Here is a 72089-nt window from a genome sequence, read left to right on the forward strand (position 1 = left end):
TGAGGGAGGAATTCACAAATCCATATGCCCAGGATCCTGGATGCAGGGTTTTGGTCTGGAGTTAAAAACGTGCTCAACAGAAAAATTGATTTATATTAAATGCTAGATGGACGACCCGCGTTGAAGGTCGCCCCAGCCCTTCAGGTGAACGAATTTCTAATTCCTAACTGGTGGCTCAAAAACCATCAAGTTAACATGAGAGTATTCAAAACCCTCATCTGAGGTAATTCAGTTAACGCCGAATAGGTATACGATGAGAGGGTGCACTATACATTCGCGTTACCAATAAGAATTTAACAACGGCTTTACTGCCAAAACCATTGATCAATAAAACGATAAAATGTAAATAACTGCCACTAGAATGCATATCCAGAGGTTGTAATAAGCAAGCAAGTCGAAAGACAGTGTTAATTGGAACAATATATGTAATGTTGTGCAATAATAATAACCGAGGAAACCAGAAGAACAATAAAAACATAGAAAATACATTTATTCATATTCTGGCACAGCGCATAGAACTCTACAGTTCAACAAACTGAAGAGTTGTAATAGGAAGACAAAATACATGACAATTTCATAGAGAAAACATCATAACCTTACAGATATATTAACCCAGGAAGGGGGCGTTCCAAATGTTCAACATATATATAAATTCTCCAATTAACTCGAGCTCATTATCATTCAACAATCAACACTAACAGTGAAATATAAACTCAAGGGAGTGGTCATGCTGTATGACAGCTTAAGACATTTACAAATAGGCTTGTGCGGCTTAAAGGGCTTCTGAGGTAAAAAAAAAAACCCTCAAAGCTAAATTACTTTACAAAATTATATATTTAAGGCATGAGTAACAGAGTCCTAACGGGCGAGCTAAAACCCGAGCAACACATTACTTAAACAGTAGAAAATTCAGGGGTAAGACCCCTCTTCCTATAGTATCCTAGAGAAACAATTAAAGACCATAACCAGGGTGGAAAAACCCTCATACCCGGCGGATTTGAGAAATTAAATCCATTTCTGGAGAATTGTGTTCCCATTCGAAGCCAAGCACAAAGGCAGGGATGAGAGGTTCCTGCAAAAGATCACGGAATTAGCTTAGATATATGTAGTAAGCTTAGGACAAACAGAAAAAAACAAATTTCCGAATGCATGTGGCAGGTTCAACCGTTGCTGCATAAGGAAAAACGATGTACACAGTCCAAACAATTAAAGGAATTACCTATAACCGGATTTGGGTGCAAGGACCAAGCTTTAGCGTTCTGAGCACATCCCAATATCTCACAGAAGCCTAGTTCGCAGAGCGAATAGGTCCATGAACAAGAGCAACAACCAAATGGTGGAGCAAACAAATGGTGGAGAAATGAATTTCCAAAAGGAGACCAAGTGATGTGAACAGGTTCGAGCTGTCCACAGCCGTTGGATCGCCAAGCCAGCTCCAATACCGTCGATCAAATAGGGATCCCGAGGCAGTAGCAGCGTCGGTCAGAGCTGCACATGCCACGTACAGTGGTAGTGCAGATATTAATGTAATATTCCAAACTTATCAACAGCAAGGCGGCCATGTCGATGGTCATAGATCCATGACTCATCTTCCCATACCCAAACGACGGTGTTTATTGAACTCGCACTATGGGCCTGATTAAATGCCGAGTTACCACCTTCATAGGTAAATGGGTTATGCGTACGTATATGGATACGAATCAATTCGTATTGAACTATATATTTTATAAATGTTTACATACGATGCGATTAAATAGCATTGGAATATGTATATGCTCATATTTACAATGATTTTATTTATTTATTTTTAGGTTCTAGGTATATGACATTCATATTTGTAATAAAACATAAAAATAAATACAAAAAAACAACAAAAATGTAGAAAAAATCAAAATTAATTTGTAATCAAGAAAATCACATAATTAAAAAAAAAAAAAAAATCAATTTTTTTTCTCGAGGAAAAATGGTAATTTTCTATTAATTTGATAAAATTACATGTTGTAGATGCCAACCAGGGATATGCAGAAAGTTAGACCAAAGCCTTCAAAAATATATATGTCTATACAAAAAGCAAGAGGTATACTGTAGCTCATCGAATATATATATATATATATATATATATATATATATATATATATATATATATATATATATATATAATATAGGTATATGTAGCTATCGAATATATATATATATATATATAAAGAACATAAGATAGAAGTTCTGATAAATATCAGCATAAAAAAAGATTGTATTAGGGCCTATGAGCCCCTAAAAAATCTAGTCTATGTATGGCCGATGGTAATATTGGTAATGATCATTCTCCGATTGTTCCTGTATTAACTATAGATGCCCGGGCTAGATGGGACCGCGACCTCCTTGGATAACTGGTGGGCAATCTAATTACGTTCCTTGTAAATATAATGACAAGAAATATAATCAAATTGTGATTTTAATAGTATGGTTTCATCCCATATGTAATTTTTTAAGTGAAAAAATAAAATAAAATACAACATAATTAAAAAATAATAATAAAAAATTTTATTGAAATAAAAAAAAAAAAAAAAAAAAAAAAATACAAAAAAAATGATTAAAATTTAAAATCAAAATTTAAAAAGAAAATTAAAATAATTAACATTAATTTGTTTTTTTATATCTTCTTCTTTCTTTTATCCTTCAATTTTTTTTATTTTTTTTTGTTATTTAAAAACAATTTTTTGTTTTTTCATCTTCTTTATTTTTTATTTTTTATATTTTATATTTTATATTTTTTTTTGTTATTTAAATAAATAATTTTTTTGGTTACAGATATATTTTATTATCATTTTCAATATTATTAATTATTACTTTTAATTTTTTTAATGGTTTTTTAAATAATGTTTTTTTCCTTCATTTTGATTTATCATTTTTTTTTCAATTTTTTTAGCTGTTTTATTTTTTTTAATTATTTTTTAAGATTTTATCATGTTTTTTTATCTTTTTAATTTTATTTTAATGTTTTTTTTTCTTATTTTTAAATTTATCTCATCAATATTATTTATTTGAGGTGTTTTTTACTTATTTTTAAATTCTTTTCTTAAATTATGTTTTTTTAAAGAAATTTAAATTTAATATTAAATTATTATTATTATTATTATGTATGAAAATAAAATTAAAATATATATATTTCTCAAATATAGTTTCTAAAACACAATAAAATATTGACACAAATTTCCAAAAAACAAATGTTTTAATGCAGAGTATCAAAAACTCCAAAATCACATACAAATTCACTTGTTTTGTAAAATTGTTCATTCATCATAACTGAAGTGTTTTGTATCCAGTGAATTCAGTACATTATATATATAAAAATATTATATTTAATAAATTGTTAGTTATATGATAAACTTAAAATAAAAATAAATTAATATAACTTAAATGGTAATAACTTTTTAAAATAATATTAACACCATGGCTGAAAATTGTTGGAATTTTAAGGATCTTCATAGAAGTGATATTTTATCTTTAATGACATCTTTAGAATTTTAAGGCTTTTCGGAGACATGATATTTTATCTTTAATACCATGCTTAAAAATCGTTGGAATTTTAAGACTTTTGATATTTGATATTTAAATTCATGTCTATTGTTGGAATTTTAAGGTTTTTCAGAGTCATGATATTTTATATTTAACGTCATTATTAAAAGATGTTGACAATTTACCTCGAAAAAAAGGACATTATTCCAACATCAAAATTTTTCGTTTTTAGGGTGGTTTTTGCACAGAGATTTTGGTTTTTACTTCCATTTTAAAAAAATGTTGAAAATTTACCTCGAAAAAAAGAAGGATATTCCAACATCAACACTTTTCATTTTCAAGATGTTTTTTCATGGTTTTTTTGGGTTTTGGACTAAAATACTCGTTTTGAGGTAATAGTTCCCATTTGATTGATAGCTATGTTATAACCTTCCTATGGTCACAGAGACTAAAAAAGAGTGTAGGGGGAAAGTGCATGCTGCTATGCTTTCCGTAACAAATCCATAGCTAGAGAGGGCAGAACCTGGGTTACTAGTGTCCATCACTGGGTTTCGAAATTGAAAGGATTCAAGGAAGACAATCCCTTCACGTGACACATCATTCCTCCCTTGGATTGTTATGGGAGGGAACTGGCTTTCACAGGGGGCTCACATGGAGAGCAATATCATACTATGTGAATTTATATTGGGGGATATATATAGAAGAAAAAACAAGCATATAATAGGGGGAAAATACTTTTTACATTGGCAGATATAAAAAATGAAGCTCAAAGTTAACGAAAAAATATAAAGGGGTATAAAAAATATTAATGAAAAAATGGATACTTACAATATCCAGTGAAACTAGAGGTTTTTTAAATTGGGAAGATGTATTGGATCGATATTGGTAGGGGGTTATATAATGTTATTTTTACATGTATTTTCCAATATGTAGTCAAATAAAGGGTATCGTTTAGTATGCCATGAACACACATGATATATCAGAGGTTCATTGAGTAAAGCCCTCATGTCGACTCTGAGCCAGGGCTGAACAGATGACCTATGTCTCCAGTTGATGTAGAGATGGTGACGCTAAGTTGATTCTCTGTAAAATGAAACAATGTCATCAACTTCAAGTTTCTTGTCCTTCACAAATTGACTCCACCCCTTTGTCAGCACGTAGCTCTGGCTGCTGCTCTAATACGAGTAGCAAAATCACCAGACTCTACCCATTTTATCTTCAAAATTCAAGACTAATCCTTTCTCACTGGAATTGACATCAAGGGGAAATATTTCTCCACGTGTTTCTTGGAAATCACGAGGTGATTTAGTTTTCCAACATCACTGGGTGTGATGGCCTTGTCGAAAATGCACTCACGAGTAAGACCCTACATGGAGAAGATAGAAAAAGGAGAAGCTATTTCGTTCTGTGGGAGTGCAGAGCTCCACATTTGTCTGCACACCAATATTTATGTACTAATTTGGATATTAAGGGTGGATGAAGTTCATTGTGTGGGAGTGTGGAGCTCCACACTTCTTCTCTAAAAATAAAAGAAACAATGTAAAATAATGAAATCTGATTTTTATTTAATTATTTATTTTATTTGAGGAAGTGAAAGACGTGGTGATCATTTCTTAGAAGCACCATGTCACTGTGAAATATGGAAGAATGTGGCACCATCTTGCAATTTTAAACAAACAAAAAAAGTTAAATAAATTTTTTAATGTGAAATGCACTTGAATTGTAATCATTTTATATTGGATAGATTTTGTGGTTAATCATCTAAGGAAATTGGATAAGCACAATACTTAACTTATTAGCTTATTGTTTCAATAAAATAACCATTGGTCAGGAAATTCAATGTGCGGAGTGTGGAGGAAGCATTCATTGTGTAGACCTCTGTACTCTACACAATCTTTGTTGTTACATGTCCCATACTATGCACAATCTTTATCATTGCATGTCACTGCTTGTGAATGTTCCTATAATGTTTTCTACCTCAGGAATGTCATGTTACACATATCAGCTTATGAATCTTTTATCGAAACCGCATGGACATATCTAGCTCCACCAACATTAGTTATGAGCATGAGGTTATATTGACTATGCTTCCATAAAAGAATTAGTAATTAAATTAGGACCATGAACAAAACCGAAGATGCATAAAATGCATTGTAAAACCATTATAAACACAAATACCCTCACTAGGGTTTTCTGCATAAAAAAACGTTATTTTGAAAAGACATCCACATTATTTATCAAACAATATCAATAGACTAGTCTTGGGTTCATAGCACCAAAGTCAAAGACAACTATCATTGTTAGTTGCCAAGGGTCACCCCCTTGGCGTTAGCAATGATGTTGCTTATGCAACAAAAGTAAAGTGGGAGAGTTTGAATCCTGAGTGTTGATTACGAATTGGCAACCTACTAACCAACATTTTTGAGAAATTAGAGTAGAAATAAACAATGTTAAGAAAAAAATAGTTGAGCTACATTTCCATCTACATTAGCACCACCATCCCATTTCCACTGCGAAAGACAAGACCTATGCTGCTATTGTTTCCTAACATAAAATGAAACTAAGTGAGTCTTGCATCTAATTTGAAAATGACATGGTTTTGTGATCATCTTGCATGCAATCTAGACTGTCATGTCTCCCTTGGGAGGGTGAGTCTATTTATATAGTTTCTTGCATGATCAATGTATCATTGGAAAGTTATATGTATCTTCCTCCTTGAGAATTTAAGAAAGATTTATCATGTTGATATTCTTACTATGATAGTTCGGTGTGGCATTGCGTTTGTTGTTGGTAATTGTTGTGTGATATTGATTTGATGTTAATCATGTCAAAAATATCTAAGAAAAAAAGAAAATATCTGATGGTGTAGAGTCTAATCTGGTTTTAGCAGTGGTGGAGGGGTTTAGGCTTGGGGGAGGGGTGAGGTTTTTTTTGTGTTCTTTCTATTTGATTGAGGAAGAGGGGGGATGGATTTTTCACATAGTTCTATGTCAGTTGTCGGGATTTTGTTTGAGTTGGGGGATCACTCACATAGTAAAATGTTAGGATTGTCATCTCCTACAAGAATTGGAATTGGAATCTTGTCACATGTGCCTATAGGTGATCCTTATAATAAATAATTTCATCAAACTTCTTAAATGGATTGGATGAAAGAAGCAGAGGGCCCATCAAGATTGCATGCACCAATTCCTTCTCTTGCAAATTGTTGAGAAATCTAGGGGCAACTAGATTAGGTGACTTCTCTTACTTTTATATCTTCTTGTGATGTTCTTTTTATTAACTTGAGGTACTTGTTATTAACTTCTTCTTTCAATTGATTATTATTGTGTTCTCTATCATCAAATCACTACCAAACAATGGAGATTAAAGAGATAAGAGGACGAAAAATTTAGGTTGCTAGCCAGGGCCAAAACCTTTCCTCTTGAGAGGAAAACCCACAAGAACTATTCTCTTTTTATAGAATCATCAAATGGCGAATTCCAAGACCTAAGACCCCTCCAAGACCAATTCAATCGTCCTTCTTGATGTGCTTTCATTACATATCTTATAACACCAACCTTTGACCTTCTAGCAACAACTTCAACCCCAGTAATTTCTTTAGCAGTTTCGACCCCAGCAACTTTTCCAGCAACTTCGACCCCAACAAATTTTCCAGCAACTTCAATCCCCAAAAAATTTCCAACAACTTTTGACCAACTTCTCCAATTTCGACTTTCCCAACAACTCTTTCTGTAATTTCAATTTTCCTAACAACTTCTGCAATTTTGACTTCCCCAACGATTCCTTCTGCAATTTTGACTTGCCCAACAACTTTAGAAACCATAACATAAGAGAGAGAGGTTCAAAACTTCGATCTTGCTCTTCTTTCTTCTTATCCTTGATTTTAGTCCTTTTTCCAACTTCTTTCTTGAGGAGATCGAACTTTCTTGTTGTGTGCCAAATGAGGTCGAGTTCCTTCTTATATATAGACTTTATAGGCATATGAATCGCCTCCATGAAGCTGACTTGAACTTTCATGTAGGCTGACTTGTTGCAGCTCATTGACAAGGTCTTGGAGGGTCTTTCATGACTCAAATAGATTTTTTTTACATAATAAAAGATGCCCAAATGGGTCTTACATGTATGAGAATGACTCTTTTGACTTTATAATTCTATAAAAAACCTAGAAGCACTCACTGGGTGCTTGACCTATAAATAAGTTTACCTTGACCATGAAGCTCATGCATCAAGAATGAAAATAATAATTTTATTCCTCTTTTCATCAAATACATAAAATCATAATTATAATAGACATTATGAAGACCTTACCTAGTTACACATTTAAACACTCCCTCTTAGCTAGGGAGGTATTCATAATCCATACATGGGTTTGGACATTCTCAAACTGAATAATTATCATTAGAAGAGTCATATTGGTAAGCCATCTCATATGCTATTATTTCAACTTATCTTATTTCATCTCATCATACCAATGAGCATTGTCACATAGCAAGGCCTTGACTAACATCTCTATCACCCTCCAATATCATAGCACAATGTTGGCTAGAAAATGACTGATAGACACCATCATCATTGTCTCTCAAGGCACATACCCCATCTAGAGGTTCACAAGGTATGTCCTTTTAGGACCATTCTTGTCTTGGAATAACACATCCTCAAGGAAAATCCTCTTCAATTACTTTTACCTATTGGACTCCTTACCACATCCTCAAAGAGTATTGGAAACCATATGCATATCCAATCCTCCATTCTTTCTTCATAACATGAATACAAGAATGATGTGTCATTCTCTCCCTCATGGCCTTCATTAAGACTTATGGATGTTAGTCTTGGTCTAATGCATGACACATGAAGTAGATAACGATATTTGTCACTCCATTTTAACCAAGGAGGATTTAATCAATCCTATACAAGGAATATGCCCAAGTTCCCCCTTAACCAAGGACTTGTTCAAGCTCCCTCTAAACTACGGACTTGTTTCCAACTACAAATATCTGCTCTTTGGTGGAGATCATGGTTCTATTAGCTGCTCGGAGGGCTCGTCTTTCCGATGTCATGAACTTCAACTTCTTCATCATGGAGCCTTCATCTTCCAAATATTCTTCGTAGAGCATCCACCATCTTCTTCATCACTTCCCTTCAATGAACCATAGTGTTGAACCAATAGTCATGTCATCCTTCTCTTCATCAGAAATTGATCTTCTACTCCACATTTGGCTTTTCTTCACTGAACTACCTCTTCCAAGTCATGTTTCTTTCAGGATCTTCCATCCAGTCATATGCATATTAGTTGTAGGTGACTTCTACAACTCTCTTTTGGTAGCCTTGTTTCAACCCAAATAGATGTTTTCAAAAATAAAAATTAAAATAAAATCAAAATTACCTTTTTATGATGGCCTTTCATCATGACATTAGCTTTTAGCAACATCAACATCCTACACATGTATGACTCCATTTCCAAGGCAACGAATATCAAGGGTCGCCTTCTTTTTCAAAATTTATCAGGGTCTTTATATCTTCTCCATGGAGATGTCATAACTAATTCTCCGAATTATCGGATGTTGATCACTTATCTTATCTTACATGACTATAGTTTTATCTTTCACAAACCCTTCTTCCTTTCTTCACATATTGCTTCCTTAGGAACTTATATAGAGAGTTACTTCATCATTGGAACCATCATTGTGAACCACTTCATCTTCCATATGAGGTCATATTATGTTGATTTCATCTTATCAATATGTAGAAGAGCTCAAGGCACTTTATCTACATGCCTTCATGCATCATTATAATGGAAGAGATCCTTATTCTTCGATCATGCTCATGAGATAGAACATTCAACCATGTTATCTACAATTATATGATGACATGAATTTATCTATTAAATATATACATACCTTTTCCTTCTTTTGGTCATATAGACTTCCTTTTCCTTTCTTTAAGATGAAAGTACTTCAAGCAACTCAACATGTTGCACATCTTTATCATCATACCTTACCTGTGGATCCCACACAAGGTGTAAGGTAGACTATCAACGAGACACTTTCTCCTTCCAAGTAGAGGTGAACCTTCTTATAAAGATTCTAGTGGTGGATCTAAATGATCCCTATTCTACAAATGTTCTTTCTAATGATGTTGTATGCTAATTTCTTTATCTTCTATCATGATATATGACTTTCTTCCAACCATATATATTGCTAGTTCGGTTGTCCTTATATGCTTCCAATGGAGATGCCATGGGCTACTTTATTTATATCACGATGTATAATACAACCATGTAGACTTTTACTTCAGCTATCCTTCCAAGGTCCTATTAAATTTCCATCTCTATTTAAACTCTAATGCATCTTGATGATTGTGATTCTTTCCATCATGATTGTTATCTTCTACAAAACTGAAAAGAACTCAAATATATTTTAGTCAAAGTAGAGGTATTTCACCTCCTCCTTCTTTTCAGGTTCTTCCACTTCCAGGTGACATGGGCTTCATTTCTTTCATTTCTCTTCTTATTGTCCTTCTTAATTTTAGGAAAATTCCTTTTAAAATGCCCATATTCATTAAACTCATAACATTGTATATTTGACATATCGACCTTTTTCTTTTTTCAAGGATCAAACTTTACAAACTTTCCTTTTCCCTTGGCCATGGTAGCATATGCCTGAACTTGTTCATTTGATCTAGAATCACTCTTCGCCTTCAACCTAGTTTCTTCAATCTTACATAATGACCAAATTTCATGGAACGGAGTGGCTTCCTTATTTCCATAGATACTTGATACAAAGTTTCCCCATTCATCAGGTAATGCATTGAGCACAACGGTGATCATTTATTTATTAAACATTATTTCTCCTAATTCTTGAAGTTGATCTCTTATTTGTGATACCCTCATAAGGTATGAGGCTACCCCTTCTTCATTTGATGCCTTCATTTTGTATAGTTCAGTTCTCAATGATATAACTTCTCTTGCAGTGCTTACGGAAAAGAGCTCTACCAACTTATCATAGATTTCTTTCGATTTCTCCAACTTTGCTACATAATGGTTGAAGGAATCCTTGATTTATTCTATGAGGATTCTTTGAGCCCTTATTTTCCCCTTGCATATGTTGAAAACAACAACAAGAAATGATAAAAATAGAATCCAGAAATTCTAGTTTAATTTGTCCTTGAATTAAACTGAGAATTAAAATCGAATTCTATTCTCATATCAACTTGTAATAGTTATCTATAGTGAGTTGACTTAGTTAACTTAGGAATTTCAAGTTGGAAGTTTTTATGAAGTCATGTATATGTTCTCCCTATATTATAAGGGTTCAGGATGAGTTATTTGTGAGTTGTAATTAGATAACTCAATTTACTGATGTATCACCTTAACACACGTAACAAAAAAAAAAAACTTATTTAACACATACCCCATTAACTATATTACATACACATTACAAGGGTTATTAACTAAGGTTATGTGACTATTCGAAATTGAATGTGGATTATCCTGCGTATCCATGATATTTCATCACATTTGATATACTCCTAATGGCATAGTGCATCGATATAGTAGCGTATTTAATGAAGTGAGAGTAGATCGAGGGTGGAGCTGCCACTTGTGGCTCTGACTTAAATGTTTGACAGTATTTCAATGAATGCTTTCGTTAGAACAATCTAGAGCCTTGATCGACGAGTCAACCTACCACCATGGGATTTGGATATGAGGATCCAACAGTCCTCGTGCTGTCGGGTTAAACATGTGACATACATTAGGTTTTCCGCTATATGCATTTTCCATTTGGTATTGTGCACACCTTGTAGCTCGACTCTGCAACCTGTCAAGGGTTTGAAGGAAAAATCACGATGTCGTCGTGCCCTCCTTGTTCTGCTAGGGTCTGATAATCATCCAAGTAAAGTACCAAGAGTTTCTCACCATTAATGTCCTTTAGATGATTTTGTTTCCAACTCGAAAAGATTCCTCCTGATCAGTTGGTTCTCTGGTGCAGGTAGCTCCTTATTTGATATTTTTGCACACCCCAGAAAGGATGAGATTGGGGAAAAGCAACACTCCCTTAGAGGTAAGATTCTATACAATTACAGGGTCGCTTTTCCTTGATTTATGTAGGTTTTAACCCCGTACAGAAATTACCTACATACGAATTCTAAAACACAGAAAATAAACAATGCGAGAGCATAACACATAAAAGACATACACAGAGATTTTCCCGTGGATCCCAAAACCAAGACTACCAGCTTGATTTTTCATTATGTTCCTTTCAATGTTACAATGCATATTTATACATGCCGAAGCATCCAATACCATGGACTGAAAACCATCGCATCCAAAACCATGCACCGAAAACCATCTCGTCCAAAAACATGTGCGGAAAACATGCACAAAACCATAGGTAGGTCTGCCCAACCTAATATAGGGTCCAACCCCATAGAGTGGGGTTACTTGCACCCCTCAAACCCCCTTTGACTCCTCCCGCTACGCAATCCACACAACGAAGGGGGGGCTCCGCCCCCCTTCTAACCCCCCAGTTAACTATGTGGGCTAGTCGTGGAAAGAATATAACATAACCCAACAATTTATTCTGTTTGAGAAGAGTCCTAACAACTGAATAGACTTTCCAGATGTTCGTCGTTTCTCTCGAACGGTGCTCCTCCTACGCAGGTAATGAGGAACCTTTGAATATGATTCTATTTATGACAATTATTATTCTCGTTTTCCCACAAGATTTAACTCCAGGTGTGCAATCGCAGGTATTGCTTCGACCTTGCAATTTCAAGAGTTTCGGAGTTTGGGAATATCCCTTATATGGGTTGTCATCTTCTGCTCACAGGTTGGTTTGTCACCAAACCCTCAAATGGTTCACAACTAAAGATTTACCTTCAAACTTCAGTTAATTTATGAAAGTGTTCCACATAATTGATGTAATTTAGTTCCTCAGGTTTAGAGGTCAGCCTCATGTCAAGGCTTGGTCAGCACTTAACCTTATAGCTACTATGGAAGGAACTAGATGAGGGTTTACGTTTTGCCTTCGGGTAAACAGATATGGACTCAATGAACTATTGGCTATTTTTATTAAGGGTTTTTAACTTGGCATGCAGTATTTCCATTCTGTAATTATTATGACTCGAACAGTGTTTTTAAGAGGTTTCATTTTCTTGTTTGGCGGTTTTATTCTCAATTTAAGTACTCTAGAAACTAAAGAAATGCGTGGCCGGTTGGCCCTCTGTCCTTTCTACGGGAAGCGACCGAGAGCCATGAAGAACCCTCGCAATTTGGTAATTGATTTTATACATTTGAAGTAAGCCTGATAAAATCTGGTTGTGAAATGGCTTGCAGTATCTGACTTCTTGTTTGCACCTGGCAGTCTATAGAAACCTTTATAATTATTAGAATGAGTATTTTTCGACTCAATCTCTATGAGCCCTATGCATTCAATTAAATTTTGTTTCATGGTTCTGTTATAATTGTTGGGTGTGGAGCTTGATTATCTTCTTTATTCAGAGGTATCACCACATTAGACCCCAGTTCGCAATGTGGCGGAAACACTGGCCGTAATATTTGTGCTGCAAGGGGGATCCAGGGGGGTGGTAGTGATCTTTATGAGCCCACCCCATAGCAAGGGATTGGGGGTAGCACCGCTGAAGCTAAAAATAGATGTAAAATTGCCTTGTAAAATGTTGTAATTTCATAGTCAATATGGGCCATTCATTAGGCAGAGATATGACGGTAGAAGTTATGTTTAATTTTGGGTTTTTTGCCCTAGAAGGCAACCCCTCACTATATATGAGGGAATTCTATTGCGTCTAAGTAGATCTGTATTCTGAGTGAAAAAAGAGAGAGGATATTGTGTGAGAGCGAAGAGAGAATTATAGTGGATCTGTTGTAGGTTGTATCTCTTCAGTTTGTTGGATAATATAAAAGGAGGGAATGGCTATTTCTCCATGGACGTAGCCCAAATCGGGTGAACCATGTATATATGTGTCTCTCTTGTTTTATGTGTTTATATTTCTGCAATATTTTATGTGTTCCATTGCTTTGTAATATATAATTTTCTAACAATAATGTAGCATTTATTTTAAATAGACCATACATTGTTTTTGTCACTAATTTCTCTTATTTGCTGATACAAAAATTGTCCCACAAGGGTTTTGAAGTTATTTTCTTGGAACTGTTTAAAGTTACAGGCATTGCTTTTGTTGAGTTCCAAAACTGCCTTTCCCTTAGCTACTTTTCTCATCCTTCCTTGTTTGTTTTTCCATGAAAAATGCATCCTTATCATCAAAAACCACTATACATTGCCTCAAGGAGTATATTTCAGTGATTTACATGTTATATTGTTATGTTTGCTATTTGAATAAGTTTTTGTCTTTTAGCTACGGAACACAGCCACATTCTGTAGCTAATCGGTTGTTCTGCAGGTACTTCCACACTTTTGTAGGTTCCAGGTGTCGAGAGGGGAAAAGGACTACATGAGTAGCTTGGAAAACATCAGGGCATGGATCGTATCCTATCCATCTGGCCTAGATCGACAAGGAAGACTCCGGTTAAAGGGAAGTCAAACATAGAAACCTAGCAAACAGGACTCTGTATTGCACACATTTCTCAGTGATGGGATCCAAAGTAGTTTCCTGAGGCCACGGACTTCATCTGCCACCTGCGCAAACGGAATCCAACAGACACTACCATAATATTTATGTTTCCAAGCAACCAAGGGCAAGAATTCCGCATACTTTCCTGCGTACGTGTTTTGCTGTAGATTATTTCTCTTTAAAACAGTTGTATAATTTCCCTATAAATACTTGTGTGAAGAACATAGAACGAGTTCAGTTTTTGCTTATGTGTTAAGTTCGGATTTCCGCTTTTTAGTTTGAAGAAATCATTCTCTGTTTTAATATAAAGACTGTGTTTCAATGGATACCTGAAGCGTTGTTGCAATGTTGATTAAGTGCTTATAATCTGAGACCTTTGCAGAGGGCCCCTACGTTGGTCAAGGTTACATTTTATTTTTGTTTTGTCTTTGATAGTTAACTGTAAATTCACTGTGTTTTTTCCATGATGTTTATAACCATTTTCTAACTCTGTTCATAATGCAGCTTGGATCATCTTCTTACTAGCACATAATAGCTCTTTTGTTTCACTACTTTCTAGTTTCTTATCAGTAGCTTGAAGTTGATGTCAGTAGGATAGAGTAATTTAAATTTGTTGATCATTAGTTTAGTTTCTTTCATTTGTCGTTCATTAGTCTTTAGATTTTGAATTTAACTGATCAATGCCATTTTTTTGTTAGTTTAGTAACTCATGTTGTAAGTGAATGTTTCCGAAAGCCCTTTCAGTTGATGGTTCATCTTAAAACTAAGTGGTGAAATATTTCATTTATGAATGAGTCTTTCTTTGCATTTTTATGTTTAATTTTTCTTAGAACAATGAAGTATGGAGTCCCTCAAAATGCTATCACAAGGAGGTTGTTCTCCCAAAATTGTGTAGCAAAGTGACAAAGCACTTCATTTAGCTGTTATAGTAGATTAGTTGCAATTTCACTTTCAGTCTTAGTCTTTCATTTAATTTTGTTGCAATTTCATTTTCAGTTTTAGAACAATGAAGTATTGAATCCCTCAAAATGCTATCACAAGGAGGTTGTTCTCCCAAAATTGTGTAGCAGAGTGACAAAACACTTCATTTAGTTTTTATGATAGATTAGTTGCAATTTCATTTTCAATCATAGTTTTTTCATTTAGTTTTGTTGCAATTCCATTTTCAGTTTTTCATCAAGTTTTGATTCTGCAATAGACTAGACAATAGTTGTAATCTCATTTTCAGTATTTCATTTTTGGTTCATCATAGATAGTTGCAATCTCATTTTCAATTTTTAATATCTCATTTAAGCTTTGGTTTTGTAATTGATTAGATAGTAGTTGCAATTTTACTCTTAAGTCCTTTTAGTTCATGTTTTGGAAACAATCATAATAGCAAGAAGAGAAACTCTGTTTTCATTTTCTTGGTTAAAAATTTACTTCCAAATCTGTCTTAGAGCACTTTTAGCTCTCATTTCATTTTCTCTAGATTCTTAGCAGTAGTAGATTTAATATTTTGTTAGGAATTAAAAGATCAAAACCCAAAAACAACTTAAAACTCAAAAACACTAAAGTAGGAAGGGCCATCTAGCACATATAGTGCACTACACTTCATCAGTTTACAATACCTGAATTGATAATTTATGTAGAGCAATTTAGGACACTAAATTGACCAAACATTTTGGCGCTGTTTCCAGTGAAGTGTAACTAGGTAGCCTTATCTCTTACATTAAAAAAAAAACAACAACAACAACAACAACAACACAAAACAATGACATGCATAGAGAAAGAGATTCTAGGGGTAGATTTATAGCTAGGGGTAGAAGTTCAATTCCCGCAACTCCACCTACTCCACCAAGAATTAGAAAAGACATACCTCCATCCCAGACTCATACTCCCAGCCATAGGATTCCTGGAATTCAAGGGGCAGAAACTCAATCAAAAGATTCTCCTACATCATCAACCAAAACAATCCTAGGAGAGAAGACCATTTTCACCTCCACAGGGGAGCCTATTATAGTTGAAGAACTAGGAATACCCAGTGAGGAAGAAAAAGTAGGAACTCCCTCTCATAGTCCATTGATAGAAGAACCAGAGGAAGAGGGAATAACCTTGCAGGTTGAGCCCTATACTGACTTTCAAGAAACTATAATGGCAGAAGAAGAACAAGATGGAGAATTCTCATTGTTTGGAGGAGGGGGTAGAGAGAGAGGTAGAGGAAACAATGGAGGAGGTAGAGGTAATAATGGAGGAGGCAGAGGAAATAGGGAAATAGATAACTCATTTGGATTCCCTATAGTGGATGAGGAAACACATACCACAATGAAAAACATTTCACCATCCGTCCTCCCAAAATTTTATGGGTTGAGAAGTGAGGATCCTGAAACATTTTTGTTTGAGTTTGAAGTCTTATGCAGAACCTATGACTATCTAGACGACTCTCAAAAACTCCAATTGTTCCCTTCAACATTAAAAGGGGCTGCTTTGAAATGGTTTATGGGGTTAGTCACTCAATCCATTAGAACTTGGAATGACATGAAACAGACATTTTTCGATAGATACTTGGATTATTGTATGCCTACCAATCATAAATATGAGGCGTTCAAAATGATACAAAAGGAAGATGAAAACTTAGAGGATTTGCTTGAGAGATTCAACTATAATTTGAAAAGAGAAAAAATGAACAATTTAGATGAAGAAACTTTGAAATCTCTTTTGTTAAAGGCCATTAGAGATGAATGGATAGATATCCTTAATATGATGGGAAAGGGAGATATCTCTCAACTTCCATTGAGTGACATAGTAGAACTATGTGTTCATCTCTCAATAGGGAAATCTAAAACTGAGAAAGGACCGAGAGATCCTTCTCTTGTTAGAGCAAACAAATCTGCAACCGGATTTGTAAGTAGGGCAGAAATTGGCAATATGCTTGACGAGTTTAAAACTAACATTTTAGGGAGCCTTAGTGAGCAACTAAACACCCTTAAAATTCAAAACAAGCAGAAAACAGAGGCTGATGCTTTAGCCATCTTTTGTCCAAAATGTAGAAAGAAACATGCTCTAAGGGAATTCCCTTTAAATGCAAAAATTGTAGAAACTTGTATGATTTGTTCAAAAAGTCATGAGATCGAGGGTTGTCCCTCAATCCTAGGTCTTAAGGCTGTCTTTCAAGAGGAAATAGTCCCAAATCCTGCAAGACCTCTTTGTTTTGTTGCAAGAATACCTTGGAACAGGCCACAAATTCAAGGATTCAACAATCCAATGTAGTTTCAGCCCCCACCAAACTGGAATTCTTGGCAGCAAAGTTGGCCTCAACCTCAATCTCAGTATCAATCTCAACTGTGGGCACAAGGGGTACAAAATCCTTATGGGAGATTTTCTCAATATTATCAATATCATCCATCTTATTAGAGCTATCCTCCCCCACAAAATCAGCAGCAAAATCAGCAACCACAACTTTCAATCAAAACCCTCAACTTTCATTGCCATTTCCACAACAACCTCCACAAAAAAGTAAAAATTCTCAACTCTTACTTCCAATTCAACAAAAACCAAATCAGTTACCTGCCCAACCATTGCCAAACCCCAATAATAAAAGCCCTCAGAATTCTTATATGGTAGAAGGACAACAATTTCCAACTTACATGATTACTCCTATCGATCTTAATGATGTTCAGCTTAGATCTGGTAGGATATTAGAAAAGGAAACACCTTTTCAAGAACAAGACAACTCTGAGGAAGACTCTCTAAAAGTCAATAAAAGTTTTGAGGGAACATCCCTCCAAAACCAAAACATTGAAAAAGAAAAACAAAAAGAATCAACAAATACAACTCCTATCATTGAGCAACCAGCATCTACTTCTACACCTCCTTTTCCTGAGAGATTACAAATTGATAGAGGGGTAGAAAAACAAATCTTGTTACCCAATTATGATTTTCTAGATGAATTGAAGAATGTTTGTATCAAAATTCCTTTGTTACAAGCCATTAGAGAAATTCCTATTCTAGCCAATACAATAAAGGAGTTGAGCATCAAAAGACCAGGAATAAAAGCAAGAGAAACAAAAAGAATTCACCTAGTAGGAAAGATAGCAAATATCATGATGGGAAAGATTTCCATGTAGAAATATGTGGATCGAGGAAGTCAAATTGTCAAGACACATATAAATGGGACTGAAATTCCAAACACATTGATTGACTTAGGGGCAACAATAAACATTATGAGTAGACAAACTATGGAGCAGCTTAAACTTCCTAATCTTCTTTACACACCTACCTTGCTGCAACTTGCAGATAGATCAGTAATCAAACCAGATGGTGTGCTAGAAGACATTTCAGTCTCCTTAGATTCTTGGGAATATCCTGTTGATTTCATGATTTTAACTCCCAAGAATAATCTAGGAGGACACCCACTCATATTAGGAAGACCTTGGCTGGCCACAACTGATGCTTTTATTAGTTGTAGATCTGGTGACATGTATATTTCTGATGGTAATTCAACAAAGAAATTTACTTTGTATCCTCCAGCAAAAGCAATCACAAAAATAGATGACAAGGAATGGGTCGATGAAGAAGATGATATCCAACCTCTCTTTATTATGTCAAAAATTAGTGAAGATAGTCAAATTTTGAACACATTCGAAAATTTTGAAACATCTTCAGAATATGATCATGCACAATTCCAAGAAAAATCTAATGTTGAATACTTGTCATCTAGGCAGATGTCTCTCTATTCTATGGAAGAGTTTGGTCGGTCTACAATTGAAATTTTTCAAGGTAGGACATTGAACATAAACAAAAACTTGGAGAAACTACAACAAGAAAAGCTAACCAAAATATTACAAAAACATTCTGCTGCATTTGCATGGGAGTATACCGACATGAAAGGTATTGATCCTAAGACTTGTATCCATCATATCTATATTGAGGAAAATAGTAGACCAATCAGACAACTTCAAATAAGAATGAATCCAAATCTTAGGGAAATTGTGATAGAAGAGCTCCAAAAATTACTCAATGTAAACTTCATTTACCCAATTTCAGATAGCCAATGGGTTTCTCCTTTGGTAATTGTGCCCAAAAAGAATGGTAAATAGAGGGTGTGCATTGATTACCAAGAATTGAATAAAGCAACCTTGAAATATCACTTTCCTTTGCCCTTCATAGATCAAGTGTTAGATACATTAGCAGGTAAAAAGTATTTCTCATTCTTGGATGGTTTTAGTGGTTATAATCAAATTCAGGTAGCACCTGAGGATCAGGATAAAACCACATTTACTTGTCCATGGGGAAGTTTTGCCTACCAAGTGCTTCCTTTTGGGTTATGTAATGCACCTGCAACATTCCAAAGAGTAGTACTAGGAATTTTTTCTGATCTAATACATGATTGTGTAGAGGTATATATGGATGATTTTACAGTATATGGTAACACATTTGAAGAAGCTTTGGAAAATATGGAAAAAGTCCTTAAAATATGTAAAGAAACAAACCTTTCACTAAGCCATGAAAAGTGATTTATGATGTTTATAGAAGGTATTGTTTTAGGACATCATATTTCAGGAGATGGGATTAAAGTTGACAAATCTAAAGTTGAAGTCATCTCTAAGTTATCAATTTCAAAATGCCAAATGGATGTTAGAAGTTTTCTAGGATTTACAGGTTACTATAGGAGATTTATAGAAAAATTCACTAAAATAGCATCTCCACTCTTCAAATTGCTTACAAAATATTGTGAATTCAAGTGGAATCCTAATTGCCAACTAGCATTTGAAACCTTGAAAGAAAAATATCTGAAGCACCTATCTTAAGAGGACCAAATTGGAAACTTACTTTCCATATTTCTACAGATGCTTCAGATACAGCTCTAGGAGCTGTATTGGGACAAAGAGATTTGATTCCTTATGCCATTTACTATACAAGTAAAAATTTGACTCCCACTGAGTTGAATTATATTGTGACTGAAAAAGACTTCTTAGCTGTTGTTCATGTAATTAACAAGTTTAGACACTATAGAACAGGCAATGAAACCTTTGTTCATACAGATCACTCTGCAATTAGATATTTGACGAATAAACCTATTACTAATGATAGAGTTACAAGATGGCTTTTACTTTTGCAAGAATTCAACATTACTGTGCTAAATAGATCTGGAAAACAAAACACAGTTGCTAATTTCTTGTCCAGGATTCAGAATATCAAAGAAGACTCTCCAGTTGAAGATAAGTTTCCAGATGAATGTCTCTTTGCAGTAACTACTCAAACTCCTTGGTTTGTAGATGTTGTTAACTACTTAGTTACAGGGAAGTTACCTTCACATTTATTTCCTAGAGAGAAAAGAAGGATTATTCAAGATAGTGCAAGACATTCATGGATCACTAACGAATTGTATAAAACAAGGCCAAATCTTATGATCAGAAAGTGTGTCAGGGAAGATGAAATGCCTGATATTCTCAAAGCATGTCATGATGAGGCGTGTGGTGGAAACTTTGCTGACAAGAGGACAACCTATAAAATCCTTTCTTTAGGATATTATTGGCCATCCATCTTCAAAGATGCTAAAGAATATGTCAGAAGGTGTGACAGCTGCCAAAGGGTAGGGAAACCTGCTCCCTCAAATGAAATGCCATTACAATCTCAGGTAATTATCGAACCCTTTGAAAAATGGCTTTAGAATTTATTGGACCTATTAATCCTCCATCCAAGCAGAAAAGTATATATTGGTATGCACTGATTATGTCACCAAATGGGTAGAAGCCAAAGCATTACTTTTTGCTAACGAAAAATCTGTAGTTAGTTTTCTTTTTTAGGATACTTTTACTCGCTTTGGTGTTCCAAGAGAAATTGTGACAGATTAGGGATTTCAATTCACATCCAACATGATAGAGAATCTTATGGAGGAGTACGAAATCAAGCATAGGAAATCCAATCCCTATCATCCACAAGAAAATGGTCAAGTGGAGTCTACAAATAAAGTGATTGAAAGAATCCTCACCAAGACTGTGCATCTACATAGAAGACATTGGACAAAAAGGCTTCTTGAAACCTTATGGGCCTATAGAACTACATGGAGGAATACAACGTGACATACACCCTATGAACTTGTTTATGGGAAGAAAGACCTATTCCCTATAGAGTTCCAAGTCAAAACTTTCAAGATGGCAGTCCAGTTGGGGATGGATTTATCAGAAGCTCAAAAGCATAGACTGAAGCAATTGAATGAAATTGATGAAATTAGATAAGAGGCTGTTCAAAGGACTGGTATAGTTCAGCAACAGAGGGCTAAATGGCATGACAAGTACATCAAGGACAAGAAGTTTCAAGAGGGAGATTGGGCACTGTTATTTGATTCAAAGTTTAAATATTTTCAAGGGAAGTTTCAAACTCATTGGCTTGGGCCATATGAGATTGAAAAAGTTTTCAGTAATGGAGCAGTAAGGATCATAACAATAGATGAAAGTCAAACTCCTCTCCTTTTGAATGGTCATAGATTGAAAATTTATCAAAAACCAATCTCAAAGGAGGAGTTCATCAAGATCTTTCAGAACAATTCTGAAATGAAGTTGGTGAAGAAGAATCCTTCTTCTCCACCAACTTAGTCTTTGTTTTTCCTATATATATATATATATATATATATATATATATATATATATATATAGGTTGAAAACCAATCACTGATTGGCATGCTTATACAGAAAATACAGTGTGAAAATCAGAAGCTTCTGACACCCTATATGTTCCATTTTCTTTTCTGAAAAAAAAAAAATAAAAAAATTTAAAAAAATAAATAAATAAATAAATAAATATAAATAAATAAATAAAATAAAAAAATAAAAATAAAAATAAAAATGGTGACTCACATTGCATTTTGCAAAATTCACTGTTTTATCTCATTTTCACTCTGTTTACTTTTGCAAAGTTTCACTTTACTCCACTATCATATTCCACCAATAAATTTTTCCTCTCCAACATTTCTTCCATCTCAAATTTTCATTTATCATCTTGTCATATTTTCACTCATACATCCATTTCCATTCCATTCATCCACAAGCCATAACTTGTCCTCTGATTTATATTTTGCAGTTGTTTTACATTCTGCAGTTGTTTCCATGTTCTGCAGCTATTCCCATTCTGTAGCTAATCCTATTTTGCAGCCAATCTGATTTTGCAGCAACAGTTTGATCATCAGTTCAAGCGCAAAGAGGCCAGTTCATAATAATATCTCATATGCAAGTAATTGAGGAGAAAACAACTTTTGAAGACCAATCACATCTAAGCACCTATGAAAGCAAACAACAAGAGATTAGCAAGTGGAAAGGTATGGTTCTAAAGGTAAAAACAAAAACTTATTTCAAAAAGCAATACAAAAACATAATTTTGTATAACTTATACAATCACATGACTCCTTGATTTATCATTATGAGACTTGACTGCCATGACGATTCGCCACACCTTTCGTCTTTAATCCTAACGGTCTAATGATGCAATCTTCGTTTTAAACTCAATGACTCGTACTTAACCGGACTTCTACAGTACACCTGTTAAACGGTTAGATTCATGACATAATCTATTTGAATACAACTCTTCAAAACCCTGATTTTTCATTTATTACACCAAGTTTTTCTCTTATACTCCCGCAGCCTTTTTATGCATACAATCACTCTGTTTTTCATATATTTCGTGTATACAAACACTCTGTTACCTTGTCCACACAGTCACTCTATTTTTGTATCCTCTGCGTATAACAATCACTCTATTTTTCACACAGTTTACATGTACAACCACTCCATTTTCATATACCTTATGCACACTTTGTTTCCACACATTTTATGCATACAACTACTCTGTTTCGTATACCCTGTATGTACGGTCATTTTATCTCATACTCATAGTCATTTTACTTCCATATATTCTATCATTCTGTCCCCATATCCATAGTTATTTTTTTTCCTATATATCAGCTGTTCCATTGCCGTATACACAGTCCTCTTTACGTAGTCACTCCATTTCTCAAACATTGAAGAGAATTTTGAAGAATATCAGAGAACAGAGGTGATGGGGCTCATCATCAGAATTGAACCCATAGGGGTGAAGTATATGGAAGGTTATCCTCAGCTGAAAGGAATGTTGCAGAAGGTTGTTTGGTTGAGTTTCATTGAAAAATTCAGTGGTTACCATAAAGAAATCACCAAATCTTTTGCCAGATCGTTTGATGGAATGGACGTGGAAATATGTGACATAAAATTTGCAGTGACCGAGTCTTTTATTTCTGAAGCAACCGAGCTACCAAGGCTAAGAGAGAGGTGGTTCAAGAACAAAGAATTTCATGATGAAACCTGGAAGGTCATTCTCAAAAATCCAGGTATGGACACTTCAGTTTTTAGGAAGGGGATTTCAATCTTTGCACTTAAGAGCAAATGGAGTAGCATGTTATTAATTTTGCAAAATTTTATTACATGCGAGGGAAGATTTGGTTCCATGTATGTATATCACATAAGACTGTTAATGAATTTTCTTAAAGATGGAACCCTCAATCTCCCATTTTTCCTGTTGAATAGTTTTAGAAGAATGGCCACTAATGTTTAGAAGAAAATTGAAGCAATAGAAACCACTCTTTATCACAATGGACTAGTAAAAATTTTAGTTTAATTTCACTTAAAGAGTGTAGGGGACACATGGGAGGACTTTTTGGTCCGAAACTTCTTCCAAGATGTTCCAGAATTTCCTGAGGGAAGTCCTGCCAAGAAGAAGTAGGAGAAGGATGACCAGTCTCACCATTCAAAAAACTCCTGAAACTTCAGCACAGAAAAACAATGAAGAAGAGCCCATCTCTGAAACATTAATAGAGATTAGAAAGTAGACAAATCAAAGGAGAAAAATGAAAGAAAAGGTTGAGGAAATCCACAAGAATATTCCTGAACTTTCATCATCTAAGGAGGATGAACAACTGCTTTCTGAGAGACTAGTCAAAATCAGGGATCAATGCAAGAAAGAGAAGGAGAAGGGAAAAAGGAAACAAGTTAAAGAGGAAGAAATCATAGGCTCCCAAAGTTTGAGGAGAAGTTCTAGACTTAGGAGCAAAGTGAAGAAAGCAAAATCAAAAGAGACCCAGTTCATAGATTTGGGGGAAGAAACTCCAACTCAGTCCCATGACAATATTCCATATGAGCCAAGCCCACAGAACTCTCCTCAACAAAGCTTTGAAAGCAGCGCAAGGAGAGCCTATCCAAGCATTGATCTAATCCAACAACAGATTTATGACTACATAGGGTCATTGGAGAAAATGAGTACATCAATGGACCCAGGGACTTCATCTAATCCTGAGCAACCTGCCACATCACAAGAGACTTTAACTAGCTCACTTAAACAGGAAATCTATGAGCTAGAAGTTCTAAATAGGCACATCCAAAGAGAAAACGAAGCCTTAAAAGAATAGAACAAGTTGGATAAGATTATCCATGATAACACTATGCTTCACTTGGGTTTATGGCACAAGAAGAACAAAAAACTAAAAAGGAAGAATAAGAAGCTAAATAGGGCACTCATTAACTTCAAGTACATATTCCTCATGAGGAAGCCTAGGATGGCAGTTGGTGCAAAGAAAATCAAGAAGAGGTTGGACGTTTTGGCTGAAGTATCAGAACAAATGTAGTAGGAGGAGGGAGTTCACAATTTTGATTGCATGGGGACATGCAATAGTCTTGTAGTGGGGGTATGTTGAGTTCCAAAACTGCCTTTCCCTTAGCTACTTTTCTCATCTTTCCTTCTCTGTTTTTCCATGAAAAATGCATCCTTATCATCAAAAAACACTATACATTGCCTCAAGGAGTATATTTAAGTGATTTACATGTTATACTGTTATGTTTTCTCTTTGAATAAGTTTTTGTCATTTAGCTACGGAACACAGCCACATTCTGCAGCTAATCGTTGTTCCGTAGCTACTTCCATGCTTTTGTAGGTTCCAGGTGTCGAGAGGGGAAAAGGACTACATGGGTAGCTTGGAAAACATCAGAGCATGGATCGTATCCTATTCATCTGGCCTAGATTGACAAGGAAGACTCCGGTCAAATGGAAGTCAAACATAGAAACCTATGGCAAACAGGGCTCTATTTTGCACACGTTTCATAGTGATGGGATCCGAAGCAATTTCCTGAGGCCACAAACTTCATTTGCCACCTGTGCAAACAGAATCCAACAACCATTACCATAAGATTTATGTTTCCAAGCAACCAAGGACAAGAATTCCGCATACTTGCCTGCCTACGTGTTTTGTTGTAGCTTGTTTCTCTCTTTAAAACAGTTGTATAATTTCCCTATAAATACCTATGTGAAGAACGCAGAACAAGTTCAGTTTTTGCTTATGTGTTAAGTTCGGATTTCTACTCTGTAGTTTGAAGAATTCATTCTCTGTTTTAATATAAAGATTGTGTTATGAAACCAGCTCAAGAAAAAGATAGAAAAGATAGATCAACGCCTTAAAATTCAGCCTCTTCGAGGGGGCAACCTCCTTTACATTACATAAATGAACAATTCTTGGTTGATTCAAATGACAAAACCTCCTTTCTATATATAGGAGTCTAAGGAGTCGCAATATAACCCAGCCGACCTAACAATAATAATATAAAGCCACAAAAATAACAATAGAGGGATTCTATGGGGCACAATAATAACAATATGGGGACAATAGGGGCACAACAATATTAATAAAGGGTACAAATACAATAGTAATGGGGTAATCACTTGTATTATAGGGACCCAACATGCCCCTCTCCTTCAAAAAAGTGTTGTCCTCAACGCTTGAGTAGTTCTGGATGCTTCTGTATAAAATTCTCATCCTCCCATGTGGAATCTTCAGCAAATAAGTTCTTCCACTTGATAACATACTTTGAAATTGATCGATTTCGTAGCTGTCGAGTTCTTGTTTTTGTGACTGCTTCTGGTTCCAATATAATTTTCCCTTCCTCATCAAGTTCTGGAAATATTGTTTGAACTGGGAGCTTATCACCTATAACCTTCTTTAAACATGAAACATGGAAAACTAGGCGCAATCGAGAAGTTGCAGGAAGCTCCAATTTGTATGCCATAGTACCAATCTTTTGCAACACCTTGTACGGACCATAATACTTTGGTGATAATTTATTATCCTTCTTAGCTTGCTTGAGGGACATTTTCTTATATGGTTGTAGCCGTAGGAATACCCAATCACCTACATCAAAACTTCTTTCACTGTGATGTTGATCTGCCTGTTGTTTCATTCTATTCTATGCCAACACGAGGTTATCCTTTAAGAGTTGGAGGCCTTGTTTTTGATGTTTGATGTGATGTTCCACTGCTTGAACCTTAGAATTTTCTCTTAAATATGATGTGATTGATGGTGGCTGATACCCATAAAGTGACATAAATGGGGTCATTTTTGTTGCTGTATGGAAGGAAGTGTTATACCACCATTCAGCCAGAGGCAACCATTTGACCCATTGTGTCTGTTTATCAGATACAAAGCAACGAAGATATCCTTCCAAACATTTGTTTACTATCTTAGTTTGCCCATCAGATTGAGGATGATAAGATGAGCTATGAAATAACTGAGTACCAAGAAAAGAAAATAATTCTGTCCAAAAATTTCCAGTGAAAATGGGATCTCTGTCACTTACAATAATATTTGGGTTTGCATATAGCTTTTGAATTGTTTCCATAAATGCAGTAGAACTGTATTGGCTTTAAATGGATGTGATAATGCACAAAAGTCTGTATACTTGGTAAGTCTTTCAACTACCACCATGATGACACTCTTTCCCTCAGACTTGGGTAAACCTGTGATAAAATCGATTGAAACCTCCTCCCAACGTTGGCTTGGAATGGATAAAGGTTGTAATAGACCCGGTGTCTTAATTGTTTTAACTTTATTTTGTTGTCAAACCAAACATTCCGCCACAAACTTTTGAATATCTGATTTAAGGGCATCCCAAAAAAATTCCTTCTTAACCCTGTGGTAAGTTTTTAAAAATCTCGAGTGCCCTCCTAAGGGAGAAGTGTGCAATTCCATAAGAATCTTTTGTTTTAGCTGGGAATTCTTACAGAGGTATAAGCGATCTTTGTACCATAACGAATCATTTTTCCAGCTAAATGTATCCGACGTACTGGAATCTTGTTGTAACTTTCGAATAAGTGCCCACACTTCTTCGTCATTCTTCCATTCTTCCCTTGCTTCATTTATCCAATCTGGTTGGATAATAGAAATGGTGCACAACAATGCTTCCACATCCTCATCCTTTCTTGAGAGCGCATATGCCACCACATTTTGCTTCCCTTTTTTTAGATGATTTCAAAGTCATAACCCAACATCTTTGTGACCCACTTTTGTTGCTCTTCAGAGGATAATATTTGTTGTAAAAAGTATTTAAGGCTATCATGATCCGTTTTTACCTTGAAGTGTCTTCCCATTAGGTAGGGTCGCCACTTCTTAAGTGCATGGAGTATTGCCAACTTTTCCTTCTCATAAATAGCTTTGTGTAAAAACTTTCCCTTGATTGGACGACTTTCAAAAACAATGGGTCTTTCATCTTGCATTAAAACAACACCAATTCCATTTCCTGAAGCATCACATTCCACAATAAAGGTTTTTGTGAAGCCCGGTGTAGCTAAGACAGGTGCTTGGCACATTGCCTCTTTAAGATGTTCGAAGGCCTTTGTTGCTTCTGGAGTCCATGAGAATGCATCTTTCTTCAATAGTGTTGTTAGAGGTGATGCTATTCTCCCATCATTCTTAACAAACTTGTGATAATACCTTGTCAACCCGAGAAATCCTCAGAGATGCTTTATGGATGTGGGGATTTTCCATTCCTTAATGGCTTTAATTTTGCTAGGGTCTACCTTAACTCCTTCATGAGATACAATATGACCTAGATATTCCACCTCTTGTACTCCAAAGGAACATTTGGATCTTTTTGCATATAATTGTTTCTCCTCTAATAGTTGTAGCACCCTGTCAACATGTTCAACATGATCCTTCTAAGACTTGCTGTAGATTAGTATATCATCAAAAAATACTAACACAAATTTTCTAAGGAATGGTTTGAAAATTGAATTCATCAAACCTTGAAATGTTGAGGGTGCATTGGTAAGGCCAAAAGGCATGACCAAAAATTCATAATTACCCTCATGAGTTCTAAATGTTGTTTTCAGAATGTTTTCAGTCTTCACTCTGATTTAATGATATCCTGAACGAAGATCCAACTTGGTGAAGTAAATTGATCCATGCAATTCATCCAGTAATTCATCAATGACGGGAATGGGAAACTTATCTTTAATAGTGAGCTTGTTGAGCTCCCTATAATCCGGACACATGCGCCATGATCCATCCTTCTTGTGAACCAATACTACTGGAGCAGAGAAAGAACTTTGACTCGGTTGAATTATACCAGCCTCTAGCATTTCTGCAACCATACGTTCAATTTCACTCTTTTGGGCATAAGGATATCTGTATGCCCTGATGTTTGGAGGAACACTTCCTGGAATCATATGAATAGCATGATCACGATCACGAATATGTGGGAGACCTTTGGGAGTCTCAAATACCTTGGAATGATTGTCTCGGACTTTTTGGAGATCTGGAGAAATAGATGATTCCAATGTGGAAACATCTAGCGAACATAATTGTGCAATTACACCTTTTCGTTCCTTTTTTAGAAGCTTTGTCATATCGTTAGAGCTGATTATCTTTCCCAGTTTCCCTGCAATACCCCTTAATTCAACTTCCTTTCCTTCCACAAAAAAATTCATGAAAAGTTCTTGAAAATTAAAAGCTATTGTACCCAAGGATTGTAGCCATTAGACTCCTAATACAACATCAGCACCTCCCATTGGAATGGAAAGCATTGGGCTAGTCAATACATATTCTCCTATGGATAGCTTGATATTATGGCACTTTCCAGAGCAATTTATTATTCCTCCATTTCCAACCATCACTTGACACTCTGGTGCTGGATATAAGAAGCAATTCAATTCTTTTGCTACCTTACAATGAATAAAATTGTGGGTACTTCCTGAATCAATCAACACTATTACCTTTTTCTTCTTGATTTGTCCTTCTATCTTGATGGTTTGAGGAGTGGTAATTCCCGCCAATGCATTACAAGATATGGTCGGATTCATTTGTTCTTCATCTAGGCTTTGTTCCTAGAGTATATCCTCTTCTTTTGACCTTTCTTGCTCCTTTTCTTCTTCCTCTTCATAATCTACATAGAATAATTTCTTCTCAACACACTTATGACCTTTAGTGTATTTGCTATCACAACTGTAACAAAGCCCTTTTGCTATTTTTTCTTCCAATTGTTGTGGTGTCAACCTTATAGGTTGTGGAAGACTAGGGGCAACAACACTTCCGTCTTTATAGTTGTGAGTGGTATGCTTCCTGGTTGCCATAATTTTGCTTTCCATTTTTCTTGCTAACCTGAATGCCTTCTCTAATGAATCAGGTTCCCAAAGGCGAACATCATGTTGGATATTATCCTTTAAAGACCCTATGAACACATCAATCCTATGGTCCTATGGAATATTTTTTACCCTTATGTTCAATTTTTGGAACTCCTCAATGTACTCCATTATTGAACCCTTTTGTTTGAGACTTATCAATTGGCTAAAAAAAGTGTTGCTTTTTGTATCCTCATAATGTGCTATCAATTCTTCCATAAAAATTGCCCAAGTGATAAATTGTTTACGAGAGAAAAGCCATTGATACCATAAAAACTGATTTGGTTCCAAATATAAAGTTGCAATACGTACCTTTTGTGTGTTTTGCACATTATTGAGATCGAAAAATTGCTCCATCTGTAATATCCATGTTGCCGAATCCTTGCCATCAAACTTCTTCATATCAATTTTTGGAATATGGTGCGTCTTCGATCCAACATTAGAGTCTATGAAATCATGATTAACATTTCCTTTGTTTGCATCATGAGTTTCCTTTCCTCCCCTTTCACCATTAGTAAGTATTTCTTGTAGAAACTTTGTCAAATCTGCCTTCAAATATATCTTCAAATTGTCAATCTTGGCTTCCACGCCCTTTATCTTAGATTCCACTCCATTTATCTTAGCTTTTTGTTAGCTTTTGTGAGAGTGAAATTTGTTGCACTTGGTCTTGTAATTTTGATATATCTTGTAGCATTTCTTCCTCTTCTTCATGAGTCATGCTAGAGCTTTCAGATTGCTTACTAGGTGTTTGTATTTTCTTTCCTCAGGGCATCAGTTACCAATACTAATTCTCTACTATGCCCTTTGAATTCCTTCAAAACAATTTTTCAAACCAAGCTTAAGCAAAAATTTAAAAAATCTACACACCTTTTTTCACTTTGTAGGAGTTCGATATTGCCTCTGATGTATCTCTGTAATTTCGGATCATCAAATTTTGAAATTGCGACCTGTGGTAGCCCTCTGTGTCCTCTTTCCAAAGCCACCAGTCTGACCCCAATTGGATTCTCCAATGAACAGTTATGCCAAATCTCCCACAATGACCTGATTATAGACTAATTCAATAAAGCAAACTTGTACGACGTGCCACGTGTCCCTATTTTGACCTTTGGCTCTGAAAAATATATGCAAGAAACTACAGTCCGTCCTCTTTCTGTACCTTCTTACAAAATTTCAATCCGATGCTCAGAGAGAAAGTTATGATGATTTTCCCCAGGTCACCTGTTTGGAATGTAATTCAGGAGTCTGCAAAAAGACCAACTTCCTCAGATCATATCTCTGCAAATATAGCGCAAAAAACTCTGAAATTTGGACCCGAGCTTCAGCGCGATGTCTTCTCAAATGGTTTTTTTTTTAGCTTCTGAAATGTCGCAGAAAAAAAGTTATAGTGAAAATGCCACGATGACCTGTTTGGAGCAGCGAAACCCTAGAATCCAAAGCTATGATACCAAATGTTATGAAACCAGCTCAAGAAAAAGATAGAAAAGATAGATCAACGCCTTAAAATTCAGCCTCTTCAAGGGGGCAACCTCGTTTACATTACATAAGTGAACAATTCTTGGATGATTCAAATGACAAAACCTCCTTTCTATATATAGGAGTCTAAGGAGTCACAATATAACCCATCCGACCTAACAATAATAATATAAAGCCACAAAAATAACAATAGAGGGATTCTATGGGGCACAATAATAACAATATGGGGACAATAGGGGCACAACAATATTAATAAGGGGTACAACTACAATAGTAATGGGGCAATCACTAGTATTATAGGGACCCAACAAATTGTGTTTCAATGGATACCTAAAGCGTTGTTGGAGTGTTTATTAAGTGCTTATAATCCAAGACCTTTGTAGAGGGCCCTTGCATTGGTCAAGATTACATTTTATTTATGTTTTGTCTTTCATAGTTAACTGTAAATTCACTGTGTTTTTTTCCATGATGTTTATAACCATTTTCTAACTTTGTTCATAATGTAGCTTGTGTCATCTTCTTACTAGCACAGAATAACTCTTTTGTTTCACTACTTTCTAGTTTCTTATCAGTAGCTTGAAGTTGATGTCAGTAGCATAGAGTAATTTAGATTTTCTGATCATTAGTCTAGTTTCTTTCATTTGTTGTTCATTAGTCTTTAGATTTTGAATTTAACTGATCAATGTCATTTTGTTGTTAGTTTAGTAACTCATGTTGTAAGTGAATGCTTCCGAAAGCCCTTTCAGTTGATGGTTCATCTTAAAACTAAGTGGTGAATTATTTCATTTATGAATGAGTCTTTCTCTACATTTTTATCTTTACTTTTTCTTAGAACAATGAAGTATGAAGTCCCTCAAATGCTATCACAAAGAGATTGTTCTCCCAAAATTGTGTAGCAGAGTGACAAAGCACTTCACTTAGCTGTTATAGTAGATTAGTTGCAATTTCACTTTCAGTCTTAGTCTTTCATTTGATTTTGTTGCAATTTCATTTTCAATTTTAGAACATGAACTATTTAATCCCTCAAAATGCTATCACAAGGAGGTTGTTCTCCCAAAATTGTGTAGCAGAGTGACAAAACACTTCATTTAGTTTCTATGATAGATTAGTTGCAATTTCATTTTCAATCATAGTTTTTTCATTTAGTTTTGTTGCAATTCCATTTTCAGTTTTTCATCAAGTTTTGATTCTACAATAGACTAGACAGTAGTTGTAATCTCATTTTCAGTATTTCATTTTTGGTTCATCATAGATAGCTGCAATCTCGTTTTCAGTTTTTAATATCTCATTTAAGCTTTGGTTTTGTAATTGATTAGATAGTAGTTGCAATTTTATGCTCAAGTCCTTTTAGTTCATGTTTTGGAAACAATCATAATAGCAAGAAGAGAAGCTCTATTTTCATTTTCTTGGTTAAAACTTTACTTCCAAATCTGGCTTAGAGCACTTTTAGCTCTCATTTCATTTTTTCTAGATTATTAGCAACAATAGATTTAAGATTTTGTTAGGAATTAAAATATCAAAACCCCAAAACAACTTAAAACTCAAAAAATTGAAGTAGGAAGGGCCATCTAGCACATATAGTGCACTACAATTCATCAGTTTACGATACCTGGATTGATAAATTATGTAGAGAAATTTAGGACACTAAATTGACCAAACACCTTTCATTATGACTCTTCAATGTACATGTGAGCAATCAAATTATAACTAACATTGTAAACTACAGAATGCATTTCTAGCCATATAAAATGACAGAATATAATTAGTAATTATCTAACCCTAGAAAGAAACAAAATATACTTAGTAATTATATAACCATAGAAAGTAACAGAACATACTCAGTAATTAGTTTTGATCGCAATTATTCATTCTTGACTATGAGTATTTATTTTCAATAAATGATTGCTAAGCACAAAATGTACTACTTATCTGTTTCTTCTTGTTTATAATTTTATGAATACTTTTTGTTCTTGGAAGGTCTCTGTGCCCAGCCACAGATCTGGCGATTACATCTAGAATCCCCCTCTGAGCTCTTCCTTCTCCTGATAGTTAACAAGTCGGATACAATCAATTATCTTGGGCATTAGGACCACAGTCCAACCTCAAGTCGCATACCAATTCGACTGTCGTCCATAGTTTTCCCAGTGGTTATTTTTTTCCATCTTAAGGAAAAATCTGGGCATTATACTACTTGTTTTCTTTATTCTGACCCTTTTTCCTCCAACTCCTGAGGATTCTGCCTCTTTTTCCTTTTGAGGAAAAATATAGGCAAATTTTTGTAACTGTCTCAGGAGTTATTTAACTGTTTCTTTTAGTTCTTTAACAAACTATTTAAATTCTTTAATAAAATAACAAGGTATATTTTGGCTTCTCAACCTTAATTCTTTAACATTCTATGTTAAACAAAGTAAGAGTTTGAAGTAATAAGTAAAACTTGGTTTCAAGATAAATGTTTATCCAGCATAGGGTGTTACAACTTCCCCCCCTTGTGGGGAACACCGTCCATGGTGTCCTTTTTAAGAAAATAATGTCAGATAGGTTTTCTGCATAGTTTCCTCTTCTTCCCAGGTATCCTCTTTGGGGCCAAAGTGCTTCCACTGCACGTTAACCTAGGTGATGGCTTGTTTTCGCAAGATGGTTTCTCTCTGATCGAGAATACGAAGAGGTTCTACCAGAAACTCTCCCTTTGGTTCAACCTACCCAAATTACAATTCGCTGTCAGAACTTTACAAAACGACAATTCATATGTTACCTATTCAATTTTTTTATTAATTGTATATTTTCCCAATTAATTATATGTTGATGATTGTAGACATAATTTTTTAACAAGGAGACATGGAAAATATTGTGGACCCGGATATGCCACTGGTCCAATCCCTTCCAAGATTTGAAACAGTCCATAGTATTGGGGTGATAAATTAGCACAACTCTTCCACTATAAGGTACTTTTCTGGGGTTTGACTTTCAAATATACATGGTCCCCCAACCGGAATTCCTTATGAATTCTTTTCTTATCTGCATAAATATTTTGCCTATCTTGAGCATCTTTTAAATTCTAGCAAACATTTTTAATTGTACTCTCCATTTCAGCTAACATGTCAAGACCCAATGTTAACATGTTAATAGGGTTGTTCCAATTTGTGGGTACCTTGCATTTTCTCCCATACAATACCTTAAAAGGGCTCATGCCCAGTGATTCGTGATATCCGTTATTGTAGGCGAACTCCACTAGGTGGAGGTAGTCCTCCCACTTGTGCGGTTGTTGTATTACAAACATCCTTAACATGTCCTCTAGGACTTAATTCACTCGCTCTGTTTGGCCATCCGTCTGTGGATGGTAAGCAATACCAAATTGAATCTAAGTACCTAACCCAGCAAAGAGGGTTTTCCAAAATGTGGATGTAAATTTTACATCTCTATCAGAAATTACCACCCTAGGTATCCCGTGCAACTGGAAGATTTCCCTCATGAATATGTCTGCGATTTCCACAGTTTTGTAGGTGGATTTTACAAGTATGAAATGAGCAGTTTTGCTTAACTTGTCCACTACCACCATAATTGAGTCATGTTGTTTCTTAGTGCGAGGTAATCCTGTGATGAAATCTAGAGTGATCGTCTCCCATTTCCACTCAGGAATGGGTAATGGTTGCAATAGACCAGCGGGGTGTTGATGTTCCGCCTTCACCAGTTGGCACTCCAAACATTTGTATAGGTACTCCACAACATCCTTCCTTAAAACTGACCGAAATAACTTTTTATGATGGCAAAAAACAATTTCTGGTATCCTGGGTGAGCGACGTAAGGCTTCCTATGAAATTCATCCAATAACAATTGTTTGACAAAATTTTGATTAGGAACATATATTTTGTTTCTGAATGTTAACATTTTGTCTAGATTTATACCATAATCAGACTGTTTCCCTTTCTCATGAGCTTCCAATGCTTGTTGTCAAAGGAATGCATATTTCGGGTCTTTGAGGGATGCCTCTCTAATGATGTTTGGAAGGTGATCGTACTTGATTAAATTGTATCTCGTAGACGCAATGTAGTAAATTCCTGCTTAATGTGTCAGCCACTCGGTTTTCCTTTCCCTTAAGGTGCTTCATTTCAAAGTCGAACTCGCTCAAGAACGCGGTCCATCTGGCCTGCCGAGAATTTAAACTAGATTGGTTAAAGAAGTTTGTAAGGCTGCTATGATCTATTAATGACATAAATTTCTTTCCTAGGAGGTAGTGTCGCCACATTTTGAGCGTATGTACCACCGTTGTCAACTCAAGATCATATGCAGAGTATTGTTTTTCATACTCTTTCAATTTGTGCGATTCATAGGCTATAACCTTACCTTCCTGTGTTAATACCCCACCGACACCCTCCTTACTTACATTTGTACAAACCATGAAAGATTTTTCCTGATCTGCTACTTTTAGCACAGGTGCAGTAGTAAGTAATTGTTTTAACTGGTCAAAACTTTGTTGACATTCAACCGTCCATTGGAACGCATGCCCCTTTTCTGTAGTGAGGTCATAGGAAAAGCTATTTTCGAAAAACCTTTAATGAACTGGCAGTAATAGCTAGCTAAGCCCAAAAAGGATCTAATATCAGCAACGTTTTTCGGGGTGGTCCATTCCATAATGATTTTGATCTTTTCTGGATCTACTGTTATTCCTTCTACTGATATAACATGATCCAGATACTGTATTTGAATTTTGAAAAAATCACACTTGTTATACTTAGTGTATAGTTGATTATCTCATAGAATCTAAAATACTATTCTCCAGTGCTTTTTCATGCTCCTCCTGATTCTTGGAATAAATTAGTATGTCGTCAATAAAAATCAGTACAAACTTATCTAGAAATGGCTGAAAAATACTGTGCATCAGACTCATGAAAGTCGCTGGAGCATTTGTAAGGCCAAAAGGCAGTACCATGAACTCGTAATGGCCGCAACAAGTTCGAAATGCAGTTTTGCAAATGTCTTCATCTTTTATCCTGATCTGCTAGTAACCACATCATCCATTGTTCTAGGATAATCAAATTCTAGTTTTTTATTCATAAAGTTGGATAGACTACTAATAAATTGATGAATTTTGGCATTTTCCTCCTGCATATATGGGACATATCGTAACAGGAAAGTAAATCATTTCACATATTCGTCCATAGTCAAGGTTCCTAACCTTAACTCATGGAACTCCTTTTCCTTTTCATCATAGTAACGCTTAGTTAAATATTTATCCTTAAACTGGTTCTGAAATTCTTGCCACATAACTTATTCTTCGTCAATTTTTCTCACCGTCTTGATTTATTCCCACCAAAGGGTGGCCTTACCACTTAATTGTTAAATTGTCAGTCGTGCTTTAATTTTTTCAGTATATTCATAAATCTGAAAGCATTTACCCATGTTGATTAGCCATGCTTAAGCAGGCTCTTTGGATTCTCCTTCAAAGAGTGATGGTCTTATTTTTTTGAACTCACCTTGTAATTCCACCTTCTATCTTTTTGTCTGTCTTTCGTTGGAAGCATTATCCAAATGTCCCTCTTCATCCTCCTTGTGTCCCTCTGCTGACTCTGCATTATCTTTGCCGTGATGGGCTCTTGGGGTTTTCTCCCTATCCTCTGCACTCGGATCTGGTCCCTATTCATTCTGTCAATCAGACAGGATTTTAAGGATCCTTTCTTCTTCTTGCCTCAGTCATTCGTTATCTGTTCTCAGGTTCATCATTTCTTCACGTAATTGTTGCTCTGTTTCAAGCAGGGTAGTGCTGGCTTACCGAGATTCTTCTCCTAGTTGTATCCATATGTTCGGGTTAGCCTCTATGTAAGGTACTTTTGGTTGGTTCGATCGTCTGGGGCTCCTCTACATTTCTGCTCTTTGGGTGCTAACCTCTATCTCTATGTTCACATTCACACATACTCAATTTTTTATTGCATATATATATATATATATATATATATATATATATATATATATATATATATATATATATCCCATAAGTCTCAGTGTGTGACCCTGGGCTCTGATACCATTTGTAACACTTTAACACACGTAACAAAAATAAAACTTATTTAACACATACCCCATTAACTATATTACAAACAAATTACAAGGGTTATTAACTAAGGTTGTGTGACTATTTGAAATGGAATGCAGATTGTCCTGCGTATCCATGATATTCCTTCGCATTTTATATACTCCTGATGGCATAGTGCATTGATATAGTAGCGTATTTAATGAAGTGGGAGTGGACCGAGGGTGGAGCTTCCACCTATGGCTCTGACTTAAATGCTTGACAATAGTTCATTGAATTCTTTCACTAGAACAGTCTAGAGCCTTGATCGCCAAGTCGACCAACCACCGTGGGATTTGGATCTGAGGATCCAACGTTCCTCGCGCTCCCAAGTTAAACATGTGACATACATCAGGTTTTCCGCTATGTGCATTTTCCATTTGGCACTGTGCACACCTTGTAGCTCGACTTTGCAACTTCTCAAGGTTTTGAAGGAAAAATCATGGCATCGTCATGCCCTCCTCATTCCTCTAGGGTCTAGTAATTGTCCAGGTAAATTACCAAGAGTTTCTCACCGTTAATGTCCTTTAGATGATTTTGTTTCCAACTCAGAAAGATTCCTCCTGATCAACTGGTTCTCTGCTGCAGGTAGTTCCTTATCTGATATTTTTTCACACCCCAGAAAGGATGATATGGGGGCAAAGCAAGGCTTCCTTAGATGTAAGATTCTATACAATTACAGGGTCGCTCTTCCTTGATTTATTATGTCTGAGAAGAGTCCTAACAACCGAATAGAATTTCCAAGTTTTCATTAGTTCTCTTCGAACGGTGGTCCTCCTACGCAGGTAATGAGGAACCTTTGAATATGATTCTATTTATGACAACTATTATTCTCGTTTTCCCAAAAGATTTAACTGCAGGTGTGAAATCGCAGGTATTGTTTCGACCTTGCAATTTCAAGAGTTTCGGAGTTTGGGAATCTCCCTTATACGAGTTGTCGTCTTCTGCTCACAGGTTGGTTTTGTCACAAAACCCTTAGACGGTTCACAGCTAAATATTTACCTTCATACTTTAGTTAATTTATGAAAGTGTTCCACTTAATTGATGTAATTTAGTTCCTCAGGTTTAGAGGCCAACCTCATGCCGAGGCTCGGCCAACACTTAACCTTATAGCTACCATGGAAGGAACTAGATGAGGGTTTACATTTTGCCTTTGGGTAAATAGAGATGGACTCAATGAACTATTGGCTATTTTTATTAAGGGTTTTTAACCCACATGTAGTATTTCCATTATTTAATTATTATGACTCGAACAATCTTTTTAAGAGGTTTCATTTTCTTGTTTGGCGATTTTATTCTCAGTTTAAGTACTCTAGAAACTAAACAAATGCATGGGCATTTGGCCCTCGGTCCTTTCTGCGGGAAGCGACCGAGAGCCACGAAGAACCCTCATGATTTGGTAATTGATTTTATACAATTGAAGTAAGCCTGGTTGGATCTGGTTGTGAAATGGCTTGCAGTATCTGACTTCTTGTTTGCACCTATCAGTCTATAAAAACATTTATAATTATTGGAATGAGTATTTTTTGACTCAATCTCTGTGAGCTCTATGCGTTCAATTAAAGTGTGTTTCATGGTTCTGTTCTAATATAGCATTTATTTTAAATAGACCATACACTGTTTCTATCATTAATTTCTCTTAGTTGTTGATACAAAAATTGTCCCATAAGGGTTTTGAAGTTATTTTCTTGGAACTGTTTAAAGTTACAGGCATTCCTTTCATTATGACTCTTCAATGTACATGTGAGAAATCAAATTATAACTAACAGTGTAAATTACAGAATGCCCTTCTAGCCATATAAAACGACAGAATATACTTAGTAATTATCTAACCCTAGAAAGAAACAAAATATACTTAGTAATTTTCTAACCATAAAAAGCAACAGAATATACTCAGTGATTAGTTCTGGTAGTAATTATCCGTTCTTGACTAAGAGCATTGCTTTTCAATCAATGATTACTAAGAACAGAATGTAATACTTATTTGTTTCTGCTTTTTTATAATTGTATGAATACTTTCTATTTTTGGAAGGTCTCTCCACCCAACCACGGATCTAGCGATTACGTCTAGAATCCCCCTCCGAGCTCTTCCTGCTCCTGACAGTTAATAAGTCAGATACAGTCTGGTATCTTGGGCATCAGGACCATGGTCAAGCCTCAAGTCACATACCAGTTCAACAGGCATCCATATTTTTCCCACTGGTTACTTTTTTCTAGCTCAAGGAAAAATCTGGGCAACATACTTCCTACTTTCTCTACTCTGTCCCTTTTTCCTCCAACCCCTGAGGATTTTGCCTCTTTTTCCTTTTGAGGAAAAAGATAGGCAACTATTTGTAACTATCTCAGGAGTTATGTAACTGTTTCTTTCAGTTCTTTAACAAACTATTTAAATTCTTTAATAAAATAACAAGATATGTTTTGTTTTCTTGGCCTTAATTCTTTAACAGTCTATGTTAAACAAAATAAGAGTTTGAAGTAATAAGTAAAACTTGGTAGCAAGATAAATGTTTGTGCAGCATAGGGTGTTACAACTAATTTAAGTTCAGTTAAATTAGTTCCAAACTATTTAAGGAACTAATAGTGAGTTAATAGTCAATTGGTGCACTAATGCATTAACTAGTGCTACTCTAGTTAACTGAAGATTCACTCATCAGAAACTCACGCATGTTGATTCTGAGAAAGAACCAGTTGAGACTAGAGTGTAGGGACAGTGTACTATCAGTTGTATAATTTTATGAGTTGTACAGATGGTGCATGCAATCGGGAATTGAACCTTGAATGGATTGCACAGTTTTGGATGCATTGGTTTCCCTTGAAGATGGGCTTATAAGCCATAGGAATTGCACAAGGAAATAGGGACTTGGAGAGTTACAGAATTGACCAAGTGTTGGCCAAGAGCTTGCTTATGAGTTGAGGATTGATTTTACTGAGTGTTAGGATTGTTCTTGTTAGAAGAAGCATTGTATTATCATCTTGGATTTTTGATTTAATGCAATACAAATAGCGGGGTTTTGAGCTGTGGCTTTCCCCAAATACTTATTGTGTTATGTTCCATTGATTTGTGCTCCTCTTTCTATTGTTATTTTTGTCGATCTGTTGGCTTCCGATGGTTGAAAGTCGAAGTAGATTCTTGTCATGTGCTTTACTAAATTGCATGAGCTTGTGAATCTACAGGATTATCTACATGGTATCGGAGCTGAGAAAAATATACTAAAGGAGATTTCAAAGTTTTGAGTTTTGGGTTACAGGTGAAATTCAAGTTTGTGGCTCGAGTATGCCTTGGATGGCAGCTCGAATTATATAGTTTGGAAGGACAGGATGGAGGTCGTGTTGGAAGAAAATGGCTTGAAGGAATTCATTGATCAGGACATTCCTAAGCCACCAACATCAGATGATCAGAATCTGGGCGAATGGAAGAAGTGTGTGGCAAGGGCGAGTCGAATAATCCTTGAGGGAGTTCGAGACCACATTGTCTCGAGTCTCCATTGGAAGGAAACTTCGCATGCTATGTGGAAAGCATTGAAGGAACTTTTCCAAAACAGTAGTGACCAAAGGAAGTTGGCATTGAAAGATAAACTTCAAAAAATAAAGATGGAGGTGGGTGACTCAATTCCAAATTACTTGACCAAGTTCACTCATTGTCGGGATGAGCTTGGAAGTGTTGGAATCACAGTTGTTGAGGATGATATGGTGAGTTTTTCTCTTCTAGGAATCCCAAAGAGTTGACATAGTTATCAGGACTTTGTCAATGGTTGGGAGAAGCTACCAGATTGGGAACGACTGTAGTTGGATTTGATGCAGGAGGAGATCAGGAGGAACACCAAAGATGGGACCTCTTCCAAGGAAGTGGAAGAGGATTTTGCCTTAGTGAGTAAGGAAAAGAAGGCCAAGGGAAACAAGTCCCAAGGCGAGGAGTGGGAAAAGAATATGGACTTGAAAAAAGTCAAGTGTTTTCACTATCACAAACACGGGCACTATGCCAAGAACTGCACATAGAAGAAAGCAAGTAAGAAGGAGACGAAAGTAGCAGTAGCAACTGAAGCTCTAGCTTCACAATTTGAACTTGATTTCACTCTCATTACATGCATGGCCAACACTATCATGGGAGGCATGTGGTATCTTGACCGTGGTGCCTCATTCCATATGTCGGGGAATAAAGATCTCTTTAGTGATTTTGAGGAGAAAGACCTCAAGCAGAGCATAGAGTTTGGAGATGATGAGAGGTATAGAGCTATTGGGATCGGTACGGTTACCTTTCAGAGGGAGTTTTACTCCCCTCTTAGGATCACAGATGTGATGTATGTTCCAGAACTAAAGAAGAATATTTTTTCAGTCGCGGTATTGGAAGATCATGGCTATGATGTGGTTTTTAGTAAGGGAAAGGTTTTCCTTAGACACATCACCATGGAATAGGTGAAATAGATCGGTTCACAGGTCAAGACACTGTATGCTCTTGAGGTTCAAGATGCATGCAAAGCCTTGAGGAGCAAGGTAAAGGTTAGTGACTTGGTGGTTAAGAGGGAGAGTAAATTACCTCTCAACATGCAACCCTAGAAGAAGCCTCAAAAGCAGCTTCAGGAAGTTGTGGAGCAGCCACAACTAAAGAAGCAGAGAGGAGACCTTGTGGAGAGATCCACTCAAGAAGAGAAGAAGTAGTCTCAGAAGAAGTTTCAGGAAGTTGTGGAGTAGCCACAACTAGAGAAGCTAAGAGGAGACTGAGTGGAGGAGTCCACTCATGCAGAGATCTCCAGTAGGGGGAAATTTCGAGGCAGGCAAGCCGAGAGATCGCATGCAGCCATACTTCCAGGTGTGAGGTGGGGCGATGTGAAGTGATATTCCCAAGAGAGTTGAAATTGGGCAGGGTCCATTGAGAGGTTTTATCTCATGGATCGTACGTTGCTATAGAAGCCCAAAGTACATGGTAGCGGGAGGAATCAGTGAGATTGATGCAGTTAGAGATCAAAGTGACAGAGGCTAGAGCAGTCATATACTGAAGAAGTGTAGAGAATGGTTGACAACAGTGCAGAAAGGCAGTAGAAGCGCAGAGTTTTTAGTCGATGGAGGAAATAGAAGTAAGAGACTTTGATGACAGAGGCATCATTCTGATTCAGGTTGGATGTTTTTTGTTTCTAGAGTTGCTGAGAGAGAAGTGTTTCATGTAGAACGTTCCAAAGGTTCAGGATTGGGATCGAGTTAAATTCCTTTCTTGTTGAGAGGGAGTGTTGAAAATAGCAACAAGAAATCATAAAAATAGAATCCAGAGGTTCCAGTTTAATTTGTCCTTGAATTAAACTGAGAATTAAAATCGAATTCTATTCTCATAGCAACTTGTAATAGTTAACTAGAGTGAGATGACTTAGTTAACTTAGGAATTTCGAGTTGGAAGTCTTTCTGAAGTCATGTATATGTTCTCCCTATATTATAGGGGTCTAGGATGAGTTAATTGTGAGTTGTAATTAGATAACTCAGTTTACTGAGTTAAGTTCAGTTAAATTAGTTCCAAACTGTTTGAGGAACTAATAGTGAGTTAACAGTTAGTTGGTGCACTAATGCATTAACTAGTGCCACTCCAGTTAATTGAAGATTCCCTCATTAGAAACTCATGCATGTAGATTTTGAGAAAGACCCAGTTGAGACTAGAGTGCAGAAACAATTTACTATCAATTGTATAATTTTCTGAGTTGTATAGATGATGCATGCAATTAGGAACTGAACCTTGAAGGGATTGTGCAGTTTTGGCTACACTAGTTTCCCTTTAAGATGGGCTAATCAACCATAGGAATTATGCAAGGAAATAGGGACTTGGAGAGCTGAAAATTTGGCTAAGTGTTTGCCAAGAGATTTCTTATGAGTTGAGGATTGATTTTACTAATTGTTGGGATTGTTCTTGTGAGAAAAAACATAATATTATCATCTTGGATTTCTGATTTAATGCAATACAAATAGTGGAGTTTTGAGTTGTGGCTTTCCTCGGATACTTATTGTGTTATGTGCCATTGATTTTTCTTCCTCTTTTTATTATTGTTTTCATTGATCTATTGGATTCCGCTGGTTGAAAGTAAAAGTAGATTCTTGTCATGTGCTTTAGTAAATTGCATGAGCTTGTGAATCTACAGGATTCTTTACTTCATATAATACATTGGTGCTTGAGATTCCTCTTGTGATGGTTTGGAGATTGAACCCTTAACATGAATAATAACTTCATTCTCTATGACGATCAAATCTATCATCTTCTTCCATGCAAGGTTGTTTGATGACCGAACCAGTTTGTTGCTCTCCTTTGTAGAATGAAGTCATACTGATAGTAGATTTATACATCAATATAAAGATACTTAATTGTTAAGTGAATATGCTCCTAGATGATGATATCTTCAACTTGGTGCTTTCTTGATGATGATCTTCTTCAAAGATGTTTGAGATGTGATCTTTGCTTCAATGTGAGGGAGATCACCTTGATTTCATTGATGATGATGGCAATGCTTCTTCTTTCTTCCTTGGATGATAATGTAGAATGTGGATGCTTCCCAGGGTGCTTCAGATGTATTCCTTCTTTCAATGGAGGTAAGGTTTTTGAGGTATTTTCCTTCTTCCAAGAGTTGTGATGATGTGATCATTGTGATATGATGGATGGTCCTCATTAATGCTCCTTAGTTTTCTCGACTGTTATGTATCCTTCTTTCAAGTGGAAGATCTTCAAGTTGCCTCTTCTTCTTGTTGTAATCACCTTAACTCTCATACCATGTTGAGAAATCTAGGGGCAACTAGATTAGGTGATTTCTCTTACTATGATAACTGTTTGTGATGTTCTTTTATTTAACTTGAGGTACTTGTTATTAATTTCTTCTTTCACTTGATTATTATTGTGTTCTCTATCATCAAACAACTACCAAACAATGAAGATCAAAGAGACAAGAGGATGAACAATGTAGGCTACTAGTCAGGGCCAAAACCTCTCCTCTTGAGAGGAAAACCCACAAGAATTATTCTCTTCTTATAGAATCTTCAAATGACGAATTCCAAGACCTAAAACCCTTGACAAAGGCCCCTCCAGGATCAAGTCAACCTTGCTTCTTGATGAACTTTCCTTACACAACTTACAACAACAACCTTTGACCTTCCAACAACGGCTTCGACCCTCACAACTTCTCTAGCAGCTTCGACCCCAACAACTTTTCTAACAACTTAGATCCCAACAACTTTTACAGAAACTTCAACTCCGAGCAACTTTCCTGCAACTTCGACCTCCAACAACTTTCCAACAACTTCTACAATTTCGACTTTCCTAACAACTATTTCTGTAATTTCGACTTTCCCAACAACTTTTGCAATTTCGACTCCCCCAACAATTTCTTCTACAGTTTCAACTTTCTTAGCAACTTTAGAAACCCTAACACAAGAGACAGAGAGGTTCAAAACTTCGATCTTTCTCTTCTTTCTTCTTATCCTTGATTTTCATCATTTTTCCATCTTCTTTCTTGAGGAGATTGAACTTGCTTGTTGTGTATTCAAATGAGGCCAAGTTCCTTCTTATATATAGGCTTTCTAGGGGTACAAATTGCCTCCATGAGGCCGACTTGATCTTTCATGTAGGTTGTCTTGTTACAACTCATTGACAAGGTCTTGGAGGTCTTTTATGACTCAAATAAATTTCTCTTACATAATACAAGATGCCCAAAGGGGTCTTACATGTATGAAACTGACTCTTTTGACTTCATAATTCGATGACAATCTTAGAAGCACAATGGATGCTTGACCTATAAATAAATTTACCTTGTACATGAAACCCATGCATCAAGAAAAAAAGTAATAAATTTCTTTTCCCCTTTTCATCAAATACGTAAAATCATAATTACAATAGACATTGTGAAAACCAAACCTAATTACACATGTAACACAGACAATAACAATACCATAACAATAACAATGTTTCTTCCATTGGATTTCCATTGGATCTCTTCTGAGGAATAATTTGATAATGTCTGATGGACGTATGACTAATTATTCTCCTACCAATTCTAGTGCTTCTGATGGTGGGTGAAATGATTACCAATGAAGGTTGTGTGAATATATGTGTACAAAGCCTCGTGAAAAGTGACTATGTGGTGTCTGCATATGGTGGTGGTTGAAGTGCACAAAGTCTAAGTTTTCATCATTCTTATAATTGTAATAAGCCTACAGGTATTTTGCAGTATCTATTATGTCACATTGTGCAATTAGTCTTTACAATGATTTAATTTTGTTGTAGATTTGCATGGATGGTTTCTGTCCTAAAGACTGATTTTGTTGTTGTTTTTGGGGCTGTTTTTTTATAGTAGTGAGTGCATTGCTTTTAATGAATAGTTTGGTTTTTCTTATGGAGTTGAAGTTAAATCCGCTGATGGGATGGTGGTTTTAGGAAGTCGAGGTGGTGGTTTTGGTTGTCTTTCATTGGGTTGGGTCTGATCTACAGGAATTAAGTAGCCTACTTAAATAATTAAGTAGTTATTAAGATTAGTTGAAGTCAACTTCACCAGATTAAACTTTGACAAAGAAGCTCAACTCCGTGATTCCCTACATGACAATTGCCACGCCTATTTACATTGGCATCCACGATGCTTTCGTAAAAGCAGCGAAGGCAAGGAACATCACTCGCTCACAATCCCAAGGAACCGCTGAATGAAAGGCACATCAGCTTCATTTTTTGACGAATGTGCAGAGCTTTGCTTGTGAGCAAAGCTCCATCGCATGCCATCTTTCAGTGAACTCCATCGATTACTAATGTCTCTCGATGTCGTTAGCACCCTTAATCTTCTCATTCAATGGATAGAAATTTATTGTTTTTTAAAATTGCATAGTGAAAGGAAAGAATTTCAAAAAAATATCCTTATGATAATGTGTAAAGACATCTATTCTACTAACAATAAGACGAATGGGCGACGGCGTTTTGTTGATTGGGCCCGATCAAAAAATGATATAATATTTTCAAATAAATTGCAGTTGTCGCGATTGGCAGATTTTGAAGCTTGAAAATTTGAGTATGCAATTGAGAAGTTAGCTAGCCTTCTTAGGAAATAGATGGTTTCTTATTATAATTTTCGTAAGAATAATTGCAATTAAAATGCTTGCTTGCGAGCAATATTCCACTGATTCTATTAGCAAATAGACAATATGATTCGCTTGGATGAAAACAGTCAGCTAGTCAGCTTTTCAAACATGTTGAGCTACTTCGAATGAAGGCAATCAATTCCAAGATTAAGAAAAGAGGCTGCCAGACGCGATGAAAGATTGCTTGCAAATGCTTCAGGCCGCAGTTAAAGAGGTGAGACAGTTGTAAATCGAATTGCAGACTCCATACATATGAGAAACTTCAAAGTGCCAGTAGTCACAAGAATCGAAGAATTTATAATAACTCAATGGCATGAAAAATTTGAATGAAGTAATTAACATGATTGTTTTGACAAATTAATCTTGAAAATAATTAAATCTGGCATGGCTAGATGGGAACAACAACTGGTGGCGCTTAGAAAGTAAATTTAAAGTTTTACTTGTTAATGCTTTATGCCCAATTCATGGCTTCATGACTTGCACATAGTTGATGGATTCGAGCTATTGTCTATGGTGCCCTTCTATCACCGTATCCACTTGGAATGTTACCTCATGTAAGCAATGGGATTCATCATCCTTCCATGTGCATCGCTATCAGTGTTCTTTTTGTTCACAAGCGTGGAAGCACATCACTATCATTGTTGTAACTTGTGTCCACGAGCAAGGAAGCCAACCGGGCCACCAGCCTCCTGGCAATATTTCGGCCTATTCAGCCTATTCACATGAATAACACTGTGGAGTCCCAAATTGCGAATTTAGTTTATTTTGGTGGAGCATCCCTCTAGTTATTATAAACTTATACCCTCCCTTGGATTGATTCATGTTTTCAGCACTTCTCAGTCACATAAATTCTGATTGCGTGCATATGCATTACAATGATGATGTAATGTCAGCGAGCAAACAACAATATTTTTGAAATACTTAACAAGCTTTATATGGAGCTAACAAGGTTTGTACAGGCGTGCTGTAGAGCATTGTTTGATTTCACTGAGCTTCAATTCAGGGCCATTGTGATGTGCATGATAATGTTTACATGATAAACTAAATCCATTCTGTGCTTTTGAGTAGCTAATTTATAGAGAGACATGATTTTTATAGCTGGATTTTATGAATCATTGTGTGGAGTTTTACTGTGCAAAGCAAGCTTCCTCTCTACAATAAATCGGAGTTGTTTTTAATGTGATTTTTCGGATTTTCTGTTGTCGGAATCTGGCAGAAAAAATTGAGGTGAAATCTTGATTTGTGTTATTTAAACTGGTTTTTGACTGTGTATATGGATTCAACACCCTGAAAAACTCCCTAGGGCACTTCGATTATGCAGGTGTTACCCATAAGCTTATCATTTCAATAAATTCCGGCCAGATTTTAGAGAAATTAGATTGGAAAAACCCATGGGAAAAGCTTCCAAAAAGTGACAACTCGATAAAAATCCCCCCACCCCTTTGGCTACCTAAAGGAGCTGCAACCAAGTCAGTTCTAACATCATTGGGCAGATCAACAACATAACAATGAGTGTTAGTGTTAATGTTAGGAGGGAATGACCATTCACAAAATTAGTTTTTATTATTATTATTTTAAAATGAATTGTCATGGACCCACAAATACCGAAAACAAAATGCCCTCCACCAAGGAAATTATGTTCCATGAGAGCTCCCTCAACTAATAAAAAATTAGAAATAATATTTCCAAAAAACTAGAAAAATATTTTTGAATTTACAAGAAAATAAAAATATTTAGCATTTTCCCAAAACTTTGGTTAAAATTGCAAAAACAGAACCAAATAATGAAGAGTCAATACAGTTTGACCGCTAAGTGAACTCTATAGTCCTTGGCCAGAAAGGGACTAATAACTTATTAAACATTATTATATTCAATGAAAAATGTTAATTTATTTCATATCTAGGGACTAATAACTTATTAAACTTTATTATATTCAATGAAAAATGTCAATTTATTTCATATCTTGGTTTCAACTAGAACACTTAGTGAAAGCCACCATGCTATTAGTGTCCCTACAATCATGGGTTGGGCCTAGAAATTAGTTTCCCTGTAAAATATGAGGTGGTGTTACTTTTTTCTTATCCTTTCAATCCTCTTAGCCTAGTGCATGAAAATACTTTTCTTTTTTTGTTGTCACAGTAATACCAAGAGTATATACGACAACTTGAGAGCTAGATATACCAATAACTTATGATTTAGCAAGAATTTATATTGTTGCCATTGTAATCCCTAGAGTATATCCAACAATTTGAGAGGAAGATATACCAATAACGCATGGCTTAGCAAGGCTCGCAAGCCAAATATACCAACAATGTATGACTTAGGGAAGCTAAATATACCAATAACTTATGACTTAGCAAGGCTGGCAAGGGAGATATATCAATAACTTATGACTTAACAAGTCCCCCAAGCCATATATATCAATAAATTATGACTTAGCAAGGCCAACAAGGGAAATATACCAACAACTCATGACTTATAACACCAAGAGTATATCCAACTCTCCACAAGCTAGAGATACCAATAACTTATGACTTAACAAGAGCCAAGACATCCAAACCTGTAAAATTCTCAACTATAAAATTCCAAAATTTACACCTAAAAGTTTTGAGTTTTAACGTAATTTCAATAAGTCTTTCAGTAGAATATTTTTTCAAATATGGGTGTGGGTTTTTTACTTTACAATCAATTTACAGTGAAATGAGCATAAACCAGACTTCATACCACTTAACATAATAGTGTGTAAAACTCAGAATTAACACAGAAGACTATTATGGCTGATATTATTAAAATTTGAAGGGTACAGAGCCACCATATTAATTCTATAAATGAAAATACACAGTGAGAACGTAGTATAAGAACCTGGACTTTCCTTCAACAACATAACAAGAATGCTTTTCCAGCGTTTATACATTGATGACATGGCTTCCAAAATGAACACGTACTCAACTCTTAAACCTCTAACTCGTCCCACTAATTGACAACTTGATAAACCACAAAAGTCTGAAGATTGGGCTCACTGATACACTGCCCCTGAACTGATAATAATTATCCCTTCTGCATGGAACTTTGGGACCCACTTTCTGCAACCCAAAAACGTGCCCACAATGTACAAACCCACCCAACTTAAAGGAAAAAGTTACCATTAACAAGGGAAACTATGCTCAACTAGGAATAAAGGAAGAACTCAACCCATGGACTAGCTAACAACCACAAAAATCTCATCCTCTCTATCTCAGGAACTTGGCCCCCATATGTTACAGAACTCTTGCTCAGGAAAATACAACCCACCAAATGACTACCCAACCAATGGGTAAATGCAACCAATTCGTCCCTCCTTCGTCAAGGGAAACTCGATCTTGGTATCTTCTGCTACAATTGCCATTCGGCCCTCTAGGATCTGGAACAATGAACAACTTGACCTCCCTTCTTTTGATGACTTCGACTTCTTCTACAGGCTTGGGAATTCGACCCTTTTGAGCCTGAATGCACACATAATTCGGTCCCCTTTCCTGGGCACCACGAAATCTGAAAAATGCACCAACAATTCAGCCTCTTTCCTTGGCACCACGAATTCTGGAAATACACCAGCAATTTCACCTTTGATATGAGCAAAAGAATCAAAGATAATTGGCTCAGCCCTTGTGGATTTGGTCACTGTAATCTCAAATGGTAACGGAATCCCATTACTGTGAAATTAAATTCTTCAACCCCTGAAACAATGACTTGTAATAAATTCAATAATAGAATCTCTGAGTCATGAACTCAATAATAATTAGTAATAAATTCAATAATAGAATCTCTGAGTAATAAACTCAATAATAGAATCCCCAAATAGGGGGGCAAAAGAGCCCACAGAAATCTGGTAATGATTAGCTAAGGTGGCAATGAGATCAACTGAAACTAGGGTGAGGATTTCAGGATTTCACTTGAAACCCTCAATTTGAAACTTCTTTGAGTTTCTTTTCAATAACAATGAGAAATGATCTGATATGGTGATTAGTAAATGAGTCTACTCTTTTTTTATAACTTTTCATTGAATCTTGGAATCTTATTCAAGTTTTAGATTGCCTTTTTAATATTATTTTCTTGGTGGGGCCACTTTCCACTATGTGTCTTCTCTCTCATTTTTTCTAATAAAATAATATTTGCCCACTTGTATTAAATATAACTAATTTTTTATATAATATCAACAAAATTGGGCAAAACTTTTTAGTAATTTCCCCTTTTGCTAGGCTAAGGGAGAGAATTACGCAAACAAGAAGGAAATTCCTGCACTCATAAAATCGGGGACATTATGAAACCCAATTTTACCTCACCATGGGTAATGGTTATTTTTGGAGGTGGGGGGATCTCTCTTCAAACAGTTGCACCAACCTCCACTCTAGGATTATTTATTAGAATTTGCACACAAGGTCACATTGGTTTTTATGGTCACACATGGCAAGAACTTGCTTTATCAAACTGGTTTGGCTTCAGGCATTACTATGGATTGTTTCCCTGTGTTCTATTCTTTCATTTTTCTTTTAGCCTATGATGCCTCTTCCTGTCTACCATGGTTGTCAAATCTTTGGTAGTTTCTTTCTCTGCTCACAAGTCTCTTTAGCAGAGTTGGGTTTCCTTTTATTTCTCGCCTCTCTTTCCAACTACACCCTAATTAATATTATTTATTCATGTTATCTTTATGGCGTAGACTCCTTTAGATCACTAGTGTTTTTCCCTCTCATTTGTTTCTTCTTCTTGGGTTTCTCCATCCCATGTCTCACTCCCTTTTTTCCCTTTCCCCATTGCTTCCTGCCCAATGTCAGCGTTTCACTCAGGTCAAGGGAATTCTTTTAGTGCGGTAGCCACTATTCCCAATCAACATGCCATGGTACATCATAGAGCAACCTACTATAAAGAGCAGGAAGGCTCTCATGCCCAACAATGTGCAGAGAACTCTACTGTTAAATATAGAGAATATACTCCACAACAGGTTAAGGAGGAGATTGCTCAAGTGGAGAGGTATATCTCAGATGAACACCATTGTTCGACCATACCAGAGGTGTTAGCAGAGATGGTGGACTAGGTCCCAAATACAAGTCACTCCAAGGGCTGCTACAACCATTACATGCACACCATTGATATATACTGCATTTAAAGTTGTTGTTGGGATGAGTGTTGGTTGATAGAAACAAACTGAAAGAATAGATTCTCCTTCTATTGGGCGAGATGCAACTGAATATGCACTTAAATGGATTGTAGGCTCAAGAGAATAGAAACTTATTTGGGCATCCCCCCCTCCCGCCACTCCAAACTAGGTTGTCATCAGGCTATAACAAAGAGCCCACTCTAGTAGAGGATTTAGAAATCAATAATTCTTAGAGATGATCTTCATGCTATCCCCCTTTTCAATTCTTAGCTTTAGGTGTTTTTTTTAGTTTAAGAATGGTCCTAGAGGCTTGGCATATCAAACTGGATTTTATATTTTTTTGATCAAACTCAATGAATTTTTATTTAGTTAATGCTAAAATTGAAGTTATATATCTACTTTGGTTTCCGTGGTATCAAAGCATGATAAAATTTAGCTTATTTTGATGTAAATGCTTGATTTTCAGGAATATAATATTTACTTTACAAAAAAAAGTATTAAGAAGAATATAAACAAATAATCTCCACATAATAGTAGTATAATTTTCAATATTTCTCTTTAAAGAAGAAATAGATGGTAAAGAATTTGTTGTGATAAGTTATCTAGTGGAATATTCACAATAATTTATAGACTCAAAGCATATTATTGTTGAACATTTAAACATAAATTCACAAGTTATATTGACTGAATTGAATTTCTTGCAAAAATTCAATAGTAATCCACTACACTTGTTAGGGAAGGTATATACATTAAAAAAAATTAATAATATTAATCATGAAGATAGAGCTAAAGGCTCAACCAAATTTAGTAACTAATCTAAGTTATCCATGTAATCATAAATATCTTCATGACACCTTATTAGTCACTTCATTGTACCATCTTGTCCTCTAAATCTATGCCTTATCTTCCTTGTGCTTTAATGCTTCTCTTATCCTCCTCTTTACCATTACATCTTTTTTATTTCCTCCCCACTAACCGTCACTTCCTCTTAATTCAATTTTTGTTCCTCTATTTTCTCATATTGATCCAAAATGTATCACTATATAATTTTTCATTTGTTTTTGGAATTTTTAAGTGGAAAGTTTGATCCAAGGATATGTAGAACTCATTTTAATGGTAGACCCCATTTTGGTGATTTGGAATCATAACTAATAGCTTTTTGGGTCAAAATTTTTCAAACAAAGTTCTCATTCCTTTACATTGTTGTTCTACTCATTGAGAGCTTAAAAAAGTTCAAAATTTATGTCAATTAGAGTCATATGAGGAATTTATGCCTCCCACAAGCTAGCATATGATTTGGCCAGCATATTACTAAGTGGATGCCACAATTAGCTCCCTTTATTTACAAATGTAAAGCTGGTCATGCACGAGATTTCAATAATATTTTACAAGGACCAAAACCCTAACCGTAATCAATAGATGAAACATGTAAAAAAAACTTAGCCCTAAACTATTATCAAAAGATCTTAAACAATAAAATACTAGGTAATGAATGGGTCTAGATCCTATCATAACTTGTTGTTTCATAAATGAGTATAAGAACTGTGTGAGATATTATGATCATAACAAAAGAAATAAAAAACACTATAGCAACCATTTAAGTCAAGTTATTTGTTGCAACTCCAAAACAATTCCATCTTTCTTTGTATTTACATTTAATATATAAGACTAAAAGAGAAAATCAAAACCTCTTTATTTGGGATCATTGATTAAATGATCAATATTTATTATTGAGGATCTTTCTCATTACTCTTATTTTATTTCATTATTTTAAAGACTATATTTATATTATTAGACAAGAGTAAACATGGTTTAATAAATAATAACTTGCAATAATTTGTAAAATGATAAATTGTTCAATATAATATTCATATAAATTTAGAATAATCTCTTTTCCCTTTATAATTTCTACTTTTCATTAAAAAAAACACATTCTGTAGTAATCCCTACATCATAACCTTCATTCTTATTTTTTAAATTTATATTTTACCTAAATTAAAATTTATAAAAATAATCCATCTCTACCTAAAATTTCAAACAACTTTCCAATAATCATAAAACAATTCCATTTAAAAGAAAACACTCTAATTTATTATAAACTATGTGCTTACATATTTATTTTAACTTCTTTCTTAATTTTAAAATTTATTTTCTTTTATTTTAAATTTACTTTTCATGGAAAGTTAAAATTTGTACAAATTAAAAAAATGCTATATTGATGTTGTTTTAAACCATATCGTACTTTATTAATTTTGAACATTTTAAAAATGATCTTAGTTGGGCTTACTTCTTTTATTATATATGGTTTCTCATTCTTTTCTATTTATTTTTAATTTATTAGTTATCTCTTTTTATATTTCACATTTTCATTACTTCTATTATTTTTACTATTTAAGATTTTTTAAATTTAAAATGATATTTTATTATTTTATTATTGTTTTTGGGAAGATACTATAATTTAATTAAAAGTATTAAAATATATTTTATGAATTTATAATTAAATAGAGATATGTAAGGCGAGCTCCATGCTCCCTCTGAAAAATAACCGTGCCTACACTTGAGACACTATACTTCTCATCGTTACCCATCGCTACGAGTATCTGGAGATCTTTCTCCTCCAAAGTACTGAACAAACTTTTGTCACTGTTCATGTGGAAAGAAGCTCCACTGTCAAGAAACCAACCACTTCCCACCATGGATGAAACCATGCATGCGAAGAGTGTGAAGTCTAACTCAAACTGTGAAGCAAGTGAGGCTGGATACTTTGTTACACAACGGACACCAGTTTGTGTGTAACAGGTGGAGATAGTGTTGGATACTTGTGAGGAGTATTGTTGGATAGTGCTTCACAGTTTGAGCTGGACTTCACAGTCTTCGCATGCATGGTTTCATCCATGGTGGGAAGTGGTTGGTTTCTTGACAGTGGAGCTTCATTCCACATGATCGGTGACAAAAGTTTGTTCAGTACTTTGGAGGAGAAAGATCTCCAGATACTCATAGCGATGGGTAATAATGAGAAGTATAGTGTCTCAGGTGTAGGCACGGTTATTTTTCAGAGGGAGCATGGAGCTCGCCTTACCTTGACCGATGTCAAGTATGTACTAGGACTAAAGAGAAACTTGGTGTCGATCGCGATGCTGGAAGATAGAGGCTACAATATAGTCTTCAGTAATGGAAAGGTTTTCCTTAGAAACATCATCACTAGACATGTGAAGCAGATTGGTTCATGGGTCAAGAACCTGTATGATCTTGAGGTTCAAGATGCATGCAAAGCCTTGAGCAGTGAGACCACTGATGGAGACTTGGTGGTTGAGAGGGAGCGTATATTACCTCTTAACATGCAGAGCCAGAAGAAGTCTCAGACGATTGTGGAGGAGCCACGATTGGTGTAGTAGCTTCAGGAGGTTGTAGAGCAGCCACAATAAGGGAAGCTGAGAGGAGATCGAGTAGAGACATTTACTCATGCAGAGACCTCCAGTAGGGGGAAACTTCGAGCCAGGTGGGTAGAGGGATCACATGCAGCCATACCTCCAGGTAGGAGGTGGGGTGATGTGGATTGATCGTCCCAAGGAGGAAGGGCAAGATCCTTGAGGTACCCAACCTCTTGGATGAGACCTTGCTACGGGAGCCCCGATGTGGAGTAGCAGGAACTAATTGATTAGGTAGAGACAGATGCGGATGCAGCGACAGTGTATGGAATCCCAGGACAGCGCATAGCATGCAAGTTGCAGCAATGCGAGAGGCACAAGTGTTTTACACAGTGCTAGGTGGCACAGAGAGGTGTGAAATGGTGCGAGATACATGGAGATGTTGCAGTAGCGCAGATGTCAGAGAGGGAGAACTTGTCAGCAGCAGGTAGAGCTTCAGCGTAAGAGTATGTTCCTAGCCCAACAGAGTGGTCAATTAGAAGTGTTTTTGTTCCAAGTGTTGTTGGAGCAAAGTGGACCGGGCAGATGTGTTGCATGCAAAACATTCCAGAGTTATAGGATCAAGTTTGAGAGGAAGCCTTTCTTATTGAGAGGGAGTGTTGAAAAGTGTGCAACAAGAAATGCTTGTTGAGAATGCAACAAGATGATGGAGCTTAGTGGAAAGGAGTCGATTTCACTAAGTGGTCCCACAGGCAAGTTTTGGCGCAAAGTCTATTTTTAGACTATGTCTATTTTTAGACATATGGATCATGGTCTATGAGTTGCGGTTTGCTTTTTATGGATGATTGGTCATGTTGGGAAAAATAGATGGACTTCTATTTTTGGATCACAGCAGGAGTGATCAAAGTCTATTTTTAAACTGCTAGTCAAAAATAGAAAAGTCAAATATTATTGTCTCATAATAATATTTAGACTATAAACTTTATCTTATCCTCTTGGAGCACTTAAGTTTGAACTACAGATGTGGCACATGTAGCTGTCAAATGTAAATACGCTTTCTTTGTGGGTTAGTTGAGCTATTACATGCAGGACATCAGTTAGAACTCATGTGGTTGAGTTATGTGGAGTTGGATGAGCAGTTAATGGAGTTGTGTTCAGTTTGACTTAGTTGAACTAGTTGTATTTAGTCTAACTGGCCAATAGACTAAGTGATGAGTTCTGTGAATTAGTTATTAATTAATTTACTAATTATTAACTCATAATTCAACTGAAGAATACATCAGTTAACTCAGTGCATGTACAATTCAGTGGAGACAGGTGTTAGAGATTGAGATTGCTATCAGTTGTAACTATAGTTGTGCATGAGATTTTGCACAATCAAAGGATTGAGTATGCCCATGAGAATTGCATATGCCCAGTGATATAGCCTGTGCTCACGTGATTTCCAGTGTGAGTGATTTTTCCCAAGGTAAATAGAACTTGGAACGAGTTTGGATTCATTCATTCTCTTGCAGGGTTGTGCAGTGGAGGCAGGCAAACAGTGGAGGAGATTTGAGACATCAGATCTAAGCTAGTTTGTGTGTAACAAGTGGAGATAGTGCTGGATACTTGTGAGGAGTATTGTACTATGTAATGTTACATGTTCTCAATCATTAATATACAGATAGTGTGGGGTTTTCAGTTGTAAGCTTTCCCCAGGTTACATATTGTGTTAATGTGTGCATGCAATTGATGTTTCATTGTTTTTTATGCTGCTAAATTGTTGATCAACATAGAGGAGGTTATGTATTATGCATGTATTCCGCAATAGTGTATAATCGGGATAATCTCTGTTGAATATGTGTTTATTATTCAAAATTTCTGCAGGATGTTGAAGAATTAGTGGATCATATCTTTCTCTCGTGCCCTATTTCCTGTGTTGCGTGGATGTTTATTCGAAATGTTTTATCATTGGATCATCAGTGACAGGGGTTTCCTTCGTGGAGGCTTGGCCTGTCTGGTGGAATGCGGAAATCACCCAAAATTGAGGAATCTTCCCCCTATAATATGTTGGGGGATCTGGCTAGGGAGAAACAACATTATTTTCAATGACAAGGTTTTCAACATTAATCATCTTGGTGCTTAATGTTTAGCCATATATGATCTTATTCCAACATATTTTCTTAAATCAAGGAGTCATACTATAGTTGAAGAACAAGTTGATAAATCCTTTCCATGGGATTTCTTTGATGGATCTTCTCGCAACGGATCCTGTGGAGGAGGGGAAATATTCTTCCTATCAGAAAATCATTTCTACAAACAAAAATTTGGTCTAGGTGGCAGATTTAATAATTATGTAATGCTATATAGTTTGAGAATCCTTGTTTTTTTTGGTGAAAAAAGGTTCTAACAGTTGCATAATTTTGGAGACTCCCGTGTGATAATAAATTGGTTTAATCAACGATCAAATTGTCACATGCACACACGATGATCTATGTTAGATGAAGTATTATTGCTGAAAATGAATTTTGATGTCGTTTCATGCTGCCATATTTACATAGAACAAAGCACACTTATGATGCACATTCTAAGGAAGCAACGCAACAGGCTAGGGGCATTTGGCGCATTTCAGAACAGGTAGATGGCTCTCATTATGCATATTACCATGGACCTTTCATAGAAGGCTCACATGATGGGAATCCACAACCATGATCAACCCTTCAGTTTTTGTTTACAGAGATCACATTTTTACTTTACAGTCACACATGGGTTGGCCCCTCTCAGCCAAGATCCTCTCGTCAATCTCTTTGCTATAGTGAACTTATGTATGATTTTTGTCTACAACTAAAGTCATATATTCAGTTATATTGTCACTAATGTATTTTTTTCAAAATTGTTTTAGGCGTGTTTTGGACGACTATATATATATATATATATATATATATATATATATATATATATATATATATATATACTCTTTATGATAAACAATTTTGCAATTTTGTCAGCTTATCAGTTTTTGGATGATTTTTGACACGATAATACAATATGTAATTTTCATTCATAATGGAAATTATGATTTTTCCTTGGAGAAAAAAACACTGAGATAGCTAAAACAAGAGATGCCCAAGAAACCAAAAAACCATCAAAATACACACACAACCATGAGTCATCTATGAATCATAACAGGTTACCATAACAAGGTTCACTCGACTGGATACTAGGGGTGGTGGCAACATAAAGTCACAATGAATGTGCTTCTCTATGTGCACTAATATAGCATCCATTCGGGTAGGCGAGTGTCTAGATAACCCAAGCAGTCTTTGCATCTACCATCCACTGCTTATCCGCCCCCATCAAGGATATTTTTATAATTAGTAATAATAATCATAATAATTTAAAGAAATTTACAGCTTAGTTAAATTTTTATTATTTTAATATCGACAATATGATGTATCACGAGGTAAATTTTTTTATGCTTATTATGAATTGATGCCTCTAAATATGTATTAACATATCCATATTTAAAATCTTATTTTTAAAAATATTTGCAAACTTGTTTTGATTATTAAAATATTATGGTCGTTCACAATTAAATACGATAGTATTGATATGATAGTGTTCAAGGATAATTTTAGGGGCGAATGTTCGCCCTTTGGCGAAATTAAGGGGTTTTAAATTTTTAGTGGGCGAATATTTTGTATCATAGTACATTTTTACAAATCACCTCAAATAGTCCACCTTATTTTAAGGGAGAGGGTAAAAAAGGTAAATTTAGCCCTTGAAATTAGGACTTACAACCTTCCATTCGCCCATTTTCAAGAATAGGTTTTATTTAAGTGAATCCATTAGCCCATTTTCAAGAATAGGTTTTATTTAAGTGAATCCTATGGGCCAAATACCATATTATAAAAGAGGTATGGTAAATTAATAAAAATATAAATAAATGAGAGGTATGGTAAATAAATAAAACATTTTTTATATTTACTCCATAAGTCACCTTATATACATGTAAGGGTGTAAACAAATAAAAATATAAGTAAAGTGGAGGTATGGTAAATAAATAAAACGCCTCTTTATACTTACTCAAAAGGTATGGTAAATAAATAAAAATATAAATAAACTAGACGTATCGTAAATAAATAAAACCTCTTTTTATATTTAGTCCATAACCCTCGTTCTATTTATGAAGGCTCAAGAAAGAGGTTTTATTTAAGTGAATCCTATGGGCCAAATACCATATTTGTAAAAGAGGTATGGTAAATTAATAAAAATATAAATAAACGAGAGGTATGGTAAACAAATAAAACATTTTTTTATATTTACTCCATAAGTCACCTTATATTTACGAACACTCAAAAAATGGGTTATATTTAGGTGAAACCTATGGCCAAAATACTATGGGAAAAATACCATGGACTAGAGTGTTATTAATACCATGAAAAAAACCATTATTAACCCTAATATTAGAATTAATAAAAATAAAAATGGCACATGGTATTGACCCATGGTATTCACCAAAATGGCACATGGTATTGACCCATGGTATTCACCTGGAATGTAGCCTATTTAAATGGGGGAATTAAATCAGCATGTAGCCTATGCTAAGATTCACTAGGACTTTACAAAGTTTTATTATTTAGTGAAAGACTCGCCAAGATCTTACAAGATTTTATAATTGAGTAAAATATTCGCCATGCCTGGTGAGAGATTCGCCAAAAAATTATATATAAATATTATATTATTGATAAAATCGCCTTCCATTTTTCCTATATACCATGGAGATTCACCCATTTATTATATTTATAAATTTAGGTGGGGTTCTTAAAATTTTCCCTGATAGTGTTAGAGATTATATAATTATCCCCTCTGCCAACACTAGAGTCTGGCGAAAAGTGGAGAAGAAAAAAGGAAGGAAAATATAGGCCTGTAGACACAATTCATATTTTTGTTGTATTCCTGTCATTACGGGAATAAGTCTTTTACTACTTTGTGTTCTTATTTCTGTTATGCTGCTTGTTATTACAGGAACAACCATATGCATATGCTTCAAGCATCTACAAAATGTAATTTTATCAACATGAATAAAATTACGATTTTTTCCTAGGGAAAAAAAAATAGTGTTAGAGATTATCATTAATTAAAAATGAGTATCAATCATTCATTCTCATATATAATTTATTTTATTTTAAAAAATAAATATTATTTATAATAATAAAAAAATCTTATTTTATTAATATAAATAATTTAAAAATAATACTTAACCTCAATATTTATCATATAAAAAATATATTTATATTAATATCAATCCCAGAATGCAAATATTTATTATTACGAAAAATAATTATTAAAGAATGGTTACTCATTAATATAATATGAATCCTTTTGAATCTCATTCATATATATATATAAGTAAATAAATAAGTAAGAAAAAGATCTACATAATTTGAAATTCAAACTTTTTATTATTTTATATTATTAAATATATATTTTATAATTTCATATTTGAATAATTAATATATTTTTTAAATTGATATTATTTTTTATATTTATATTATAATCATATATATATGAGATATAGGGGGATTGCTTTAAAAAAATTACATGTTTTAGGGTTTTTATTATAGCTAGAGTTTAGATATCAATCATGGTTCCTCCATTGTGGTGGGGTGTTGGAAAATGTAACTAGGTTCACTCTTCAAAATTATTATTGTACTTATGTCATTGTACATTTCATGTAAAAAAAACAAAAGAAGAAAAATAAATTTTATTTTTCAAGTATGGGTTTCATTCTCAAGTCAAATTGTTATTTAGGTCAAGCATGTTCTTCATGCTTCTAGGCTTTATTGAGTCAAAATATTATTTGTCATAAGTCAATCTATTGCACTTGAGTCAAGTCCCATTTGGAATTTTAAAAGAGGTAAGAAAAATATTTATAAGTCAAAATATTAAATTTCCCCACAAGGCCAAGTCGTACCTTCCTGGACAAGTTGGCCTTGGAAGGGACCTTTTCGACCTCCTAGATGTGTATATATACAGTGCAGTTTGACCTCATTAGACGAATATCAAGCAAGTTTGATTTGTGTGCCAAAAAGAGGGAAAAAACCAATTAAGGACAAGAGAAGAATAGCTAAAGTCAAAGGAGAGAGAGCGAAGGTCTAAGGAGAGAGAAATATACCACATGTACAAAGTTTTTTGCCTTAGTTTTTGTCACATGTGTGTAATTGTAGGGAGTTGTAGGGGTTGAAAATTGCAGACCTATTATGGGGGCCAAAAATTAGAGTTTGATCGTGGTTTGAAGAGGTTTGACTATCATTAACATGGTTGAAAGACGATTGAAGGAGGGCTGACTTGGGTCTTGTGGGAGGTTTTGGTCTTGGATTTTGGATCTTCTATTTCTAACTTTGATTTGATTCTATAAGAAGAGAAGAGTTGACTTTGTTTTCCCCTTTGTGGGGTTTTGCCCTGGCTTAGAGCCCATATATTGTGTTGATTGTCTTCTTGTGATATTAATGTTTATGTTTTGGTAATTCTTTGATGAAGAGAACAAAATAAAAGTAATAAGAAGCTAACAAATATTCACAAGCAATTATCAAGTTAAGAGAACTCAACCCTAATTGGCTGCCCTAGTGATTTCTCAACATGGTATCATAGCTAAGGTGAAGAGAAAGCAAATTGAAGATCACTCTTGCTGGAATAAAACATAGTAACCAATCAAACTGGAATTGAGCTGAGTTCTCACTTTTTTAGAAGTAGAAAAAAAATCATCCGATTTTGAAAAGTATTGATTCATAATATACCTATTTTTTCGGGAGCATATTTTTGATACTTTAAATTTTCTTTGCACATTTTTTTTTAAATGTTAGTGACCTTCATGCCATTTTTGAAAATTTTTGATGCAATATCAACCCACGGTTCCCTCTCACCACCAATACGGTGGAGGGTGATATTCCAAAAATCACCCTCTGGCCTCGACATGGTGGAGGGTAATTCTAAGAATCAGCCTCTGGTCTCGAAACGGTGGAGAGCGATTCCTGGAATCACCCTCTAGGCCTCAGTATGGTGGAGGGTGATTCTGAGAATCACCCTCTTGCCCCCAGAATGATGGAGGGTGATTTCGGGAATCACCCTCTAGCACTTAGTGTGGTGGAGGGTGATTTGGGAATCACCCATGGTACCCTCCCGCCATCAACATGGTAGAGTTTGATTCCTGGAATCACCATCCGACCTTAGCACGATGGAGGGTGATTATGGGAATCACCCTCTGGCCTCAGCAAGGTGGAGGGTGATTCCCAGAATCACCCTCTGGTCCCCAGCATGATAGAGGGTGATTCTCAAAATCACCCTCTCATCCCCAAAAAGATGGAGGGTGATTCCGAGAATCACCCTTTAGCCTTGACATGGTAGAGGGTGATTCCTAGAATCACCCTCTAGCCCCCAACATAGTGGAAGGTGATTCTGAGAATCACCCACAGTGCCCTCTCGCCACCAACATGACGGAGGGTGATTTCCAAAATCACTTTCTGGCCTCGACATGATGGAGGGTGATTATGGGAATCACTCTCTGGCCCTGAGATAGCAAAGGGTGATTCCTAGAATCAACTTCTAGCCCTAACACGATGGAGAGTGATTCTTGGAATCATCCTTTGGTCCCCAACATGATGAGGGGTGATTCTCATAATCACCCTGTTAGGTCCCTATAATACTAGTAATTACCCCATTACTATTGTAGTTGCATCCCTTATTAATATTGTTGTGCCCCTATTATCCCCATAATGTTATTACTATGCCCCATAGAATCCCTCTATTGTTATTTTTGTGGCTTTATATTATTATTGTTAGGTCGGCTGGGTTATATTGCGACTCCTTAGACTCCTATATATAGAAAGGAGGTTTTGTCATTTGAATCATCCAAGAATTGTTCATTTATGTAATGTAAAGAAGGTTTCCCCCTCGAAGAGGCTAAATTCTAAGGCGTTGATCTATATTTTCTATCTTTTCTTGAGCTGGTTTCATAACATTTGGTATCAGAGCTTTGGATTCTAGGGTTTCGCTGCTCCAAACAGGTCATCGTGGAATTTTTGCTATAACGTTTTTTCTACGACGTTTTAGAAGTTGCAAAAAAAACCCATTTGAGAAGAAATCTTGCTGAACATCAGGTCCGAATTTCAGAACTTTTTGCGCTATATTTGCAGAGATATGATCTGAGGAAGTTGGTCTTTTTGCAGACTCCTGAATTACATTCCAAACATGTGACCTAGGGAAAATCGTCATAACTTTCTCTATGGGGATCAGATTGAAATTTCGTAAGAAGGTAGAAAAAGAGGACGGATTGTAGTTTCTTGTATGCATTGTTTAGATCCAAAGGTCGAAACAGTGACTCATGGCACGTCGTACAAGTTCGATCTACTGAACTAGTCTATAATCAAGTCATTGTGGGAGATTTCGCATAACTCTTCCTTGGAGAATCCAATTTGGGTCAGACTTGTGGCATTGGAAAGAGAACACAGAGGGCTACTGCAGATCACAAATTCAGAACTATATGATCGGAAAGTACAGAGATACATCAGAGGCAATATAAAGCTCCTACAAAGTGAAAAAAGGTGTGTGGATTTTCTTAAATTTTTGCTTAAGCTTGGTTTGAAAATTTATTTTGAAGGAATTCAAAGGGCATAGTAGAGCATTATTATCGGTAACTAATGCCCCAAGGAAAGAAAATGCAAACACCTAGTAAGGAACCTGAAAGCTCTAGCATGACTCATGAATAAGAGGAAGAAATGCTACATGATATATCAAAATTACAAGAACAAGTGCAACAAATGTCACTGTCACAAAATCTAACAAAAGCTAAGATAAATGGCGTGGAAGCTAAGATGAATGGCATGGAAGCTAAGATGGACAACTTGAAGATAGATTTGAACACAAATTTGAAGATAGACATGGCATATTTGAAGATAGATTTGACAAATTTTCTACAAGAAATACTTACCAATGGTGAAAAGGTAGTAAAGGAAACTCATGATGCAAACAAAGGAAATGTTAATCATGATTTCATAGACTCTCATATTGGATCGAAGACGCACCATATTCCAAAAATCGATATGAGGAAGTTTGATGGCAAGGATCCCGCAACATGGATATTACAGATGGAGCAATTTTTCGATCTCAATAATGTGCAAAACACACAAAAGGTACGTATTGCAACTTTGTATTTGGAACCAAATCAGTTTGTATGGTATCAATGGCTTTGCTCTCGTAAACAATTTATCACTTGGGCAATTTTTACGGAAGAATTGATAGCACATTATGAGGATACAAAAAGCAACACCTTTTTTAGCCAATTGATAAGTCTCAAACAAAAGGGTTCAATAATGGAGCACATTGAGGAGTTCCAAAAATTGAACATAAGGGTAAAAGATATTCCAGAGGAGCATAGGATTGATGTGTTCATAGGGACTTTAAAGGATAATATCCAACATGATGTTCCCCTTTGGGAACCTGATTCATTAGAGAAGGCATTCAGGTTAGCAAGAAAAATGGAAAGCAAATTTATGGCAACCAGGAAGCATACCCCTCACAACTATAAAGATGGAAGTGTGGTTGCTCCTAGTTTTCCACAACCTATAAGGTTGACACCACAACAGTTGGAAGAAAAAAGAGCAAAAGGGCTTTGTTACATTTGTGATAGCAAATACACTAAAGGTCATAAGTGTGCTGAGAAGAAGTTATTCCACATAGATTGTGAAGAGGAAGAAGAAAAGGAGCAAGAAAGGTCAAAAGAAGAGGATATACTCCAGGAACAAAGCCTAGATAAAGAAGAAATGAATCTGACCATATCTTGTAATGCATTGGCAGGAATTACCACTCCTCAAACCATCAAGATAGAAGGACAAATCAAGAAGAAAAAGGTACTAGTGTTGATTGATTTAGGAAGTACCCAAAATTTTATTCATTGTAAGGTAGCAAAAGAATTGAATTGCTTCTTATACCCAACACCAGAGTGTCAAGTGATGGTTGCAAATGGAGGAACAATAAATTGCTGTGGAAAGTGCCATAATATCAAGCTATCAATGGGAGAATATGTATTGACTAGCCCAATGCTTTCCATTCCAATGGGAGGTGCTGATGTTGTACTAGGAGTACAATGGCTACAATCCTTGGGTACAATAGCTTTCAATTTTCAAGAACTTTTCATGAAATTTTCCGTGGAAGGAAAGGAAGTTGAATTAAGGGGTATTGCAGGGAAACCAGGAAAGATAATTAGCTCTAATGGTATGACAAAGCTTCTAAAAAAGGAACAAAGGGGTGTAATTGCACAATTATGTTCGCTAGATGTTTCCACATTGCAATCATCTATTTCTCCACATCTCCAAAAACTCTTGGACAATCATTCCAAGGTATTTGAGACTCCCAAAGGTCTCCCACCTATTCATGATCATGATCATGCTATTCATTTGATTCCAGGAAGTTTTCCTCCAAACATCAGGCCGTACAGATATCCCTATGCCCAAAAGATTGAAATTGAACGTATCGTTGCAGAAATGCTAGAGGCTAGTATAATTCAACCGAGTCAAAGTTCTTTCTCTGCTCCAGTAGTATTAGTACACAAGAAGGATGGATCATGGCACATGTGTACGAATTATAGGGAGCTTAACAAGCTCACTATTATAGATAAGTTTCCCATTCCCATCATTGATGAATTACTGGATGAATTGCATGGATCAATTTACTTCACCAAGTTGGATCTTCATTCAGGATATCATCAAATCAGAATGAAGACTGGAGACATTATGAAAACAACATTTAGAACTCATGAGGGTCATTATGAATTTTTGGTCATGCCTTTTGGCCTTACCAATGCACCTTCAACATTTCAAGGTTTGATGAATTCCATTTTCAAACCATTCCTTAGAAAATTTGTGTTAGTATTTTTTGATGATATACTAATCTACAACAAGTCTTGGAAGGATCATGTTGAACATGTTGACAGGGTGCTACAACTATTGGAGGAGAAACAATTATATGCAAAAGGATCAAAATGTTTCTTTGGAGTACAAGAGGTGGAATATCTGGGTCATATTGTATCTCATGAAGGAGTTAAGGTAGACCCTAGCAAAATTAAAGCCATTAAGGAATGGAAAATCCCCACATCCATAAAGCATCTATGAGGATTTCTCGGGTTGACAGGGTATTATCGCAAGTTTGTTAAGAATTATGGGAGAATATCAGCACCTCTAACAACATTATTGAAGAAAGATGCATTTTCATGGACTCCAGAAGCAACAAAGGCCTTCGAACATCTTAAACAGGCAATGTGCCAAGCACCGGTCTTAGCTACACCGGACTTCACAAAAACCTTTATTGTGGAATGCGATGCTTCAGGAAATGGAATTGGTTCTGTTTTAATGCAAGATGAAAGACCCATTGCTTTTGAAAGTCGTCCAATCAAGGGAAATTTTTTACACAAAGCTATTTATGAGAAGGAAATTTTGGCAATACTCCATGCACTTAAGAAATGGTGACCCTACCTAATGGGAAGACACTTCAAGGTAAAAACTGATCATGATAACCTTAAATACTTTTTAGAACAAAGATTATCCTCTGAAGAGCAACAAAAGTGGGTCACAAAGATGTTGGGTTATGACTTTGAAATCATCTACAAAAAAGGGAAGCAAAATGTGGTGGCAGATGCACTCTCAAGAAAGGATGAGGATGTGGAAGCATTGTTGTGCGCCATTTCTATTATCCAACCAGATTGGATAAACGAAGCAAGGGAGGAATGGAAGAATGACGAAGAAGTATGGGCACTTATTTGAAAGTTACAACAAGATTCCAGTACGTCTTATACATTTAGCTGGCAAAATGATTCTTTATGGTACAAAGATCACTTATACCTCTGTAAAAATTCCCAACTAAAACAAAAGATTCTTATGGAATTGCACACTTCTCCCTTAGGAGGGCACTCAGGATTTTTAAAAACTTACCACAGGGTTAAGAAGGAATTTTTTTGGGATGACCTTAAATCGGATATTCAAAAATTTGTGGCGGAATGTTTGGTTTGCCAACAAAATAAAGTTGAAACAATTAAGACACCGGGTCTATTACAACCTTTATCCATTCCAAGCCAACATTGGGAGGAGGTTTCAATGGATTTTATCACAGGTTTACCCAAGTCTGAGGGAAAGAGTGTCATCATGGTGGTAGTTGACAGACTTACCAAGTATGCACACTTTTGTGCATTATCACATCCATTTAAAGCTAGTATGGTTTCTACTGCATTTATGGAAACAATTCAAAAGCTACATGGAAACCCAAAGATTATTTTAAGTGACAGAGATCCCATTTTCACTGGAAATTTTTCGACAGAATTATTTTCTTGTCTTGGTACTCAGTTAGCTCATAACTCATCTTATCATCCTCAATCTGATGGGCAAATTGAGATAGTAAACAAATTTTTGGAAGGATATCTTCGTTGCTTTGTATCTGATAAACAGACACAATGGGTCAAATGGTTGCCTCTGGCTGAATGGTGGTATAACACTTCCTTCCATACAGCAACAAAAATGACCCCATTTATGGCACTTTATGGATATCAGCCACCATCCATCACATCATATTTAAGAGAAAATTCTAAGGTTCAAGCAGTGGAACATCACATTAAACATCAACAAGTCCTCCATCTCTTAAAGGATAACCTCGTGTTGGCACAGAATAGAATGAAACAACAGGCAGATCAACATCGTAGCGAAAGAAGTTTTGATGTAGGTGATTGGGTATTCCTACGACTACAACCATATAAGCAAATGTCCCTCAAGCAAGCTAAAAAGGATAACAAATTATCACCAAAGTATTATGGTCTGTACAAGGTGTTGCAAAATATTGGGACTATGGCATACAAATTGGAGCTTCCTGCAGCTTCTCGATTGCACCCAGTTTTCCATGTTTCATGTTTAAAGAAGGTTATAGGCGACAAGCTCCCAGTTCAAACAATATTGCTAGAACTTGACGAGGAAGGAAAAATTATATTGGAACCGAAAGCAGTCACAGAAACAAGAACTCGACAGCTATGAAATCGATCAATTTCAGAGTATCTTATCAAGTGGAAGAACTTATCCGCTGAAGATTCCACATGGGAGGATGAGAATTTTATGCATCCAGAACTACTCAAGTGTTGAGGACAACACTTTTTTTGAAGGAGAGGGGCATGTTGGGTCACTATAATACTAGTAATTACCCCATTAATATTGTAGTTGCATCCCTTATTAATATTGTTGTGCCCCTATTATCCCCATATTGTTATTACTGTGCCCCATATAATCCCTCTATTGTTATTTTTGTGGCTTTATATTATTATTGTTAGGTCGGCTGGGTTATATTGTGACTCCTTAGACTCTTATATATAGAAAGGAGGTTTTGTCATTTGAATCATCTAATAATTGTTCATTTATGTAATGTAAAGGAGGTTGCCCCCTCGAAGAGGCTAAATTCTAAGGCGTTGATCTATCTTTTCTATCTTTTCTTGAGCTGGTTTCATAACACACCCTCTCACCCCCAGCATGGTGGAGGGTGATTTAACGAATCAACTTGCCGCTCTGGCCTCACTGCCAAGGGACGGTGGGTCACGGCGAGCGCCTTGGTCCACAACCCTTTGGCAACTAGGTGATGGTGGTAGACATTATATATATATATATATATATATATATATATATATATATATATATAATTTATAACTTTAATTTTAATTATTATTATTTTTTTAACCTTTTTATTTGTCTTTTTAATATTTGTTTTTGTTTTTTCTTATTTTTTATGTTTGAATTTTCATGGTTTTATGAGTTATTTTTAGTTGGTTTTTTTTAATACAATTTTTCTATATTTTTTTTTTTTGTCATTTTTAATTTTTATTTTTTCAATGTTTTAATTTAATTTAATTTAAGGTTTTACTTATTATTAATTTTATTTTTGGGTTATGATTATTTATTTTTATTTTTTTAAAAGGGTTGAGTCGATGTTCGACTACAAACCTGATCACAGTACGTGCCAATTTGATAATTGATTTTTCAATTTGTTTTACAATGAATCAAGGTCGCCTCCACTATGCGTTAATTTGATTTTTGATTTTTAAGTTTCAATTCTAATGGGTCAAACATGCCCCCACTATGTGTCAATTTGATGGTTGATTTTTAAGTCTTCGTTGCAATGTGCCAAGTTGTTTTAGGCTAAGAACAACTATATTTTAAGCATTTGGTATAATGACTTTTTGATTTAGGTATATATTTTTAAGGTTTAATTTAGTCATGATATTTGATCTCAAAATATGTTGAAAATCTAAGGTTTGTTATAGTCATGATATTTGTTTTTAATTCCATGGCTAAAAAATGTTGAAATTTTAAGTTTTTTGGAGTCGTGATATTTTATCTTTAATGTCATGGTTGAAAAATGCCAAAATTATAACATTTTTCAAAGTCATAACATCATGGTTGAAAATTGTTTTAAATTTTAGGTTTTTTGGAGTCATGATATTTTATCTTCACTGAATTATTGAAAACTATTGGAATTTTAATGATTTTTGGAGTCATGGTATTTTATTTTTAATGTCATTGCTAACAAATGTTAGAATTTTAGTGAAAAAAAAGATTTCTCGATATTTTTTGTGCAATTTTTTTTGCCTTTTACTGTTATTTTTAAAAAATGTTGAAAATTTACTCCCCCCAAAAAAACATCGTTCCAAGATTCACACTTTTCATTTTTGGGCTATTTTTTTATGTTTTTTGGGTGATTTTTGGCTAGAGTTCTTGTTTCAAGGTTACAATTCTCGTTTGATCGGTTGCTTTGTTATAAGTGGAAGACATTCATATGAGCTACTTTGGACGAAATAAGTAAGGACATAAGAAAGGGCTTAAGGGAGAAGACTCATCATTCATCTTGAATAAATATTATTGCATCAACTATCCATCTCTCTCTCATTGAAGGCTCTTGGTTAATCATGATCATTTTGAATAATATCATCATCTCTCTCTTGGAAGCTCTTTGAAGACATATCTATATAAGACATCACTTAAAGAAGCATGAAGGTTTTTTGAAGCATCATCTACATAATTGGAAGCAACGCCATTCATTTTTGAAGTAGTTTGAAGTCACTATTTCACCAACTGTCCTAGGACATCATTGAAGTATCTTGGAAATCTTGGAAGTGTCAACACATTTGAAGAAATCATCATCAAGCATGATATTCTTTTGACAAGTAAGTACTATATTACTCTTTATGTCTCAATATTCAAATCAAATGACTTCATTTTGTAAAGAAGGAAACAAACTTGATGGGTCATCAAATTTTCAAGCATGGAAGAAGAGAATTGATTTGTTGCTCATACAAAATGAAGTCATGGACCACATTCTAGGAAAAGTTAGAAAACCGGAGAAGGATAAGACTCAAGAATTGGCCAAATAGAATAAAGGATAGGTTAGGTCTCAAAGGATTCTTATCAAGTCCATCAAGGATCATCTCATTCTCTTTGTTGTATATTTGGCCACATCTAAATAAATCTATGATAAGTTGGTAAAACTATATGCAATTAGTACCATAGGTTAGAAAATATCCTTGAGGAATCAACTTTACAAAACAAGGTTATCATAAGATGAATGCTTAGCCTCATATCTTATAGTTATCTCATAATTAAAGGATCAACTTCAAGGGCTTGAAGAAGTTATTTCCATGAATTAAGTACTTGTGTGCTCAATGTTTTACCTTCATTTTGGAGTATTTTTTTGATAAACATCTATTCAAGAAAGGACACTCCAAACTTCTATGAGATATGGGTTTTGAGTATTCTATAAGAGACAAGATTCAAAGCAAAATATTATTGAAAAATGTAACTAGTGTTGGTCTTCATAATTATATTTGAGTCATAATGTAATGTATTTATGAGAAAAAAAGAAAAATAAATTTTATTATAAAACAAGTTGACTTATTAAAGCATGGGTTTCATTCTTGGGTCAATGTTTTTAGGTCAAAACCTCCATTATAGGTTAATAAGGTTTATGTCAAGAGTCATTATCTTTGTCAATAGGTAAAAGGCACTTCTTGGGCTTTGTCAATCAATAAATAAAGTTATTTTTATGTAAAATAGCTCATTTAGGCCTCCTCCACAAAGTCGGCCTCAAGAAGGACAGGTTAGCCTCATCAAGAGAATTCGACCTCACTGATTCACTATATAAAGGCAACAACTCAACCTCATTTGGAGCACATTCATAACAAGTTCATTCAACAGTTGTCGGGGGTAGAAAAAGGGTTCAAAGTTTAAGGAAGATGAAGAAAACCCTAGCAAAGGAGAAGGAAGGATTTTTCAAGAAAAAGGAAGTCGAATTTTCTCTCTGTACTCTCACATGTACGAAATTCTGAATTTGTTGGGAAGGCCAAAATTCTGGATCTGTAGTAGGGTCGAAATTCTGGTTGCTGGGGGCCAAAATTTTGGGTTATTGTTGGGTTATAGAAGCTAGACAAGAAGAGACTACTGGAAGGCTAATTTGGTGGAGGAGGAAGGTGTTTGGTCAGGTCTAAGGTCTTGGTCCATCTCAATTTGATTAGTGGAAGAGTTTGTCTAGGGTTTCCCTTAGAGAGGGGTTTTAGCCCTGACTAAGTGCCTACATCTAGTATAATTGGTCTTCATGTTTTGTTTTGATGATTGCTTGATGAAACAAAGTTTAAAAAAGAACATAAAGAAGATAGCAAGTCCACAAGAATATCACAAGTAATTATCAATATAAGAGAATATTTCTGCCTTTATGATTTTGTAACAAAGATGACACCAAACCCAACAATGGAAAGTCTCAATCTTTTGCTTCTAGAGTAAAGAAGAAGAATGGAAAGTTTGGAATATTTGAACATCGTTGAAAAAAAAAAAAAAATAGCAACAACAACAATCAGCGACGTGGAAGACAAGACATGTCCAAAGTACAATGCTTTGGGTGCAATTAATATGGACACCTTAAAAGAGATTGTCCCAAGGATCCTCAAAACAGGGACAACAATAAGAGGAAGGAAAGGAGTGGAGTTTAAATTGATAAACAAAATGAAGAACTTGAAAAAACCCGAAGAATGAAGATCATAAGGATCTCTATTATTGAAGAACTCCACTACTACCAAGTTTACTAGTTGTGTGTTTTCTCTTTTATTAGAAGATGACAGATAGGGAAATATATGCAGTTACATTTGTATAAGAGTCTTGGATTTTCCAAATTATAGAATCATGAAAATAAGAATATATCATTGAAAGGATTAGAGTCTACATAGTCAGTTTCATTTTATTGGAAGTTATCATCTTGCAAGGCAAGGATAGAAGGATTTGGACCATCTAGCATTTCACAGTTCATACAGTAACTACATTGTAGCTTGATGATCTAGAAGTTATCATTTAGAAAAAAAGGAAATACAAGGATA

Source organism: Pinus tabuliformis, chromosome 2_2 (assembly GCF_031772625.1).
Source record: "Pinus tabuliformis cultivar Carrire ecotype Pingquan chromosome 2_2, CPIR1, whole genome shotgun sequence".
Classification (NCBI taxonomy): Eukaryota; Viridiplantae; Streptophyta; class Pinopsida; order Pinales; family Pinaceae; genus Pinus; species Pinus tabuliformis.